General features: G+C 37.3%; 3 protein-coding genes and 1 pseudogene across 3 annotated transcripts; 2 read left to right on the plus strand and 2 right to left on the minus strand.

Moving 5' to 3' along the window:
* The first annotated feature begins 8,730 nt into the window (after nucleotides 1-8,730).
* LOC113347299 (protein YIPF5 homolog) lies at nucleotides 8,731-9,845 on the plus strand. Its single transcript, XM_026590922.1, has one exon. The coding sequence runs from the start codon at nucleotides 8,891-8,893 to the stop codon at nucleotides 9,644-9,646; it is 756 nt and encodes a 251-aa protein (XP_026446707.1). The 5' UTR covers nucleotides 8,731-8,890; the 3' UTR covers nucleotides 9,647-9,845.
* Nucleotides 9,846-12,694: 2,849 nt separating this feature from the next.
* LOC113350813 lies at nucleotides 12,695-20,286 on the minus strand (annotated as a pseudogene).
* Nucleotides 20,287-25,427: 5,141 nt separating this feature from the next.
* On the plus strand, nucleotides 25,428-28,827 carry LOC113347301 (GDSL esterase/lipase At1g71250-like). Its single transcript, XM_026590925.1, has 5 exons — nucleotides 25,428-25,766; nucleotides 25,943-26,070; nucleotides 26,309-26,554; nucleotides 27,096-27,351; nucleotides 28,444-28,827. Exons 1-5 carry the CDS (start codon nucleotides 25,493-25,495, stop codon nucleotides 28,659-28,661), a joined length of 1,122 nt encoding a protein of 373 aa, XP_026446710.1. The 5' UTR covers nucleotides 25,428-25,492; the 3' UTR covers nucleotides 28,662-28,827.
* A 45-nt stretch (nucleotides 28,828-28,872) lies between these two features.
* LOC113347300 (probable arabinosyltransferase ARAD1) lies at nucleotides 28,873-31,172 on the minus strand. The gene is made up of 3 exons (XM_026590924.1): nucleotides 30,524-31,172; nucleotides 29,779-30,032; nucleotides 28,873-29,560 (listed from the first exon to the last, which is right to left on the minus strand). The coding sequence occupies exons 1-3, from the start codon at nucleotides 31,170-31,172 to the stop codon at nucleotides 29,009-29,011; spliced, it is 1,455 nt and encodes a 484-aa protein (XP_026446709.1). The 3' UTR covers nucleotides 28,873-29,008.
* Nucleotides 31,173-72,089: the final 40,917 nt, after the last annotated feature.

The raw sequence follows: 72,089 nt of genomic DNA on the forward strand, positions 1-72,089 counted from the left end.
GGTTAAAAAAATGCAATGACAAAAAACACTAAATGAGATGCTTGCTTGATTTCAAATTAAAGAACTTTAAGCAAATAGTTGAAGAAAAGAGAACTAAATGATGAAGAAATTCACTATGTTTAGATAACTTTTGACCTTCATTACTTATGAAAAAATGCATCATACCCTGCACTCTTAAATTAATTATACTAAAATTTGCTTCAAGTACTATTAATAGACTCAAATCTTCTGTAGTCTACTCCAACCATGGCCAACAAATTGACACACACTTATGGAAACCACACCTTTAAGTTTAGTCTCAAAAACAGTAATTATCAAAATGTCCAAGTTCAAACCATATATAAATACCCAATACAGACATAATTTAGGTAAGAAGTGCTACAAAATTAGAGCCACTTGCTTCTCTCTCTCTCACATGATTTAACATGATGCTAAGTCCCAAATTTTTTCAATGATGTAAAGGAGTTCTTACTAACAATCCCCTTGTTAACTTTGGAATTTTTTAACTCTAAAAGAAAGTCTCTACGGTTAAATATTTTTTTTCTTTTGAGTCTTAGGGAACTAATAGACTAAATGCTGGTAATACCAATTGATCAATTTCACGAGAATGATTTTATTATTACTTACCACACTAACAACCACCAATATAAACAAACACCACAAATATGTAAAAATGTATTAACCAACGGAGCGATACTCATAAATTTGCAACAGGAGAAACAAATTTCTGTGTATAGAAAATTATGGGAGGAAGTTTAATTATCTAAAAAGAAACATTAGCAGCAGGAAAACTCTGTTCCCAAGCACCTAAATCCCAAATCTGAAATTACAATTTAGCCATTCAACTGATATAAGATTTTTAAACGAATATATGTTCAACCAAGCAACAATAATACATTCACATAATACTTTCCTGGTTACGAGTATCCAAGTTATCCCATCCTTACCAATGTGCTCAACTACCAAATTTAAAAATGAAGCGTCCCATTTTCTTTGAATATATGCCAATTTCAAAAACTTTAAAAATATTAGTGAAAACCTAAGTTAGAGTAATTTGAGGTTTTTAGTGGGAAGAGACACAGTTCCCAAGATTTAGAATGTTACACAGGAAAAGTCTAAAATTATAGAACAAAAAAATAATCCAAATTGTAAATTAAGGAAAAACAAAAACAATTTTCACAATTAACATAAATAAAAATGTTTATACCTGGGATAATAGAGCTGTGCGATGGAGCATTTATACGACAACTGGGATTTGTTCTTTGGTTTATATAACTATGAATTGAGCTTTAATTTCTATCTCGAACAACTGAACGGCGAAATGTTGCTTCCTAAACAATGGAGAGTACAACAATTGAACGGCGAAATGTTGCTTCCTGAAAGGAAAACCAATTGCGGTGAGAAACGTTTGGACATAGAGCAACTGAGCAAAAGGAAAGTATTCCACGTTAGAACTAAGAAAAGGTGAACTGCGATATGAGAAAGAAAGTGGGAGAATGGAAATATTATAAAAATAAGAGCTGATGGTTGGTATATCTTTCTCCCATTGAGTGCTAAGATTATTTCATAAGAAAAAAAATGAAACGCCTTTGACATTGATGAGTAAAGTTGTAACGGGTAATAAATTAGAATAAATGATAATATTTAGAAACAATGGCAGTGGCTCCATCTTGACCGTCCTTTATGAGGTTAAAATGTGGATCTCCATTCAGATATTGTCGCTCCATCTCTATCATCCCTTATGTGTCCAAAATGTAGATCTAAAAACACATATGATCTGGACCGTTCTTTATGTGTCCCAACTATAGATAGTCGTCGATGTAGGAAAACACCATTGTCCCTTATAATATAGATATCATGCCAGTTTTTTTTTAAATCAACGGCCTTCAGAAAGGCTAATGATCCTCCTCAACAGTTGGCAAAAGCCAAATTGGAGGAACAGACCAGTACATAGAGGAATTGTTTGATTTTGCCCATTGAGCAAGCTCATGAGCAAAAAAATTACAAATACGAGGTTGAAAAGTAAAGATACAAGCCACTAAGTTAGAAGAGAAATACTGAATATCCTTAAAAATAACATTCGTTCTAGAATCTCCACCAAACACGCCAGCTGAAAATTGGTCAATGAGATCCTTAGCATCAGTCTCAATAATAACGTGAGTGAATTTCTGCTCCATAGCTTTCTTCAAGACTGCCCAAATTGCCCTGGCTTCAGCTTCTTCAGCAGAATTTACTTCAAAAACTAAGGATGCACAAAAAGGAAGCTTTGCTTGAGAAGTCTCTCATCACATGGCCTGTACCATTAGCTCCAGAAATATCATCAAAAGCTCCATCAGTATTACATTTTATCCAGCCAAAAGACGGGGCATCCACTTGTCACATAGGCGAACAGGAATGAAGGAAGAGATATTTAAGTTAGGCTTCCTAGTTAAGAGCATAGCTCTGGCTCTACCTAAAACAGTCATATGAGTTTCTTTAAGATTTTGGAAAACCAGGTTATTTCTACTCCTCCAGAGGGACCAAACAACAACAACGAAAAGGCATCGAGCCTCATCAGGGAGTTTAGAAACGAGATCAATAAGCCAAAACATCATCCGGTCAAGAAAAGACTTATTATGAAAAATCTGAGTGTTAACACAAAAAGAGGAAAGAAATCAGACACAACTAGCAAAAGGACACAGAACCAAGGATGCATAACAGACTCATGAGGATCATTACATCTAGAACACTCAATATTATGCATAGGCATCCTAGTATGTAAAAAAAGTTCTAAAAACTTGGATTCTATAAAGAACCCTAAATTTCCAAATGCGCTTCCAAAGATTGATACAAGGGGAGGGCTTAAGCCCTCTAGGTCTCAGGTTAGCATATTTAGAGGTAAACCTGCCATTCTTTGAAAGTTCCCAAGCCCTCCTATCAGGAGTGCATAACTGGCTTAAGGGAATTGTGATAATCTTCTTAACAGAAGCATCATCAAAATGGGTGTTAAATCCAGTAACATCCCAAGATCTAGTAGTAGCATTAATAATATAAGAGAGTTTGATATTAGGATCATGAGGAACAAGGGGGTTAGGTGTGGCAGATCCCAGTGAAGGAATCTATTTGTCACACCAAGGATCAATAAATTGACCATCCCCCGCAATCCAAGAAATAAAATCAATTCCTTTATAGCGTCTAGACACTTCCAAGTCCAAGAGCACTTGTTAGGACACTTAGCACTTAAAAAATCAGTTCTGAAGAAGTATTTAGCTTTAAGGACATTAGCTAGATGCAATTCGGATTTTCAATATTCCTCCAAGCATTTCTGGCTAGCGTAGCCAGATTGTTTAACTTAGGTTTCCTAAATCCCAGTCCACATTATGATTTTAGGGGAACATAAAATATTCCAACCCAGAAGGTGGAGCTTCCTATCTTTGGGATCAAAGGTTTCTCCTCACCAAAACTTACAGAAATGGGAATCCATTATTTTGCAAAGATATTTGGGAATAAGGAAAGCTTCCATTTGAAAAATGAGGAATGGCTTGACCAATATATTTAATTAAAATAATTCTAGCAGCTTGAAACAAGAGCTTATGGAGCCAGACAGAAATCATGGCGTCAATAGCTTGCAGAATACTCATATGTATTCTAGAGGGTGAAGGAGCTACAACCTACAAGAGTTAACTCAACAAGGGAGGGTATTTTAGACAAAAAAATTGGCTCACTAGGTCAGTTCAACTCGATGGAAACTCGGACAGGTTTTGCATAAAATAAAATAAAAACACTCGGACAGGTTTGATTTTTAATGGGGAAAAAACAGTTTAGTCCAAAAACGCATCAAAAAGTACGGATTAGTCCATCCCGAGTTAATTAGGTACAATTTAGTCCAAAAGTCATCTAAAATAAGGAAAATACACATATAACCTTCCTCCTTTACAATTTAGTCCAAAACTTTACGATTTGGTCCAAAGTGACTCATGACGATGTCAGCAATTTTAAATAATATAAAGAAAATTTAAAAACGATTTATCTTTCGAACCGCTAGTCCAAAATTCATAAACTTTATATATTCGGAAATCTCTTCCCGAGAGCTAGAAAAAGAATACCCATATGAGTATATATAATTTTCATTTTTTATAAATATTACTTTACATTAGTATACAAAACGTATATACCTCTACAAAAGTCCAGAAAATCCAAAGACAAGACAAGGAGCACCAGTTTGTACACCACATACAACTTGAATCGTCCACCTAAACACCACTAATAAGCATGATATTAAAATCTAATACATAACAAGTACGTAAACACATATCGCTATTAAAATTAGAAAATCCAGAAAATCTTTCATCTGCAAAACCTTCCCATTGTTCTTCTCCACTTTCTTGAGCACCCTCGAAAAGTACCTAAACAATAGCAAGCATGTTATTAAAAACGTCTCATAACATCGAAAAACAACAACTTAGGATTTCATCAAGAATTAGTTCTTTTTTATATTATTGATATAACACAATGCAAAAATCTAGCATCCATACTCACAAAACAGACTATATAATATTGAGATAGCACAATGGCATACAACTATGTACACACCTAAAAATCCAAGTAATCCAACATCCGTACGCCCAACACGGGTCATATATATTATTGAGATTTTATAATAGTGTACATACCTACAAAAATCCAACACATATACCTACATAAAAGGCCATACAATCACAAGAGAGCTTAATTGTGTACAACTATGTACATGCTTACGAAAATCCATCATCTATACCCACAAGATATGCATATATTGTTAGATAATACAGTGGTGTACAACTATGATCACCTATAATAAATCTAAAAAATGAACATCCATACCCACAAAATAAGTCATATATATTATTGAGATTGTACATAGTGTACAACTATGTACACACCTACAAAAACCTAACAAATCCAGCATACATAACAAAAAAAAGACCATAAAATAATGAGAGAGCACAATGATGTACAACAAGGTATACACTTACAAAAATCCATCATTTATACCCAAAACATGCATATATATTATTGAGATAACAATTATATTAGACAGACAAAAGTATAAAGCGGGTTTCATGATGATGGCTTATTAAATAACATGGAACTTTGTCTAGGATATTGCATTAGCTAAGTCAACTGTTTTCAATTAACAAATTATACCCTTCCCTTTGGTAACAAATCCGTATTTGGTTGACATCCACATGCTCAACCCAATCAATCTCTTTTACATTATGATCTAGTGAGTCTAAACAGCTAAACCTAGCTTATGTCAACATGTATTTCCTCCAGATTATGTCAGTTGGCCCTTTTCTCATTAGGGTATATCAGTGATCCGAACAACATGCCAGGATGTACACTTGTACTCCGGTGCACTAATATGTATACTTGCAATACAGGTGCACCAATATACACCCATAGAAGGATGGTAACCTAATTGCTAAGAGAGACTGTCAAGCTAAATCGCAACTCAGACCATGCACTGCTAGAATAAAGCATCCTTTATTGCATTTCAAGATCACTAGGCTTACACATTATCATTCTTCTGAGCATTATGTAAGACTGAACTAAGATCGGACCAAGGAGACCAGCATATTAGAATTACAAAACATACCTCTCTTTGTCAGTGTGGTAAATATATCAAGTCAGGTTAGACGTGGAAGCTCACCAATTCTTTGCACGTTTGCTGTCAAACAAAAGTGGAAACAGATTAGAATGGATTATCTGATCAAAAGCATGACAAGTCTATATAATGATGATACCAAGCATAAGCTTGTGGAGCCATTATTTTCACGTGTACCACTTTGTACACGCCTATAAAACATGCATGAAATCGCTCATTCATACCCACATTTGGACTTACTTTTTTCATGGAAAGTACACTGGTGCACAAGTATGTACACACCTATAAAATATGGATGAAATAAAGCATTCTTACCACAAACAAGCTACTTCTCATAGGAAATAGACTGGTGTACCAGTTTGTACACCAGTTTAGACTATCCACGTAAAAGAGACAGACTCCCGACTCCTCATCATAATACCAACCAATTCGACTAAAAGTATCCAAAAACAAAAAATCCATAACAAACCCCTTGAATGTCATAAGGTCACTGTAGTAGACAAGTCAAAATGCAAATATTAGTTTTATAGTTTCTAGTACATAATCAATGGAGAAACAAAGTGCACAACTTACAACCATTATGATAAAACTGGTGCACTAAAGAGTACACCACGTAAAAATGGTGTACAAATAACTACACCTCGTATAGTAAAGTAAACTTATTCTATTGTAAACTGGTGTACAAATAAATTTACTACTGTACACTTGTTCTATTGTAAATTGTAATCTACATTTTCCATGGCAGTAAAAGAAAAGAACCGCAAAAAACTCTATATCATCTTTTCCGTCCTAGTTCCAATCAATTACATAAAATCCAAAATTCAAAACGACATTCCAATGATCCAATCCATAAAAAATGTACATGACAAAATATCTAGCCAACATTACGATTGTTTTCTCATTTCCTTTCACTTTCCTACTAGCTCCACATACCTAATTTAGATAATTTGAAGTGTTCTACGAAGTAATATACACTAGTGGAAAACCTTGGAAAACAAATTAAGAAAACAAAACCAAACCATGCCAGGAAAAATGAAAAGACAAAAAGTCTAAATTCTCATATACAAATTCAAGCAAAAAAAAAATAAAAAAAAATCTTATTGATACGGAGAGAAATGAGCACAAACTGAAATAAACCTAAGATGCTCAACACAATAGTGTCTCACATCTTGGCTTTCTTTGGTATCCTACATAACTAGCAAAACATATTTCGTCAGAAAAATATTTCCTTAAACCAAAGAAGAATACAGAAGTCCATATATTCTTATAAGAAACAAAATATTCGAAAAATTAGAGATCAAAATCCTTACTTGGCAGCCGGTGGAGGTGCAACGACAACAGGTAACTTCTGAGCAGGTTCATGGAAGAAATGATCAAAATTAGAAATGATCTGCAAAGAAAATTTTGACTGTTATGCTTAATATCGGAACAGAAAGTCGGTGGACCAATTTAAGATATCTCAGTGTTTTTGTAATCAACACAAAGGAAAACTACTACGTGACAACTCATGTTTTCAGACCAGGTGGCTAAACTTAAAAAAATAGGAAATTAACATACATCAGTCTGTCTCTAATAATCCCTAATAACATGTAGATAAATCGCATGTCAAATTTCAGTTGGTTCTCAAACGATCTAAAACTTTAAATATAGAAAATGATTAATCAATTAGTTGGAGTGCAAGACTACAAGTCAAGAGTGACTGTTTAATGTTTACGTCCTGCAGGATGACGCTAGCTCGGCTGAAAGTTCTACTACCATGTTAGAGTACTTTTTCACAGGTTACCAAGAGTGACTATTTAATGTTTTTGTGGTCAAACATTTCCCTTTGATCTGGCATATCGTTTTTTTTGTAGGCCGGATTTCTACCAATCAATACCAAACTAAAGAGTATGCTTTCATTTCTCTTTTAACGACCAAAGCGCCACAATCGCAAACCTAGTAAAGCTTCATATGAATGAGTATATTAAAGAGTTTGGGTGAAAACGAATCTGTCCACTACCCACTACTATGATAGAATAGTGTACTACTGTGTGCTCAATTCTATGGATTCTTTGAATTAAGCTTAAAATAAAAATATAAAAAACAAAACTAAATGGCAGATTTATCAAGATCGAAAACCTAAAATAGTTCAGTAGATCAAACTTACGGCGATGATGATACTGACTGTTGTTGGCTCCATCAATAAACTCCACCTACTCTGAATTCAACATAGAATTAAAATTAAAAGTGTACAATAATATACACATGTTATATAAACTAAAGGTTAATAAATACTTTATCAATTCATCTCCACTGATGAATTTCAGTGTGTTATTAAAGAAAACACACCTGATTAGGAAACATCTCACACGGATGATAATTCTAAGATTTGAATCGCGTGCGAAAAAAAAATCAACATCTATTCTTAAAATAAAGCTTACAATCAAAATTAAAGAACCACAAATGAACAATTAAAGCGACAATCAAACGAATTACCTCACCCTATTATCACAATGAAAGAATTTGTATGAATTAATGATCATTAAATCAATCCGTTACAGATTCAAAAACTTCAATTGAAACAAAAGAATCAATCAAATAATCCTCCAACGAAAGAAAAATCAAACCTCGAAAGTTAAAATATGATGAAACAACAACAATATTGAAGAAGATGAACAAAAGATATTAGAATAAAATGAAAATCCGCAAAAATAAAATTATGAAAATGATTCGGAATTCCCTCTTTTCTCACTTAAAAATCTTAGATCTGAAAATTGTTTTTTGAAAAACATATTTTGAAACCACCAACCACACCACCACTTGTTAAGCATCCACTATAACTGGAATCACCATCACCATCTTCAGCATATCTAAAAGAAGAAAAAATACGAGGTTTGCACGATAGATGAAAAGTAAAAAAAATATATCTGGGAAGAATATTAGATTGGGTTTGATACGAGGGTTATTTTAGTCATCATCAAAATTAGATTTGGACTAAACCGTTGGAATTTGGACTGATGCCTACGAGATTTGGTAAATTTGAACATCTTAGTACTAGATCCGAAGGGACAAGACTAAAATGTCTAAAGCCCGACAATTTTGGGACTAAATGTCAATTTCTACATTTTTAATATATCTCCGACCTTTGGCAGAAAATTTCCGTGGCTCTTAAGAAAACCTCTACTAACTACTAAGATCTGATCTCAAAACCCTAGTTTCATCATATATTTGATCTTCCTTGGAATTTCTCTGCACTTGTTCTGTCTGGATCAAGATCTTAAAATCATGGAGAAGCAATATAATGTGCCCCCAGTAGTATTCCCATCAGGATCAGGTGGATTACCACAACAACGAAGAGCACCAACAACAGTACCACCACCATTTCAACCACCAAGACCAGCAAACAACAATCTCCCCTTCATGAGTTTCGATGTTGGATCTGCTGTTCCATCTACATCTTTTTCAAACCCAGTTTTCGGAGCAAACTCAGGTACAATCGGTGGTTATGGTTCTGGATTTGATGATGAATTACCATTGCTTGAAGAACTTGGAATCAATACAAGACAAATCTGGAAAAAATCAACTTCCATCTTGAATCCATTCAGAGTTAACCCTAATTTACACGAAGATGCAGATTTATCAGGTCCTTTTCTATTCTTGATGGCTTTTGGTTTGTTTCAATTACTTGCTGGGAAACTTCACTTTGGGATTTTACTAGGTTGGATGACCGTTGCATCACTGTTCTTGTATGTTGTGTTTAACATGTTGGCTGGTAAGAATGGGAATTTGGATCTTTATAGATGTTTGAGTCTTATTGGTTATTGTATGTTGCCAATGGTGATCCTATCCGCGTTCGCTTTGTTTTTGCCGCAAGGAGGAGTCATTGTTATGGGAATGGCTGGGGTTTTTGTACTGTGGTCAACTAGGGTTTGTACTCGATTACTGGTTGAACTTGCTTCTTGCGGAGATGAACATCGAGGGTTGATAGCTTATGCTTGTTGTTTGATTTACGTCTTATTTTCATTGCTAGTAATATTTTGATTTGGGGGTTTTCACTTGTTAAAGTTGAGGGGTTGAAGTTGTGTCTTTGGAGGGAAGTTGAAGTGGAAATAACATGTACTAAACTCTTTCAACTTTAAATTTGCAAAGTTTTGTTTTGTAACTTGTTGTATAAATATTAGCTCACATCAATTCAGGTTTATTACGGGAAATGCAACTGGTTATTCATTTGGTTTCCAAATATTTGTTTCAGCAGTTGTTTTGTTATATCTTGAGCATTGCATTTTAAGTGAAATTGAAATATCTGTTCAACTTTTTATTCTGGTTGTAGCTTGGACTTAAGTTTGTTGCGACTTATGAGTTGAATAAGGCTAAACTATCTGGTGCTGGGATGAATCTAGGTTGATCGAGGAGGCTGTGGTTTGGATAAACTAAGTTTTAGGATTGCCTTACACAAGGGAAATAGTCTCTCTAAAGGGTCCACTTAGCAACACCAGCAAAAATGGCATTACATGTCGAAAGTCGAAATACATTGTTCTGTGCCAGTGGACTTTGCAATTTCATACACTAAGAGTTAGTCATATTGCACAGCTTATAGTTAAGGACATAATGACACGATTATTAATGGCCTAGGGTGTAGCTGTTGTATAAAAAGGATTTTTTGCACAATGGCGAAGTGGAGACAGCACACTTTCTGTTGTTCTATGCTATGATCTCAGAACTAGTACCTAGTCCATCATGGTTGAGCAACCTCATGGTACCTAAGTGGCTTGTGGCCTCATTAGGCATGCTGGTTTGGCATACACGTAGGCAGATGTGATTGAAAAATGTGATCATGTCTCATTCATGTGGTGGTTAATGCTGTCTGCATGATACACCGCAGGATGTTAGGGGTGTTTCTTTAGGGTTAGAACTTGGATGGTGTTTAATCTGATTATTGACTGCATGGTTCGTACGAATGAATGAACCAACTGGTATAAACAATGGTTTTAGCATTTGCTGTATGACTCAGTAATTGTCATGCTATGCATGTAATAGACAGTCAAGTCAACACTAATACACATTTAGTGTTTTACTTAACTGCAATGTTGTCCTGCTTATCTATAGCACGCATTCCCCTTACTGAATCTTACGCCTTGGTGTTTGATGGATATTTTTCTGCCATGTCAATTGGTTTTACTCTCTGCCTCGCAGAAGCCCTTATTTGCCATTTAGACAGATCATTGAGGAGTATGCCACTTCAATGAGATTGGACTGGCTTAGTTTAGGTAGGATCTGACCATCTTAGGTGCTAGGATTTGGTGTGGATAGCAGAAGATCACATTGTCTTTGTAACCTCATTGTCTTTTTTGAAGTCCACATGACTATTTTACCAGCTGCAGCGGGTCTCGTAGAAAAGCAGGACAGTTGTAGATCAGCGTATTGTGCAGATGGAGATTCCATATCCCCATTGTAATCACATCTCGGGGCGAAGCTTTCCTTTTCCTCGAGTTGTATCTAAAATGGAAGCAAATTCCAACTATGTGGAAGCCATCTCTCACTTGGTGCAGCATCAAAAGTAAACCTTTAATGCCATTTTTCATTCCGTAGGTCAGTAATTTTCATGTCTAGTTCATCTTGTAGTTGTGCCGCCCTTTCAATTAGCTTAGAGTGGTTCCTTTAGAAGCTTAGCCCTTGAAAATCTATATATGAGAAGATTGGTAAACTAGATTGTCATCTGAATATGTTGGCCAGTTTCGTTACACAAGTATGAATCCTCATCCTGTAGATGTGGCGCATCATCCATAAGCTCACAGTAGTTATTCAGAATTTTAGCTCTTGGCAATCTCCATATGAGAAGAATCCTAAACAAATGTGCATCTGTTAAGTGGCCAAGGTTGATTTCAAAATTAGTGTTCTCCTACTCATTTGGCATATAAGTTAGTGTGAAATTGCTTTGTCCTCTTTAGGGGATGTGGCTAATCTGTATAAGATGACTTCATAAGTAGAGTTGGTTAGACTTTCTTTTTATTAATCTATTTAGCATATATGTGGTTGTTCAAATTTATGGTCAAAATCTTTTCCAGAGAATGGGAACAATCCTCATTTGGCTGATTTATAGATATCAAATCTATGAATAGATGTCATCGAGTTCGCTTTATCGGTTCTTCCTTGAGACATCTGCCATCCTAGGTAAGTCTTTATCAAAATCTCATGCTGATGTTGTTTGATAGATAATGCTTGAAGTGCTAATAGGGCGATGTCAGTTGTAATTAAATGCTTTTGTCTACTTTGAGAAACAGTTTAGGGTTGGCAACTCTTGCAAAGTTGGAATTTCTAAAGGTTACAACAACCATCAGCTGATGTAACCCAGTTGTTTGGAATACCAACGTTGGACCCAGTAGCAGTCATGTTTAAGAGACTGTGGAAAGCCGAAAATGAAAACTATCTGGATTAGATGTGCCCTAGTCGGCTAGTCTCCTCTGGCAACTCCAAATTTGCACCTTCGGATTGTAGAACTTGAGAACTTGGGATTCCCAGCAGGATGAGAAAGTCTTGAGCTCTTCAATCTGGATAGGATGCGAGTGTCCTGAAGATCAATCTTCAAGTACCATTCTACACTTCCACACATGCGTTAATTCGTGGTTGACCGACGAAATGGTCCTAATATCAATGTTGAAGATTGATGGTCCTCCAGATCTGTATCGATGGCGAGCAGAGAGATGGACTCCGTCCAGACCACTTTGATCTAACGAAATGGTCCCAAGACTCGGTTCAGACCGTCAATGTCTAGTTCATTAGGTGAACACTAGTTTGAACGGACGAAATGGTCCAAATATAAATCTAAATGTCCATAGTAAGTGAGAAAACAGTGGGGCCGGTACTTGTCTAAGTGGGGACCTTAGTTAAGGTGAACCGTGAATTTGTAAAGTATGCAGTTTACCCACCTAACGATTTCACAGGTCCAATTTGAACAGTGCAGCTTGTATAATATGATCACTTGTACTCAAACCAGATATGTGCACATCGGTTATGCAATCAAGCTGCATACCAAATGTTAGTCAAAACTCCATATCACTTTTCAGCCACACATATTCCTTAGAAAAGTCGAGGGAAACTTGGTTCCTTCCAGAGGTATGCTTACATTGATCTTTACGATTGACACAGTTACAACTATAAATCCTAAAAGGATGTATGACAATTGACAAGGAGAAGCAACTGACAAGGGGCAGGGACAAATACCCCTGATGGTGAAATAAATGACCCTTTCTATATTACTTACAAAGACACTATATCTTGCTAGATCCGAGCATAGATAACATCAATGACACCTTGCTGAGATTGGGCTACAATTCAAGTCTCCTGAACCACAAAAGGGTGACAAAATCCTATTGTTCAACCCTCAGAATCTGACAAAAACGTCGGACTTTCACTCTCACCCATATTTGCCGAAGCAAATGAATCAGAAGAGGATGCTATAGATGATGGGCAAGAAGCAGTGTCATCGGAATCAGAAATAATCTCATCGTGTATAATGATGTGTTCATCTATATCAGATACCTCAGATGCGGATGATGTTCCCAAGATAAGCTTGTTCAGTGCTGTTTTCGCACTATTAACAAACCACTCATCCGCGGGAAGCTCACTGCTAAAATAAGATACAGACAAAGAGGAAACATGTTTAAGTTGAGAAATGGAGGGAGGAAAACAAAGAGAACTGTTATATGCAGAGATGGGAATATACCTTTGTGGGTCAATGCCTCTGTTGGAGAAGGCTTTGATTGCTCTAGCAATTATGGCCGACGCGATCTGATGCACATGCCGAGATGGGTATCCTCCGAATACAGCGATTTCAACGATGAAGTGCATATCAAGAATTAACTGATAAATGGAAGTTGATTTAGAATTCAAGGTAACTATAGGACAAATACGTTATTAGCAGTAATTTATGATTATGAGGTATTTCAACCAGGATTTTAGGATGCACCTTTTGTGGCAATAGCAGTCATTGAAGTTTGAGTTCTACAAACAAGGATAAAGGGGAAAAAGAAACACAGCTAGCCAGTTTGTTTCTCTTACATGTTTCTGGATTCAGAAAAATTTGAAACTAAAACTATATAACAACTGCTAGTACTAAATGAAAGATATGTAGTCCATGCTGCAAGCACAAGCACAAGCATGTTGCAATCTGCAATTCCCTTCGATACAGTTTAAGCAAACTCCTATACTGCATTTGCATATCCAAATCTATGGACTTTATTTAAGCTAACTTAATGTAGCATAACCATAAGCACATGATTATGATACCTTAATCCTGATTATTACAAAATATTCTAGGTTAATAACCTAAACTGACTGTGGTTTGCTGCTAAACCTTAAAAAGCCTATATACTTCACTTCAGAAAGTTTGTGGCAACCTTGAACAAGCTCATTCAGGCACAGTACAATGAGCTTTTCAACAGCATTTCAGTCACAAATTGGTCCCAGCCTTCTGGGCAGCTATTATACTGCAGATATATTTTGTAGGATGATATGATTACTCACTGAAGGCAGTATGACAAGAGAACTAAAACTGTACTGAGTATATATTTTCAAGTCTTATTCAGCGTAAAGGTATATCTATCAGCACTTGAAAGTTGAAACTACTACGCATCTTCATCAAGTATGAAGTAGTAGACCAGATACAGCAGCGAAAGCATAGCAATATCAGTCTGATCAATATTAATGATCAAGTTTCACCTAAACCTAGAACGTCAAATATGAAAAATGAATATTGTTATGCAGAAGAACATACCTGCTGCAAACCTAGTGGATGAAGAGGGTGGGTTTCATCCTTGAAGACATCCCAGAACTCTTGTTCATCAGATAACCACATTACAACTGTTTCTGTTAGCCTAGAAAGCAAAATCTTTTGGATCTTCTCTTTTCCAAGTAGCACATCACCAGCAACAGTTGCCAATTGCTGAAACTTCGAAAATAACGCCTGCACTGATGACAAAATATGATTATTGAAACCTGTTCGACTCTCTCCAGAACCCCTTGTAACAATGACTGAAATAAGTGCACATTTGAAATGAGTTTGTACAGATAAACCATTACACAAGCTATGAAAAAACATGAAGAACGTGACCTAGAATCACCCAATCACATTTAGGGAGCTTTAAGCAATATAATTAGCACTGAATCTGCACTTTAAATCTTTGGAAAGAGATCAACCTAATATGCTATTTTTTACATAGAATAAACAGCACACACACGAAGCAGACAGAAGGATTTAACCAATGCAAATATCTGATTCTTTACGAAGTTGATATGCTTTTTGAGGGGACTTTCTTGGTATCTGATTGTACAACAGCTTTTGTGTTGCAGAGTCATGGTATGTCAGGGATGGCTTAGGCTTGCTACATCAACGAATAATGCACACGAAAAAGAAAGTAGGAGTACCATTTCGAGGTTACTCAAGTTCAAGTCCCAAAGAGAATAGCTGCCACAAAAAACTTCTTCAAACTGATGGTGAATAACACTGAGCACAGAACATGCATGCTCGCAGACATACAAACAGATAACGTCGCACTTAGGGCCTCTGGTGCAAGTCTATTGTTGCACCTCGAATTTGTATCTCATGAAGCTCTATTACCATGGCAGTGGCATTACTAAATGTATAATCAAATAGATACATTTACAAGACATCCGACACATTATCCACGAGAAAACTACCATTTGGTAAGATACAATCTCAGGATTATCACAATCATAAAACAACAGGGACAGAGATCAGTGAGCATCATTATTCATTAGAGAGATCAGAGCCTCAAAAGTATAGAAATTAACTAAAACACTCCACATGTACACTCCTACACATTAATTTCCAAAGCTACCCAGGGTCCATAAAAATGTATTAACTGTTAAGGGGTAAGGTTTGTACAAGGATAGTAGGATCATGACTTTATCTTGCAGAAGATTGTATATGCTTTGGGATTTTCCTAGTGATCAGTTATTTTGTTTCACCTTGAAGGGTTTATTTACCGGTGCTCAGAAATGTTTTTTCACATTAAACAGACAGAAGAATAAAATAAAAGAAAGAAGACTCGTCGTGGTTACAGAATTACGTAATTTACTGTGAATACAATCAGCACCATGAAAACCACACAAAGTACAGCCTAAATGGCATCCGCATGTTGTCCAGCAGCCCTTTCAAGATACTAGATGCTAACTTGTATGCATCAGTCTATTCGCCTCTCTATGTGTTTGTGCGAGAAGTTAAATTCCTATAAAATGCCAGACAGAGGGATTTTTCATACATGTACCCAAGGAACAAGACAGTATTCTCTCCAAGGAGAGATTGGCCCTAAAGGCTATTGATTTGGGGGTTAGGTCGGATGCAGAGTCCTTAGACACCATGATAGGGTGGAGTCGTTGATTAATTGAATGGAAAAACTGTGTAAACAAAAGAAGTAAGAAATTAGTCATCAGTGACAGTAACTTCTAATGTTAAGAGTAACAGCACCCAACTCATGTGCATTTATTTTTATTAAGTGTAGTCTTAAGTCTTTACTTAGTTTCATTCAAAGGTTCTGATGTCTAGATGCTTTCAAAAACTTTTATCAAAAGTGTGGCAGGCAGTTTATCGTAACCCATTCACCTGTAGCTGATATGTTATTCAAGAATAAGAAGACCAATTAATTGAAGAGGAAAATTATGGGTCAGATTGAAGGCTCCTAGTCCTACGTTAAAAGATTCCTTAAGCAGAGCACATGCAAACAAGAGAAACAAATAGTTAAGAAAAGAATCTGACCTGAAACGGCAGAGACGGCAGTGGGTAGGTCTCCCACAGATCTTCTCCTTGCATCTTTACATAAATTCGAGCATCTAATCGGATTCTGTCTTCCCTAGCATAGATGAAATTCAAAACATAATGCAGACAGAAATAATCTCTGAGCTTATCTAGTGAGTGTTGAAGATGGCGCCTCCACTCCTTAAAGTCTATGGAACTAACCGTGGTAGACACAATGTTTTCACTTGAACCACTTCCTGGTTCCTTCCCCTCACTCTTCCCAGTCCAGATCTTCGAAACAGCCATTGGTAATAATTCATCAGCTACAGTAAATGCAGTTCCCAGAAGTGCAAGCTGTTGAGCATCAGTTTCAGCCCTGAAGGTTAATACCTCTTTATGCTCAATGAGATTATCGTCTTCGGATGGACCAGGTAAGAATTTTATCAAAGCATCAACATATTTATCAAAGAGCTGAGATATTCTGTTTAAAATGTTTCCACCATACTGATCAATGGCTGCCGGTGTTAGCTGTTCCACAATATCCTGCAAGAGAAATGTTCAAACTCACTTTAAATAGCTATACTTTTACTAGACTACTGCTATGTAATTTGTAGTGTAAATGCAAGCTAAACTTCAGTTGTGTCTTAGACCTGGAACATAAGTGAAGAATGTAAGCTACGGTTAATTATATGACAGAGCTACTTGCAAATTTTCACAGCGAAAATTTCACTTGTATGTGCTTTCTTGTAGATGTTTATCATAATCTAAGTTGCAAGAGGATCCACATGAATTTAGTGGATGACAGTGTGCAGTTTTATATTATCACAAATATCCGAACCTTCCTTTACCTGATTTACTGAGTACATTCCCCATTGCAGATCATATTTACTGATCACACTTAAAAAGCCAAACCAAATATATAATCCTTCATGATTTATTGTTGCTGATAGCAATAAGATCAGGTTGGTAAGGATCAAAATATTTCATAACGTCTCCACGGATTTCTTGACTATCATTCATAAACGACCCCACAGTGTTCTGTATAAATGAGCTATTCTACGGCTATACTTGCACCACTACATCCAACCACAGCCAGTGTTATTTAATGAATGATGTATGTTAACATGCTTTCGAAGTTTCCAAGAGTACAACTCTTTCTTGGACATCACAATATCCTCTTTAGATGGATTTAAAAAATTATTTAATTCACAGCTTTAGGCATTGCCTCATTATATTTAAATGGGGAACCACCTGAAATTTTCTACCTATGCAAGTCAAAACCAGTTATCGAACAGTTTGAACGCACTTGCCCGAGTAATGCAAGAAACTCTTAGTGGACAACATTGTAATCTGGTGGACTTCTAACAATCTCCTATAATATCACAAATATGGTATAATGCCAGGGAACTGTGACAACAGATGCATAGCTGCCTAAACTTTCAGAGAAGGAAATAAATAAAAAATTCAGGGACTTTGAAAACTGAAGCATGATGTGTCTGGACAATTAGTGCAGACCACTGACAGAATATACCAAAGCATAGGGTATCAACTTACATTGACAATGTACATGAATCTCGTTCCACTATCAAGAAGCTCGGAGTCTGATGATGATACTGCAACAGCAGATAGGGGAGACGCAAATCGAGGTGATAAAGAAAATGTCTAATCATTTTCCGCGATTTCAAGAACCATTCTCCTTGCTCTTCGGAAGTTCGATTCAAGGACTTCTTCGACGTATGGATGTAAAAGCACCATCAGCAACTTAGAAAGCTTAAGGTCTTTAGATTCCAACAAGAAGCAGTGACTAAGACTGGCCTGAACACAAATGCTCACAGCCCGTAAAGCAGAAACCATCTCAGATGGGGGCGAGTTTTCCTTCACTAGTCGAACAAAAGAAGTTCACATTCTGCCCACTGCACAATCTTGTTGGTATACACAGGATTGTCACCAAAAAGCAAATCAGACTCCTTTGCTGTCAGTAAGATTGCAGAAAAAACGAGTTTGGAGAGAGTAACCGAGAATGTTTCAGGATAGATTGAACATGAAGGAAGAAACCCCTCAATGCTCTTGTTGAGGTGGGACCCCTATGCTTTTAGAAGCAACTGATGTGCCGAAGATCCTTTTCCAAGTTTCAATAAACCACTCAAAGCTAACTTAAGTTCTTTGACGCCCAAAGATGGCTGTTCTGCAATCTCAATAAGCTGATCCTCAAGCATCACCTTTCTCTTTATGAAGGCAGATTTATAAGTGGAAGAAGCATCTCGCAAGCCATTCAGCTCAGGGGAGCTTCTTTCTTCTGCCTCCAAAGCATCTAAAGCTTCATCCACTTTATATGCTCAGCCAAGAGGACATCTACATTCTCCAAAAATGCCATCTTATGATAACCCATTTCATTTACCAAGAGATCCTGGTGCTCACTGCCCTGAGCATCTTCTTCAGCTTGAAGGGTTTCGCTGTTATCCTGGTTCCGTTCTTCTAGTTCACGGCAAACACCGGTCATCAAATCCTACACAAAAATCCCTTGCGCAGATACATGCTTTTGCAGCTCAATCAATTCATGCTCCATCTCACCAACCTCTTCTGATATCCTATAAAATAATTTGCATATTAGTTGATTATCACTACTCCTCTAAATACTTTAAAGATTCAAGTCAACTATGAAATAACAGAAACAAATGATCTGCATTCTTAACCGAAAAGGTAAGAACCTAACTTTGCCAGCAGTTAGATAGAGAGTTAATTAACCCAGGTTTGTGCTACCAATCTTCAGAACACACAGCAGAACTTTGTCAGCCGATTAAAAGATACAGCTAGTCTAATACAATCAAGTACGCATGGCACAAAATATAACACTCAGTTTGAGGAGCTCTAACAGTTACATCTGTACTTAGGAGGGATGCAACTTTCTAACAGTGATCGAGTAAAAAAAGTCGATTGCACATGTGTGCTCCATCTACCGATGAAATTGACCACTTGACAAAACTCTCTGACTGATGATTCTAAATCTGACAACCATCGGAAAGGTGTAGACCTGTCCCGCAAATAGTTGTAGACTTTAACCAGAAGTTGGCATAGAATAGATAGGAAAATAGGCAATTCATATATATTTTAAGGTATACATATATGGGGAGAAAGGTTGACTTTAATACTGGTCATCCATGGATTGATTGGATTCCAATATGAAACTTGATAAATAAAAAATCCCTAGCAAGATAATTATTAATAACAGTATTACACATTATTTGGTACACATATTCAGTTAAGCTCCCTAAACAGAAAAAATAGCCAGATATATAAACGGGGAGCCGGTAAAGTAGCAAAATTAGTGAGAACACGAACAGGAATAGCAGTTCCTATCCAAAAATGCAATTGTTTTCAAATGAAACATCTTGTTACCTGAGGAAGGCGTGTGCATATTTCCACAAAAGTTCTCGACTGCATCTTTGAGGTCCAAAAGCTCACAGCATAGTTTCCTGATTCCCTGAACACAAGAAGAAAATAAGGGATGATACGAAACATCAGAAACAAAAACTAAGGTTTTGAACGATAAATTCTTCTCCATTCAACACATCTAAAATTATATATGCAAACCTACTTATATCTGTGGAGAATACTATCGAAGTTCCAAAACCTATAAACACCATTTCTTCAAGCTTTGCCTAAAGAAAAATACACTTTTACAAGAAGCTTACGAAGTACATTTCATCCCCGTCCTCTTTATATAAAAAAAAAAGATCCTAATTTCTTTTAATTAGGAGTTGCGCTCTTACCAGTTGTATGACACTACTAGGATACCGCTAATATGGTTCTGAGCCAATCTCGATAACCCAATTTGAAAAGTGCAAAGACCAAAGTGATCCAACTCCTCTGGAGAGTGGTAGCCCAAGACTTTTGAAATTGAAGGATTATTACGAAAGGGCATTAACATCTATAAAACCAGATTCAATTTTTCCAAAATAACAAGAAACCCTTGCTTCAGTTTGTTAATTCTTTGACACTATATAATGGGTCTATGTGAAACCCTTGTTTCAGTTTGTTAGTTCTTTTGACACTGGATAACGGGTCTATGTGAAATCCTCGTTTGATCTGAACCATTTTAGTGGTTTGAGAGACAGTAACTGATACTAGCAATGTATATGAGGAAGAGAAACTAAAGGAAGATCTGTAATGAGTATAATAAAACCAAATCAAGGATGTTTAAGGTTTAAGTAAAAACCCTAAAATCACAAAAAGAAATTCAAATAAAAGAAAGAAAAGGGAAAAAACCTTTTCAGCATTGGATTAATAAATGGAGTTAATCTTGGACTGTGGAGTGATCCATTCGTGTGTTGGAAATCATCTTCTTCTTCATATTCTCTCTCACTCTCTTTCTCAGTCACCAGTGGAGTACACCCTCAGTAAAGCAGCGGCAGTAGTTGTAAATTTGTACGAGGTGACTGGTGAGTGAGTGAATGAACCAGTGGTAATCTGTGGAGTGCACCCCACTAAAAGTAGCTTTCCCCCTATCAATTATCCATTTCTAGCAGTCTTAAAACAGATTTCTAACAAAAAAAGAGTTTGGATATTCTGTACATATGATAATCCGCCAAGAATCAGTTAGGGCAATTCCAATAGTAATGTTCAAATCAAAATGTTTGTTGAGCCACGTGAGGGTCAAATAGGATTTTGCACTATGGAAAAGAAGTGGGCGATTGATAGTTAAGCGCGAAGATGAATGGCTGGCGCTCGTCGTTCAGACACTAGCGCTCGAAGTTACAGCACCGGCGCTTCTCGAAAAAATGCCAGCGGGCGAAGCAGCGCCGCCAGAGTTTGAGTCAAGACCGCCAACAACTACTGTTAACGGTCACCGGAACGGCTAGTTTTTACCTCCATAAATACGGCTCGAGTTTGATCTCACAAATTCACAACAATTTTTCATCCGATCAATCTTTTCTTAATTTCAATTGATTTCAATTTTCAACCATGAATTCTGATTTTGATTCTTGTGAGGAAGACATGGAGATGGATGAAATGTTGTATGAAGAAATGTGTATGGAGTTTTTGCGTCAAATGGATGAAGATGCAGATCAAGATAGAAGAAGGCAAAGTTTTATGTTGCAATTACAAACCAGAATCATACCAAAGCCTTTAGAGCCATATGAAGTTGCGACTAGAAGATGCACGTGGCGAGATCGACATTTTTACCACGAAAAGATGATGCATGATTATTTTAATCATGATTGTGTTTATTCCGATGAGGATTTTCAGCGGTGATTCCGCATGGGCTGCAACTTGACGCAAAGGATTATCGTCGAGCTTTGTCAGGTACAACCTTTATTTAATTATCAGTATGATGGACGACATGTACGAGACTTTAGTCCCGAACAAAAGGTCATTGCGGCCCTCTGTATACTATGTTACGGGGTACCAGCGGATCCCACAGATGATTACATCTGTATGGGGAAAACAACTGCCCTTAGGTATCTCAAATTGTTTTGTGAAACAATAGTCGAGCATTTTGGTCCAACCTTTTTAAGAAAGCCTACTCAGGAAGATGTTCAAAGAATAACTGCAGAAAACACCGAGAGGGGTTTTCCAGGAATGCTAGGTAGTCTTGACTGCATGCACTGGACGTGGCATGCGTGTCCGGTTGAATGAGAAGGCCAATATAAGGGTCATTATCCAAAACCAACTGTAATTTTGGAAGCTTCAGCTACTTATGATTGTTGGTTTTGGCATGCCTTTTTTGGACTCCCGGGTTCAAATAACGATCTCAACGTTTTATATAAGTCACCATTGTTTGAAGATCTTAAGAATGGGGTCGCGTCGCACTGTAATTTCACCATCAACGGTCATCACTACACTCAGGGTTATTATCTAGCAGACGGAATCTATACAAAATGGTCAATTATGGTTCAATCTTATAAACAGGTAAGTTTTGGACCGACGTCTTCGAAGGATATGAAGTACTTTAACACCCAACAAATGAAATGCAGAAAGGATGTTGAACGCGCTTTTGGCATACTGAAAAAAAACGTTTGCCATCATAGCTGGGCCGACACGCTTTTTTGATCTCCAAGAAATGAACAAAATTATGCTGACTTGTATCATTCTGCATAACATGGTCATTGAAGAAACCAGGCGTGCCCAACCTGGACTAGTTTTCTAGATGAAGATTTGGGGTCGAATCTTGTGGTAGAGCATGGGTGCCCGGCAAGAGAATATAGACTTGCCACTGACAGACTCCAAAACCGGAGAATCTATGGACAACTAAGACAAGATTTAACTTAGCACCTTTGGGATTCAAAAGGAGCAAAAGACGATGCGCGGGAGCGAGGCAGAGGGAGAGGGAGAGGGAGAGGCAGATAGATGTTATTTTCAATTTAGTGTTTTTTTTAATTAATATGTTTTTTAATTTAAAGTTGTTTGTTTAGATGGCTACACTTAAAATTAAAATTCAGGCAATTATACTAAAAGTAATTTTAAATAGATGAGCACAATTAAATTAAACTAAACTAAACTGAATTAAACTAAACTTAACTAAACAAGAATTAAAATCAGTTAGCAAGACTGTATTCATCTTCGTTTTCTTCTGAGGTATCATCTTCGTCTTCTTCCACATTCACATATTGGCCAGTTTGTTGAGGGTGGACTTGTTCAGGGACTTATTGTTGTTCGGCCTCCTCTTGTTGTTGTTCGGACGCATCCATTTGCTTAGTCCATGCAACAAGTTGTCGTTCGTTCATTATTGAAGTGTTCAAGGAGAGTAACTTATTTAGCTTACAATCCATGTAGTATTGTTCTTGCGAAAGACGACTTTTTTGTTGATTATTTATAGCAATGCCACAGTCCCTGGCTCTATCTGCTTCTATCTGCATCTCGAATTTCTTGTGATCAGCATAGTTGAACTCGCTTGAACCTCCTTCTGCTGCTCGTTGGGCTGCATCTCTCGATGCTTTTGCAGCTTTCTGACTCCCTCCTCTTCTTCTCTTGACGTTGGTATTAACGTTTACATTAGTGTTGTTCCTGACTACTTGGAGTTCCATTAGGTGAGAAAGCAGGCTATCCATTCTGAAAATCCTGCGAGATTTGACCATGTGGTGATCTTGCAGGCACTTGATGACCTTCCAGCAAGTATGGATTAAACTTGTTAAGCACCCTCAAAATGGTGAAACAAGGTTCATGTTGGAAGCTCAATTTGTGGGATCTTTGCCACTCTTCCCGACATCTTCATTCCACATCCGGTTCGCCTTCACCACTTTTTCTAGTTGTGCCATATTTGAGTGATCAGAGCAACATATTCACTAACGGCTGCTGAAATTGCGTGAAAACGATGAGACAACCCATCGCCATCACGTCTATTGGGGTTACCCGTTTCTTCACAAAATTTTTGTAAAATCTTATCATAAAAAGTTTTTTTTTCTTGATAAATACCATTGATGTCATCCATTGTATATAATACATAACTTCTGCAAAGTGACTCGTCTTCATCCATCGTGTACTTGACACCATGAATTCTTGTGTTTCTTGGTTGTGATTGTTGTATATTTTGTTGTGTTTCTTGTTGTGATTGTTGTTGTGTTTGTTGGTGTGATCGTTGTTGTGAGGATGCCATATTTGTTAGAAATGAAATTTGTAGAGATGAGATTTTTTCTGGTAGATTGAGTTGATATGAATAGTTTTGTTTGAAAAACAAAAAAAATCAGAGATGGTATGAAATTGTGTAATTTTGAGGTAGTGATGAAGAAGGTGTGAGTAGAGGTGTAAATTTTGCCCGGCAGCCCAAGGCCCAGTACCGTCCGCCTGTCCCATGACAACCCATGGGTGCCCGTGGCCCATTACGGGCTGGCCCGACCTAGCCCATTTAAATAAGAGGGCGGGCACAGGCCACAAGTTAAATTTTCTTTCCTGGCCAAATACCCTCCCTATTAGCCCATCAATGTTACCCGCCCTATTAGCCCGTCAATGGTATCCATTTACTTAGCCTAAATGATTGTTTTCATTTTCCTCATAGTTCTCATATGTGTTTCTTAACTTTTACTCCATAGGAATCCAAATTTGTTAACCATATAGAGAAAATTTTGAGAAAAATCTAAGGCAGTTTCCTTATCTGATGATTCAATTCAAGAAAAGTTATAGGAAGTTTGGTTTATCTTGTTCCCATCTCAATCTCGTATTTGATTATTAATTTTAAGTAATACTTGTGTGTTATTACATTACTTTCTTTTTAGTTTTAATAATACATATATATTTTTGTAATATTAATTTTAAGTAATATTTAAGGCCCTCCCAGCCCTACCCGTCTGAGCCCAAATTACATAACAGGCTTGGGCAGGCCATGGGTACTAACTGTAGATAAATAATCTTGTCCGCCCGGCCCTTTTAATTTCATGGGTAAGAAATTTTCCTGCCCGCCCTATACCGTCCCATTTAATAATTAGGCCGGGCAGCCCGGCCCGACCCAATTTACACCCCTAGGTGTGAGTTTTAAGTCTGGAAATGAACTTAATATATAGGGAAACAAAAAGGAACAACAACCATTGGATGGAAGAACCTGTTGGCGCTTTTAAGAAAAACGCGGCGCGCTTATGAAAAACGCTGGCGTTTCAACTATCAACAGGCGGTGGGAAGACAAGCGCCAGCGTTATTTGCTGAAGCACCAGCGATTGAGCCAAGTTCGCCCGCTCTTCCATCAAGCTCGCGCTACATGTTCTAACTCACTCAACAAACCAATAAATTTGTTGGTTTGTACGTCCATTTTTCATGTTTGTTGAGTTCACACTGGGAGCAAAATGAACAAACTTTGAATTTGTTCATTCCATTAGAACTGCTCTTGGCAGTTAGCACTTCACCCACAAAATTGTGGGCCTGCGACTGTGGACTTATTTGTGAAAGTATAACGGAAAGATGAGGAATGTAACAGAACCAACAAAAAGCAAGAAGGAATCAAGGAAAAAAGCTAACACAAAAAAGTATGAATTCATGGAAATGATGACATATAATCTGTTTCCGGCCGTTAAAGAAAACTACAACATTAAGATCATCTTCATCTCTATCATTACCTTTATACCTCTTTATATTCATCAACAAATCAATCACAGTATATATCCTCAAAATGCCACTCACTGTCAAGAACTAATTTAATCACTGTCAATATGGGAAGAACAAAAACAATTAAAGATGTTGATAGACTGTTACCGGTTACCCTTGTTGTCGTAGCTCTTCTCCAGTGTGTTGCTAATATTGAAGTTGTTGTTGGAGCACCAACGGTACCAGCAATGTTTGTGTTTGGAGATTCATTAGTTGATCATGGAAATAACAACTATTTGAGTTCCATAGCTAGAGCTAACTACATGCCTTATGGAATTGATTTTAATGGTTGGCCTACTGGGAGGTTCTCTAATGGAAGGACCATAATTGATATTCTAGGTAATTCATTCCTTTGGTTATCGTTAACTATACATATTTCGTTTCTTTGCATGTCCATTCTTGTATCATACTGTTACAATCTAGTTATTTTGTCTAATGCGCCAGATTAAGGTTCAGTGAAAATGATGCCGCATTTTATTTCTGTTTGGTAATAAAACTGTTATTTTCTTCTGCAGCGGATAAACTGGGAATACCTTATATTCCAGCGTTTGCTGATCCAACCACAAGGGGTTCTAAATTACTTGGTGGTGTGAATTATGCTTCAGCAGCGGCAGGCATTCTTGATGAGACTGGCCAACATTATGTACTTGCACTTATATTCTCTTTTTAGTCAAAAGTAGTAATTATGCTGATAGCCTCATACTTGTAAAATTATTCAGAGTGTTAAGGTTGCAGACACAGTAGCATATGCTATTCACATATACCTTCTCAGTTACCATCTCTACATATAAGTAGAAATTAGCCTTTGGTGAGCAGAAGCAAAATGGTGTGTAACTGATTGTGCTGCGGAAACTAAATTGGAGTTTGTGAATGTTTGGCAGGGACAAAGGTTTAGTTTGGGCACACAAGTACTGAACTTCCAGAGCACATTGGATCAACTAAGGAGTCAGATGGGGAATGGAAGGAACCTGACCCAATACCTAGCCAAATCCATTGCTGTTATGGTCTTTGGTAGTAACGATTACATCAACAACTTCCTTATGCCTTCTATGTATCCTTCCAGTTTTAACTACAGCCCTGAGGATTTTGCCAACCTTCTCCTCAACCACTACACCCGCCAGATTCTGGTAAGCATATTCAGATGCATCCAACACTTTTCTTCTTTTTGTTGCACACGAAATGCATGCGACACTTGGATGCACCTCTTCCTTGATATATACCAGTCTGGCTAATTGTTTGTAGTTAGAGAGTGTACACTTTAAACGGAAGGAAAAAAAGATTGATGGCATCTGCCGGAGCAATTTCATCTAGCATCATCAAAACCAACCATCTGACATATAGATGGTTGTGATGATTTTTGTCAAAACACTATAGTAAAAAACTTTCCTAAATTAAGTGAAAATTGATAAAATACAATTCATACTTTCTTATAGTTAGTTGTGATACTGCTAAATCAAAAATTGCTTGAGTAGCGGATAAGCAGTTTTTCTTCGCTTTACCACTAACTGATTTCCAATGACTTTACCATCAGAAAGACCCAACTTAAGCAGAAATAAAATGTACTTACATTACATGTCCCCGTCAGAAAGTAGTGTCTTTGGATCCTCCATTCTCAAAAAAAAATTGCCACTTTAGACTCCATGGTAATTGCTGTGGAAAACAATGCAGGCCTTGTACAGTGTAGGACTACGGAAGTTCTTGCTAGCAGGTATAGGCCCATTGGGATGCATTCCAAACCAGAGAGCCTCTGGTCAGGCACCAAGGGGACAGTGTTTTCAGCATGCAAACGAGATACTCGGAACATTTAATGTAGGGCTCCGAACACTTGTGAATCAACTCAACGCTAACCATCCCGGATCTATATTTGTATACGCCAATACTTATGGTGCAATGGGTGATATTCTCAACAATCCTGCTATGTACGGTAAGATTTAGTAACTCCAATGTTTTTTCTTTAGGTTTTATTTTCTTTGCTTCAGCAACACCTTGTTGTATTTAAGGGAATTTCCTGCCGAATTTCACTTGTTCGGGATGAGAGTTACATGCATCCATGTTAGTATTAGAATACGGGCATCCAACTCATAACCAATTGGCTATGAGTGGAGAGGCCTTAATAGATTATAAACCGCAGGATCTTATAGATTGCCCAAACAATGTGGGACTAATAATCTCAACACGCCCCCTCACGTGTAGCCTCGTTGGGCCTTACACGTGGACAATAAATCGGGTGACGCGGAATAAAGGCACGGTCTAAAGACTCGTCGCAAATTGCCTGCTCTGATATCATATTAGAATACGGGCATCCAACTCAAAACCAATTGGCAATGAGTGGAGAGGCCCTAATAGATTATAAACTGCAGGATCTTAAATAACCCAACCATGTGGGACTAATAATCTAATAATCTCAACACGCCCCCTCACGTGTAGCCTCGTTGGGTCTAACACGTGGACAATTAAATCGGGTGACGCGGAGTAAAGGCGCGGTCAAAGACTCGTCGCATATAGCCTGCTCTGATACCATATTAGAATACGGGCATCCAACTCATAACCAATTGGCTATGAGTGGAGAGGCCTTAATAGATTATAAACCGCAGGATCTTATAGACTGCCCAAACAATATGGGACTAATAATCTCAACAGTTAGTTCTGTTTAAACACTATCTATGCAAGCGTACCCAATCCGGAAACAAATAACTAGCCAACTGTGAAGATGACATCCTCAAATACAGTTCGCGGGAACAATCACATCTCTCGCAACTTTTTAACTTTTTAACTCATCATTGGTTAGTTAAAAAAAACATTGTGATTGAAATTCTAACAACTTCTGATGAGGTTGAAAGTTCTAGAATACTGTGACTTTCTGTGGGGATGATATACACGACCACAAGTCGTCGGACCACCATGTGAATATCAAACTGAGGGTGTAAATGAGGTGTATGATAAAATCATAGCATTACTTATAGCATGATAAAGCTTCGAATAACTTACTAATGCTGCCAAAATTGTTGATCGACAGGATTCAACACTGTTGACCATGGTTGTTGCGGAGTTGAGGGCAGTGGACGCATAACTTGCCTTCTTGGGTCCATGCCATGCCCAAACAGAAATCAGCACGTCTTTTGGGATGCCTTCCATCCAACACAAGCTGTCAATGCAATCCTTGCAGAACGACTTTGGATGGGTCCACCTGCTGATTGCTATCCAATCAACATGCAACAAATGGCTCTAATATAAACTACAACAATGAATATGTACCTGTAACCCACATGCTTTTATATAAGATTGGTAAAACATAAAGGATGCTCATCATGTATACCTTTGTTCTTGTCATGTGATTTGAAAGAAATTTGAATCCTGAATATGTTTTGTTGGTAAATTATTTGCCAAGAATTGCAGCCAACATCAAGCTTAGGTTGGAATGAGTCTAATAACAACTAACAAGAAGTGATAGAAGAACGCCATACTAAAAGTGTATCAGAGATAACCCTAAACGGTGAACTTTATGACAACAAGCATGTGATTTTGTCTTTAACTTGTGGAATACAAAAATAAAATAGACTGTATAAACTTTCACAACAAAATCATGTACAGTGGCACCGACGAGGAACAAACACACCTTGGGGTTTTCTCTTTTCTCGGATGATTGCCTCTTTAATCATGGGAAGTTTCTGATGAACCTTTTTCCATATGTTATTTACTGCACCATCTGGAGGAATCGGCCCAATACCACCTAGTTGGCCACTATCATACTCAAAAATGTGTTGAATCTGAGCCATATTGTGTCGAAATGTGTCTCTTTGCCTTTTAGAGATGCTTCTCAGGTACTGCACCAACCAGTTGGGTTGCAAGGCATTGTTAACTGACACAAAAACAGAAAAATCTGAATAATCAACCATTCCTTCAAATGGGAGCTCGATATCGTCACTAACAATAACAGGTATGCAAAGACTGACGATAGCATCAAAAAGTCGACAAGAAGTGGGTGTATCCCCAGCTGGGTGCAAACAGAATTCAGAGCTCCGCATCCCATTTATTGACTGCTCCCGACCAGTTGCGTTTGGGAAACCTTCTTCCATTACCACGTCAGGCTCATTAACCATCAAATCCCACAATTTCTCACGCACTAAGCCACCCTGGAAGAGAAGAATAATTTAGGTAACAGCCTTATTTTTCAATTCTATATCTTGCCCATCGTTAAGATTAAAGAGACTTTCCTCTTAAACAAGTTCATATTTAATTACATCGCTGTTTTCTGAATAAGTGAAGGGAGGACTTCAGAATAAGACTACTGATCCGTGGACTTCAGATGACCAAACCAAAACATTTCACAGTAGAAGGTAGAGATACTAACCCTGTGCCTGTGCTTTGCTCCTTTAAAGTAAACAAGGGTCTTGCGATCCTGATTTTCTGATAGATGCAACCGGGGGAGTAAATGAGTGTAAGGTACAATCACATCTTTCAGTAGTGAAATTTGGGTATGCTGTATCATCTCTGAAGAACTATCATTCGAAGCTTTCGAGTCCACCTTATACCATCCACCAAAATCAACAACTAGAAGTATAGCAGGTGCTAGCTCAGCTTTAAAATGCCACACTGCTACTGGGTCTGTCAAAGAATGCTTCAAGTTTTAACATAACCTGACAATCCAAAGACTACATCATAAGCAGCTAAAATTACTTAGTCCTTTGTGTTTTTACAAATAATAACATCACCACAAACATTCATTCAACTTTTGCTATATTCACCACTAGATGGGCAAACCCCATTTGGCTGAATGCCTGACATTTACACCAAATAGAGCATCATGTGCGTGAGCATTCTAGCATTTCTGCATTGAGAGGGTAGTATACCAGTAAAGTTTTTCTCTAAGTAAGAGCTTCAATATAGTCCCAAAATAAATAAGTTTAGACTAAATGCCACATTGCTACTGGGTCTATGAGAGTAACCTGATAACCCAAAGACGATGTCATAAGCTGCTAAAATTTACTTTCAGTTTTCAATTAGTGAACATAAAACTTGGGATGGCTCGGTTGAGTCTCATACCTCAGAGGTTAAAAATCATTCCCATAAAAATAAAAAGAAGAAGTAGCACATACCAGTAATAACAAAAACATGATCACGACCACCAGAACGTTTCCAAGCATCAGAAGCTTTAATCAGGTCCAGCATCTCTTTCTGTCTCATATAATCACCATTGCCAACAACTTTCTTTCTGAACACTCCCTTTTCAACTATTAATTGAATCTCAGCACTAAGAGTAGCAAAGAAAGGAACAAAAACAACATCCGCTTCATCAGAATCAAAAACTCTTTCAGCAAACAAATTCACTCTTAAATCTGCAGGTGTCATTAAATCACCCAAAATCCAATACTCAGCACTATATTGTTTAATAATTGGGTTTTCTGGGTAAGGAAGGTATTTAGGATTTGTTGTTTTTGTAAAATCAGAGCGTAATTCATTGTCAATTTCACTACCGATTCTTGAATCGGATTTGATTGACCAGTATGTATCTAGTAGACCGTAATTTAGTGATCTGGGTAGATCTGCAATGTATACTTTGATGGAGGATTTGTTTTGATTTGGAGATAATTTGTGGGTAAGAGAAAGTGACGGTGATGGTAATGGTGAAGATCGTTGGTGGGATAAGTAGAAGAGGAAGAAGAGAGAAATTGGGAGAATACAGAAGATTGAAAATGAGAGGGATAGGGATTTGATTGGTAAACGACTGTTATTCCTTGGTGCCATTCTCGTCTCTCTCAAAGTCTCACTCTTCTTCACTCTCGCTCAGATTTTATTACTTGTGGCTTTCGTCTCTCGATTGCTATTCTGTTATTTATTGAAGTAATTTTTTTATTTATTAATCCTCGCGTTTTTAGGGGCCACTCAAAAGGATTTAGGGGCCAACAATAAAATAAAAAAGGTCATCCAAAGGGAAAATGTAGCCAGCCCTTATCTCGCGTAATTCGTAATGGCAAAATTATCCTTATATATTCGGAGGATATGATAACATTTTTATCCTCCGATTTCAATCGAAGGACAAAAATTTACCCAGACTTCCGATTGTAGTCGGTGCAGTATTAGAATGATTTCTGTTTCATTTTTTTCCATTTCTTTTTCATTTTTGAGTTGTTAGAGTTATAGAGAAGAAGGTGAAGGAAAAAAGGGAAAATCCATTTTATCACTACAAAATGGATGGATACGAAAAAGAAGGTGAGAATCATGGCGAAGACGATTTGGGGTATATGTTGAATGATCCAAATTTTTGTGGAGAGGAAAACCTAGACGACCCTTTCATGGAAGAAAATGGAGAATCGCCTGATATTGAAGCTAACGATGCATGTAAAACACAGGTATTGTGTTAAGAAACTCAAATACTCGATTTGCATGCGTTTGTGTGCTTTTGTAAACAAGAAAAACCGATTATTGCATGCATTGAATGCCATGAACTACCCAGATTCGGTAGATAATTTCTCGAATAAACTTACGAATATAACACACTGAATACCAAATATGTATATTCGGTAGTTCCAAGATAGTATTTTACTGTCGAATATGAGAAAAAACCCCAAACTGGTTTTCCAAAAAAATCTACATTCGGTAGTTATGTAGAGTTATTTACCTCCGAATGGCCCCAAAAACGAATTCCTCAAAAAATTTCAAAACTCAGTATTCTTATCCTTTACAATCGGTAATAGTTTAACATTATTTGACTGCCGAATATAACAGTGGCCTCAAAATAAAATTTCCGAAAACTTGAAAATCGGATGTTTATCGATTAAAGTTATTTCCCGGTTATTTATATTCGGTTGTTTTACTATATATTTTAGATTCCGATTATATCATTTTTTGCACTCAGTAAACTGTGTACATTCATTTGCATAAATCGGGTGTTTTGGGTAACCGATAGGATTCCGAATATAGTATATTCGGCAGCTTGACTTATTTAATAACCTCCGATTATTGTATAATAATTTGTTGCTTTCATATGCAGGCCGTTGAAGAGTTTGTTGATGATTTCTATTTGAGGCCCGACACTTCCCTATACTATGCAAACGATTTGGTATACTCATTACTACTTTTATTTTTTTTCAAAATTTATATGTTAAATGGTTATGCTTATTAGATTTGTTTTGTTTTATGCACGTTTAGACATTTTGAAGTAAGAAGGAGGAAAAGGAATGGCTTATGAACAAGGAAAAAGATAACATGTGCGTGGTAGTTCAAAATAATCATGTTAGTGACACTCGATTTGAAATGATTTGTGAGCGAGGTGGGACGCGAAAGAGTCACGAGGGAAAGAATAGTAAGTACGTACGGAAGACGAATAGGAAATACCGAAGCAATACCAAGAAGATAGGATGCCCATTTAAGATTGTCTTCTATAAGCCCGATGGTATTAAAGGTAAAGAGTATAAAATGTATAAAGTTGATAACGGTTATCACAACCATGATGATCCGTTGGATTTAATTGGACATGTAATGGTTGCCAAGTTAAAACCACATCAAATGCAGACGGTGAGGTCTATGCGGATCCAAAAAGCGAGTGCGATCTTAAGTAAAATAAAGGCGGACGACCCCGACAGCTTGTCTTCTTTGTCTACAATTAAGTCGGCCCTAGCTACGATCAAAAGGACTGAATGGGATGGTAGAAAGGTCATGCAACAATCGGAGTGGTTAGCGGAGTTACACGGCTACACTTTGAGAAGGGAAGAAAAGGATGGTATAGTGGTCGTATTTTCTTGGCACATCCTGAAATGATCCAATTGGCTCAATGCTTTCATCAATTTTTGTTGATAGATGCTACTTATAAGACAAAGAAGTATAACATGCCGTTGTTGAACATTGCTTGCCATACTTCGGACAAAAACACGTTTATGATTGCATGGGGTTTAATGGATCATGAGAACAATGTGAGTTTCATTTGGATGTTGGAGACGTTGAGGTCCATTTATAACGGTGATAATTTTCCAAGGGTTATTGTAACGGATAACGATCAAGCCTTAATGCATGCAATAGCGGTAGTGTTTCCGGAAGCCCAAAACTTGCAATGTACGTGGCACATTCAATGCAATCTCAAAACCAATTGCCATCATCATTTCCAAGCTAAAAGACCAAGGAAGGGTACCAAGAGGTCAAAGGAAGAGGATGAGCGCATTAGTAAATTAACCGTGGAAGAACGTAAGGAAGAGGATAGGTTATTTGAAGAAAAGTGGAAGGAGGATGGAATTATTTGGAAAATGTTCATGAAAGCATGGGACAAAATCGTTTGGTCGATGACCGAGGAAATTTACGAATGTAACTTGAAGAAATTTGAGGATGAATATGACACGGACTACCCAAAACCGGTTGAGTATTGTAAAAAATAATGGTTAACGATTAAGGAGAGGTTTGTGTTTGCATGGACATATGAATATCGTAACTTCAAGAACGAGGCGACAATGGTGGGTATTTCGAGGAACGAATATAATTTTTTTTGAAACTATTTAATCGGAACAACAGTATTATAACACTTCAATCCGATTAATCATATTCGGGAATTCCATATTTTATCAAACCGCCGATTAATATTAAAAATTTGAATTTACAGTACTCAAACATCACATGTTATTCTTTTTTCCCAGTCCGAGATGCAACAATCAACGCGGCTTCGAAATGTAGAAACGACTCTCCTCTCAACTTGGAATAAGCATCTTGTGCCGCAAACCTGTCGTCTCTGTGCCTAGCAAGAATACGGTTGTACTCGGTGCACAATTTTATAACATGGTGCACCCTTGAAGAAACATGGGATGGTTCATAATTGTGGCGTGGCTTCTTGTACTTACCAACAAAAGGACCCAATGAAACGTTAATCCAAAATATACGATCGTCCTGCTGTTTTTTGGGTAGATATTTCACAATGTAATAATTTTTTATCCATTCGGTCTCTTCCTCAACTTGTTTTAATCTTTCTCTATGATGGAATTGTTCTTGACCTCGCTTCTTAGCCTTGATTTCCTCTTCCTCCTCCTTCGTTGCCACTAATGATGGTTTAATTTTTTTGGGTTGTTTGTTCCTTTTGTGTATTTCTTCTTCCATTGCTGCAATTGATGTAGTTGTTCGCTTGCATCTTCGAAGTATGTTGTCGATTGATGATGGACTTGCCATTGAAAAGGTTTTTCATTCTGATTTTTACTCAATAATAACTGAGAGGGGTTCCCTCCTTATATAGATTAGAGTTCCAACGGCTCTAATTTTTGAAAATATGGTCGTTGAGGTTTCTGAAAATATGGCCGTTGAGGTTTCGTATCAATGATGCACTACAATCGGTTGCTAACGATACACGTATTCCCTCTGAATAGGACATTCGGTAGCGAACTTAAATTTTTATCTACCGATTAGGTTGGTATTTCTAAACACGAATATATTATTCGGAGGATAATTTTTTTTTGTAAAGTCCCGAATGTACGATGGCCCAAAAATCAGAATTTGGGAAAGACTGATACTTTTCAAATTTTGAACTTGCAATAATCGGAAGTAAACTTAGTTATCCAAACTTCCGAATATGGGTTGTCTAACCTTCTATATTGGCCCTTGGAACCACCTAGAGCCATGGGATGGTTTGTTTTGAACTTGTAATATTCGGAGGATAATTTTTTTTTGTAAAGTCCCGAATGTACGATGGCCCAAAAATCAGAATTTGGGAAAAACTGATACTTTTCAAATTTTGAACTTGCAATAATCGGAAGTAAACTTAGTTACCCAAACTTCCGAATATGGGTTGTCTAACCTTCTATATTGGACCTTGGAACCACCTAGAGCCATGACATGGTTTGTTTTGAACTTGTAATATTCGGAGGATAATTTTTTTTTGTAAAGTCCCGAATGTACGATGACCCAAAAATCAGAATTTGGGAAAAACTGATACTTTTCAAATTTTGAACTTGCAATAATCGGAAGTAAAATTAGTTACCCAAACTTCCGAATGTACAACACAAATCATTGTCATTCATCTGCTCTTCTTTACTTTACGACCGTGACTACCTCCCAGTCCTGCACGGCCACGGGTTTGAGCACCTTCAGTTGGAGCACCTTCAGCGCTCGATGAAGCTCGAGTTCTTTTACCCGTCTTTGATACTGCCACCTTGGGAGGATGCCTCTTCGTGAATTTCTCCCCAAACTGGGAAGCATAATCTTTGTTATCCATATTATCAACTAGGTCTCTAGCCTCTTTGATCTTCTCAGCTAGCATGGGATCTCCGCTCTTCAGGCATGCAGTTAACATTTTGGAAACACGCTTGAACCTATTCACCTGTTTTTATACGTAATGACATAACATCAAACGGTAATTACCTAAGATTTATAGGAATAATATAAAATGAACAAAAATATAAGAACACGCATCAGTCTATCATAACCAGCTGGTTTGTCTTTGATGATACAATTATAACTTGAACCCTCCGCAGTAGTGTTGGATTTGATTTCACGGATAACCAAAGGATGTGATACGTTGTTATACCAACTCATATAGTCTGGAGAATTTTCATCACCTCGGGTGGTTCGTCTACCAGTGTCGATAATGAAGTCATTCCCCTTATCCCAGTTATCAATAACATTAGGTGGGCCTGTGTGAACAATCGTGAGATTGTCACCACTAGAAGAGCACAACTCCAACTCCAATTTGTAGTAATCCCCCATTTTCTCCACAGGTTGATGTTGTATATACCCGTGTTGTCGCATCACCCTAGAGGGTTTATACATCACATATCCTGTGGGGTGCCAGACCGAACATTTATATGCCCACTGGCTCGATCTTCCTTGTATGGATCAAAGCATACGTCCGAGGCCTTCAATTGGTCCAAAATCTCCCTCATGCGAATCAACTGCTGATCTTTTGTCCTAGAACGGTTGTCTTCAAATATATACTTTGTTCCTCTAGGAGTACCTTTGCACCACCCCGGGTTCTCTCCGACCAACTTCAGGATAGGGAAGTGGTCATAGATCCATGCCTATATACATAAGAAACCAAGTTTTAGTAAATAGATTGTGTATATTCAGTAGTAATTTCCAAACATTATTTCCGATTATATTTAATCGGAAATAAAACTGAGTACCTATCCACCGAATACCCAACATTCGGAAATAGATATGGATCATTTCCTAACGAATATGCGTCATTTGGAGTTCAGTAACCTATAGTTTTTCTGGCCTGTATATTCGGTAGTAATATCAAAAGAATATTTCCGATTATATATAATCGGAAATAAAACTAAGTACCCAGCCACCGAATAACCAACATTCGGAAAAAGAGATGGATCATTTCCTACCGAATATGCGTCATTTGGAGTTCAGTAACCTATAGTTTTTCTGGCCTGTATATTCGGTTCTAATATCAAAAGAATATTTCCGATTATATATAATCGGAAAACAAAATAAGTACCTAGCCACCGAATAACCAACATTCAGAAAAAGAGATGGATCATTTCCTACCGAATATGCGTCATTTGGACTTCAGTAACCTATAGTTTTTCTGGCCTGTATATTCGGTTCTAATATCAAAAGAATATTTCCGATTATATATAATCGGAAAACAAAATAAGTACCTAGCCACCGAATAACCAACATTCGGAAAAAGAGATGGATCATTTCCTACCGAATATGCTTCAATTGGAGTTCACTAACCTATAGTTTTTCTGGACTGTATATTCGGTTCTAATATCAAAAGAATATTTCCGATTGTATATAATCGGAAAACAAAATAAGTACCTAGCCACCGAATAACCAACATTCGGAAAAAGAGATGGATCATTTCCTACCGAATATGCGTCATTTGGAGTTATGAATATGCATCATATGTATTGTCTACAGAATAACTATAGAGTGAGTTATAGAGTTAAAGAAAAAACCCGCAATAGAGCCACGTTCCCGGCAACTTGGCAGGTTCCTAGCCTCGAAGCCTTTCGCAACTCTTCCATCAAGAATGCTAGGCATGCCGTGCCCCAAGAATAGTCACCGACTTTATGGAGAGGATCCAAAAGTTGTATAAGGTTGGCGTCGATCCGGTTGCCAGAAGTATTGGGGAATATGACACATCCCAATACACAAAGGAGATATGCGGTGGCAGCGTGGTTCACTTGCTCATCAGTTAACGTTCCATTCTTTTCCTTCTCCAAGGTTCCTCGGAACATATTCATGAAAGCTGTACTGTTGATCTGTCTTGTTCTGTAACTTGCATGCCTCCTAAACTCTGATGTTGTTGTCTCTTCATCCCAACCTAAGCACTTTTTAGTTAGAGCATAAAGTTGTGCCCAACTTAACTGCTTTGTGTAGTTAAACTTCACAGCTGTGCCTTGGTCGGGAAGGTTAAGAATCTGCACAACATCATCCGGAGTAATCGTCATCTCCCCAAACGGCATATGGAAAATATCGGTCTCAGGATACATTCTCTCCACGAACGCCGATATGGCCACACGATCATGTTCCAACAATGAATTCTCGGCGGCATTATCTAACCCCGAGTTGGCAACAATTGACTTGAACCTTTCACATTCACCGGATAAAGGCCACGCAAGCATTTTTGTTGGTGCTGCGGTAGGTTTGAGTAGACGGACCGCATCTTGATGATCCTATTAAAGTACATAAAAAAATCCTTAATACAAATATTACGATATAACACATAGACAATACATTAATAAAAAATAGTAATTTTATTACCTCGGTTTCGTATATTTCTCTGGCCCATGAGTCTTTGTATCCAAATAGCAATTTTCCTCCATCCGCCGGTAGCCCAAGGATTGTGCCTGCTGGAATACCCTTCTTTTTCAAGTGCTGAGGGACAAGATGTGATGCTTTCTTAGCAATATCCTTCTTTACACCATCTTTTCCTTTTTTGGCTTTTTGGGTACCACTTGGTTGTCCTTCTTCTTCTACTCTTGGCACTGGATCAACTGGTTCAATTTCATGGTGGGGTGTAACTTGTGGAGCAGTTGGTTCTGCACTTTGTTGAGAGGATTGTTCAACACTTGGTTGCACCCCTTGTTCACTGCCTTGTTGTTCTACACTTTGTTCAGCACTTGGTTGCACTCCTTGTTGACTGCTTTGTTCTTGTAAGCTTTGTTGATCACTTGAATTATCTTTGGCACTCCTTTCCCTCCTAGCACTAGCTGTCACTTTCTTCCTCCTTTCTCGACTTTGTCTAAACAACAAAGAAAGGAACAATATTTACAAACTATACAATCGGAAGACAAAGTATGGAAATATAACCCGAATGTACACATTCGGACGTAAGAAGACACATACTGTTCCCGAATACAAAACAATCGAAAGCTAACTAAACATATTTACAAACGAATATGCATCAATTGGATTTCAGAAGCTCTAAATTTTTCATCCTACACAATCGGAAGAAAAAGTACAAAACTATAACCCGAATAAACAAATTCGGAAGTAAGAAGACACATATTTTTCCCGAATGAAAAACAATCGGAATATAACTAAACATGTTTACAACCGAATATTCATCAACTGGAGTTGAGAAACTCTAAAATTTTATCCTACACAATTGGAGGTATAAAACATTATATTGTCTTCCGAATAAATACTGGTCCCAAAATGGGATTTTTCCTATATCAGAAATTTTGAGATTTTTTCAATATATATATATATATTCGGTAGTGAGTGTACTTCCGAATACTGTGTGTCTACTTAAATATATTCGGGAGCCAACAAATTCATTAAACTACCGATTATTACCAGCTTGTATCCAAGAAGATATGGCCAACAATATTCGGCCGATAACGATCAAATATTTCTCCCGGATACTGTCGATGTTCTTGAGAAATGAAGAACACGACTACATTCGGAAGTAAATAAGCATGAATATCGCCCGAATATGGATAAATAACTGAAAACCCTAGAAATATTTTTTCTCGATTCGTCGAATTAAAGCGAAATAAACCCCAAAAATGATAGATTCTTACCTGATTGGGGCCATTTGAAGTTGACGAAGTGTTTGACTATCGGAATCGCAACCACCGACTACATCTACGGGTACTTCTTCTTCGCGTTCTTCTTCATTTGCAACAACAATTTCTTTATTTCTTGCTAAAATCCCAATCTTTGGATCGATACCCCGAGCAACGTTTTTGGTTCTAGGTATGTGGGTTTCATTTCCCTTATCCATTGTTTTATAAACGAATCGACGATGTTTTGATTTTACGATTCGCGGCGATGTTTCGGTTGAACACAAGAACGAGGGAGAGTTTTTTTTTTCTTCCACAATCGGAAGATAATACGAAACTGGAAGAAGAAGAGTTGAAATGAGTAGAATTTTTTTTGATTTGGTTTTTATACAGTTTTACCAGAAGGGTATTTATGTGACTTCATTATCATATAGGGTACCCCTTAACTAGAGTCTTTGGATGGGTATAAATTGATGGCCCCTAAATCCTTTTGGGTGGCCCCTAAAAACGCGAGGTTATTAATTAGTGTTTTTATTTATTTATTTTGATGATTGCTATTCATTGGGTATTACTTAGAGCAAATTCTATGGGTAGTGTCACTCTTTCAAATGAAGGAGAGCACTACCAATTAGACCAAATTAGAGTTATGGGTAATGTTTAGCCTCCTTTTCACCCAAACACGTTCATACACTCGTTCAAATTAGAGTTATGGGTAGTGTTTCACTACCGAGTGGTTGGTAGTGAAACACTAGACGGGGGACAGTCCCCTGTCAAAAAGATTTGCTCTTTCTAGTAGTAAACGGGAGACAGTCCCACGTTTAAATTTTTTATTTTTTGGACGGGGGAGTATCCCTGTCTATTTAGTTTTTTTGTTGGACGGGGGACTTTCCCCGTCTATGTAGTTTTTTTTTTGGTTATTTTGTTGGACGGGGGACTGTCCCCTGTCTAAAAGTTTTTTTTTTTGCTTTTTTTTTTTGGACAGGAGACTTTTCCCCGTCTACTTCAAAATGTTTTTACTTTATCCGAGATTGTCTTCATGTAATCTCATTTTCTTATTTGCCCATAGTGGGTTGACTCGTTCATATGAGCGAGGGATCCTTTATATGGGCGAGTTAGTCTCCATTTGGAGACTATCCATAGGATATGCGCTTACCCTCGTGTAATTGCCGCTTAATTTAATTATAACTTCATGCTTCAAAAAAAAAGAAAAGCAAATTTGGTCAAGATTTATTACCTCGACATCAAGATTTGATGGGTAACTTTGTTGGCTGTTGATAAGCTAACAAGGACATCAAGGCTCAAGCTAGTGCATTTGTCTCTTATAGTTTCTCTTTTTTTTGTTTTTTTTTTTGATAATAAAACCACAAGAATTTCATTCCATAAAAGAAACGTTTACATGATGATTTTCAAAACAGATAAGTACATCAAAAACAATAAAACAATTACAAGTAAGATGCAACGCGCAAATAAATCGCGAAGAGAAAGAGCGATCTACAACAACGACAACACCCAACTCTTGTACATAGAGACTGGAGAAGGAATGATATTCGAAATTATAATTCGACCATTTTGATTTGTTTTCTTCTTTGAAAAGAGGTGCTCCTATGAGAAAGGAGTAATTTTCCCAAAAAATCTTCATTTGTAGCGAATAACTCGGAAAATCTAGATTTATTTTTTTGATGAAAACTTAATCTTGGCCGCGTTAAATCACCGACGTACTAGTATCTCGATCACGAATCACGAACAAATCTAAGGAAAGAAACATTATGAAAGTGTAAATAGAATCGCCCTAATAGCGAAGAGAAAATCTCTCTAATAGCGAAGAAATTTATTATAATCGATTTCTAATCACGATTACCTATAAAAGCAAGAAATTTTTGCTCAGATCCGGTCCCTAAGAGCGACTGCAATGGTACGACTAAACTCAAAGATCAAAGACCAAAAAAAAAGACTAAATATGAGTTTAATCTGTACTGTGACGTTATGGGGAGAAGACCAAATTTGGTCGCGCGTAAAATTAATCACCGCACGAAAACGGGCGTAAATTTGGTGTACGCTTGAATGGGGCGTAAAATTGGTTTACGCCCGAAATTTGAATGGGGCGGATGGTTTGGTGTCCGCCTGATGAGTAAGTGAACGGGCGGATGGTTGGGTGTCCGCCTGATGAATTTCATTTTGAATGGGGCGGATGGTTTGGTGTCCGCCTGACGAAATGTGAACGGACGGATGATTGGGTGTCCGCCTGATGAATTTCATTTTGAATGGGGCGGATGGTTTGGTGCCCGCCTGATGAGTAAGTGAACGGGCGGATGGTTGGGTGTCCGCCCAGCAACAAGCGTACTTTAAATTTACGCCCGACTATATTAGGATTTGGTATTTGGTCGCGACCAAATATGATCTGGGATTTGATCTTTGACTGGGATTTAATCTTTACTCCGTCCCACTACGTTACGATCTCATCCCAAATTTTTGGTTATACTCGCCCACTGTGGATGCTCTAAAGAACCAGATTTGAGCAAAGAAGAAAAAAGATGAAGAGGTGTTTTCTAAGGTTTTGAGAGAAAGGAGAGAGAAGAAAGAGAAAGAAAAGGCAAAAGAGTTCTTCTTTTTTTTGAAGCATGATTTATTAAAACAAATTAGGAAGTAATTACACGTGGGCATGTAGTATTGTTTAGTACAATTTGATTAATAAAATTTGAGATTGCATGGTCCCAGATTGTTGTTGATAGATTCTCTGTCTGACTCATATCTGCTGCATAATTGGTTAGGCCATCAGCTGTTTGATTCCCTTCTCTGTAGTTATGTTATATAACTATTGTATTTGTGGATCTTCCATAGTCTCATGCAATGTTTTGTGTTTGTGGGTCACTTGTGATTTACTACTGTATTTAAAGATAACGTATGGGCTTTGCAATCCAATTGAGAGGCTTAATATGGACTTTTAGTGATTAAAAAATTAGTAATAGGGTGTCTAGATGCAATGACAAATGTCAAAATTTGTTTTTCTCAGTTAGAAACCAGTAATTCGTCCTTAAATTATATATATAATATGCGGTTTCTCATCTTCTGAAAGAATTACAAATTAATCAAAACATTTCTAGTTAGGCTGTCAATGGATAGTGGCTCAGCCTCTTTCGTTACAATAACAGATATCGGATATCCATAAATTTTCCGATAAGTTCCGACAACTAATAACCTCAATATCTGCTGTGAAGATTTATCGCGAAAACTGAACAAAATTTATAAAAATTCTACAATCTGCTAAAGAATGTCTTAAAGATTTGATTTGTTACATATTTAATGTGAAAGCTAGATAACCCAAAGAGTAAAAATCACTAATTTCGGAAAAAAAAATACTCCCTCCGCTTTTTTTTAATAGGCTGGTTTTTATAAATAAATGTTTTGAAAAAAAATAGGCCGGTTTCCTAATCGGGAAAGTCAAATGTTATTTTAATTTTTTGGGACCACTTTTCTTTTAACTTCTTTTGATGACAAGTGTCATGTGGACCATTTTACTTTACTTTTTCTGCTGACAAGTGTCATGGGGACCATTTCACTTCACTTCTTTTATTGACAAGTGTCATGAGGACCAGTTTCAATGATTAGTTCTCTTAATTTCCTTAAATTTCTCTAAAAATAAAACCAGCCTATTAAAAAAGAACGGAGAGAGTATAAATATTTAGAAAAAGCCAATTCTGAAACCCTAACTCAAAATTGGAGAAATAGATATGATTTTTACATGTTAAAAGAGAATATATGACTACCCTGAGAGTAAAATTCAATAAGAAAGTAAAATTTGTGAATAACAATATGAAACGAACTACAAAATCACATAAATTGTACTCCCTCCGTTCTTTTTTAATAGGTCAGTTTCTATAAATAAAAGTTTCAAAAAAATAGGTCAGTTTCCTAATTGGGAAAGTCAAATGTTATTTTAATTTTTTGGGACCACTTTTCTCTTAACTTCTTTTGATGACAAGTGTCATGTGGACCACTTCACTTTACTTCTTTTGCTAACAAGTGTCATGGGGACCATTTCACTTGACTTCTTTTATTGACAAGTGTCATGAGGACCACTTTCAATAATTAGTTCTCTTAATTTCCTTAAATTTCGCTAAAAACAAAACTGGCCTATTAAAAAAGAACGAAGTGAGTATGATGAATCATCCGCTTTTCATCGTTAGTTTTGGATATTAAGATGGGGTAGATAATGTTGGAGTAGAGAACAATCCTTTTCGTATAAAGGGTGTTATGAAAAAAATGTGTGTCCGCCCTCCTCATCTCTCCTCTTCTTTTTTTTTCTTCTTCGAAAGTAACTGTAAAGCTAATTTTTAGGGATATTTTGATTTTAGGTCATATGTAAAATTTTAATTAAAGTTTGGGTCACGATAAAATTTTAATTAAAGTTTGGGTCATAAAACTGTCGTTGACCATCTTGACCGTTAGTTAAGTATTTTATTTTTAAAAATTAATTCCAATTATTTATAAGAACTGAACAGGTCATTCAGGCCTTTTAGCAAACACCTTGAGTGTGTTCTGTCGGGGTGATTCAAACCCACCGTTTCTCCTTCCCTGCAAATTTAGCTTCTAGAAAAAGCATACACATTCAATCTAAGACATTCATTTACATATCCAACCTGCAGACCCATTCATTACACCATGTCCAAGTAGTTTATCGATAAGAAAATTCCGACTGGATAATACAAGACTATGCAGTTGTAACAATGTTCAAACACCACAATTAAATTATGAATGCACACCCTTTTTAAACATACTTTTAAGCAAATGAAAACCAAGTAGATAACAAAGGTTCAAGAAAGTAGCGAGTGAATTATGAAAGGCTACATGCACTCTAGTTGTTCAAATACGAGTTTTCTCAAACACCACGTACCCAAACTCAAAATTCAACAAAGAAATTAAATATTGAATACCTCTAATGAAGTCTTTAGTCTTCATCAGACTCACTCCAATCATCTTGTTCTTCATCATCACTACTATCTATTCCATCAACAGGGTTTCTCATAAACCCTTTTTGAGTTGCTTTACTGGGTGAGGAGTTTTTGTCGTAACTAATCTCATTTGAATTTTCTGAATGACCTGTTCAGTTCTTGTACTCATCTTAAATTCCTTTTTCTTTCGTTTATTTGATGATATTAGGTATTGCTGCTTGTGCTGCCGGAGGTGATGGTGGAAGTGTTGCTTAAACTGAAATAGGCAGTGGTGATGCTGGTTATACCGGAAGTGGTGAAATTTAAAAAAAAAAAGAAAAAAAAAGATAATTAACTAACGGTCAAGACGGTCAACGACAGTCCTGTGACCCAAACTCTAATTAAAATTTTATGGTGACCCAAATGCAACTCTGTTCACTTTTATGTGACCTAAAGTTAAAATATCCCTAATTTTTATTCTTTATGTTCTCATTTTATGACCGTTAGACTACTTTCTCGGCAGTTTTTGTCCGGAAGGTTAAAATCTTTCGTCTTTTGGTGATTCTGTCTTCTGGATTCTGGTTCTTATTTGGGATTCCGGTTGTTGTGATTCTTATTTATCGATTCTATCTGGTGATTCTTTGTTTTAGTGATTTTAGTTTTGAAGTCTCTTGCCCGGTGGCCCTATTTGGTGTCCTATCTCGGTGTTTTGATTGCTCATGTTTCTTGGTGTTATTCTGTTTTTCGTCTTGGGTCTCTCTTTTTTCTCATTTCTGTTGTTTTTTCCCTCTCCCTCTGTTCTCTCCTTCTTTCTGATTCTTTCTTTGTTTCTTTTATTTTCGACTATCTTTCATGTTTCTTTTGTAGCTTACATGTTTTTCAAAATGACGAAATGTGATAAACTGATAAGTGCATAATTCATATGATTTTAGTGTTTATTCCATGCTTGTTTTAGCTATTATTCTTGCATATTTTCGTATTATTACTCTTGTTTTCTCTTATTTGTCTCAATTAGGTAAATCATCCAAAAAGGATCTACAAAGTGCTTAAAAGATCTAGGAAGAGAAGTATTCCAAGCATTCAAGTGTCCAAGTCTAAGAGAAGTGGAAGAAGTGCTACGAAAAGGAGTAAAACGCTCAAAATCAAGAGAAGGACCAAAGACCGATCTTAACTCATTCAAATTAAGGATTTCTCATCATCATCTTGAATAGAATTGAAATATGAAAAGAATTCAAAAAGAATGAGGTCATTCCGAGTTCGGACGAAGAAATTGTGGCCAAAACGAGTTTTCATTGAATACCGAAGACAGTAGGGTACGCATACGGGTACGCGTACCTTATTTCCGAAAATTTCTGCTGGAATTTGAGGTATGTGTATGGGCACGCATACCTAGAAAGTAGGAAAATGTGTATAAACTCCTTGGAAGGCCTAAGGGCACGTTTGGGAACGTTATTTCGTTATTTTGGGTCGGGTTCTTGAACCCAACTAAATACGTGAAGACCAAGAAATGTAAACTTATAAAAACCTGTTAGATTATGTAAAATGATATCACATCAATAGTCATGAAATTGTTAGAGTTTGGAGAGAAGAGACATCATACAGAGCGATTATCAATCGTAACTTTATCTCTTTACTTTTTTCATATGTATATCATGGATGTTTCTACATCCATGAGTAGATAAACACCTATTGATTGAGGATGAATTCTAAGTTGTAAACAGGATTTGAGTTATTATATTAATCTACTTTTAAGTTCTTCATATGATTATCGATTGTTTATACTATTTGAATATTTATGACTGATTGATAGATTGTCTAGGTGGCAAACTAAATTGATTTGTTGATTCAATCTATTGGTAGTATTAAGTTAGGAGATAAGTAATCGTCGAATAAATTGTACACAAGTAGAGAACACAAAACCTTACAGAGGGATTCTGTGGAGCGATTGTGTGTACAAATAACACTAAAAAGTGGACCTTGATCTAAGAGTCTAACTAGTAGGATCAAAATTCACAAAGCTTAAATCGTTCGATTGGATTACACCTTGAGTGATCTACTACTTGGTGGTTCGTTGAATAGAATCTGGTAGGCGAGAACTTTCGTATCCAGTGATATAAGGAATTTAGGGGATAGCACTGATCTAGTTGTTATTCCACAGTTGGTGATGATCTATGATTAACGACGAGTAAGCAACTATAATAACTCATTGACGGTTTATTAACGAAAAAGAATTCCTCGATCATATCTCTCTCTATTGATTACAATACAACTTTATTTGCTTTGATTATTTTATTTTGTTCACAATCTAAAAACAAAACCCCCCCTTGTGACAATTCGACAACTAAAACTCACTTCTCTTCGTAGGTGTAGGCACCACTACTTCGTCTCTTTGTTGGACGCCGACACCTTCTTCTGTGAACTCTTCTGCTCCTGAAGCCCTACCATTATTGTGAAATTCCAGAAAGTGAGCTGGTCCCTTTCGACTCATAAGGATTCCCCACGCTTAAATTGGAAATGGAACGATCTTTACTTCCATTATATTACCAGTTAATTGTGTGGAATTAATATTACTAATTTGTTGAGCCTACGACACCCATCATAAACCGGGGTTGAAGGCCAATATTATTGGAAGTTGGTTTTGCAAGAGTAACAACAACTCTGGATCAGCTAAGAAATTGAAAATAATGGGGATATGTACAAAATATGTCAGCAACAGATGGAGAGACAAAAGAAAATGGATATCAAGCGGTGCCTTTTTCTGGAAAAATGCTTTACTCTCCACTATAAATTCGAATCTCCTCAACTCCAACACTTTTTCCATAGAATCTCTCGGAATCAGCCCAATTTGCAGATCGTCTTTAATTCAAATGGTCAAGAGCACTGTTAAGATGCAAGATCTCGAAGCAGGAGGAAGCAATACAATCAAGCTTATGATAGGAGAATTAAGTAGCAGGATAGCTAAAGTTTGGGTGCAACCCCTTGCCAGTATTTTGAGCTCAGAAAGAAGCCTTTGCAACTCCTACCAAATATGGAGAATTAGGAGTACCAAAGATAAAATTGGAAAGAATGACAACTTCCCTATTGTTTATGGTGGGTTGTTGATCCTCATCAAAGGTATCCAATGTGAGCAAATGACATAGTGCAAGCACAAGAAAGGTCAAGGAACTCTTCCAGGTTTTCCCTAAACTCCATTACATCTTCTACAATCCCATTTATTTCTGTTTTTTTTTTCCTTTAAAATTTTCTTTGATGTTTTAACTTCAGAATGTTTGATCATCATGCGTGTTAACTTTCTATCCTTCTATTATCCCTCTGTACCTTACTTCTGGCAATTCATCAAGATTCTTTCTTGGAATTGTCAGGGTCTTGGCCAAAAATACTCTAGGAAGCAACTTCGCAAACTGATAGATGCCAATGACCCTAATATAGTATTTTTATCTGAAACCAAACAACAACACAAATTTGTTCAGGATACCTTTCACAAGTCTAGATACTATAATCATTCCTGTCAAAACCCAATAGGAATTGCTGGTGGGATTTCGGTAGCTTGAAATAACTCTGTTAGACTTAAAGTCACTTTTCAAGACGACAACCAAATAAATTGCTCTATGTGGGATAAAAAAACTAAGGCGGACTGGACCCTAACCTGTATGTATGGTAGTCCGTATAAGGATTCTAGAAAGGATTTATCTTGGAGTGTTGTTAAACAAATGGGAACCACTATGACTAGCCCCCGGTTGATAATAGGAGACTTAAATGTCATTCTTAGCCCTAAGGAAAAAAGAGGAGGAAACAAAGCCAACAATGCTGAAACTGGAAAGTTTTCCTCCCTTTTTAATAATATAGGTGTCCAAAACTTAGGATACACTGGGTTTCCCTTTACTTGGTACAACCACCACTCAGGAGTGACTCACGTAGAAGAAAGCTTAGACGGGGGTTTGGATAATGTGAATTGGATTCACTACTTTCCCAAACTCCTCCATAAGACATTTGAATAACATAGCTTCTGATCACTCTCCGATTTTGTTAAACAGTGATATCCCATCTCATGATGGCCACAAACCTTTTAAATATTTTAGTTTCTTCCAAGAGGAGCAAAAGTGCAGAGATATTATTCATAAGAATTTGAATAATAGGTTTAATGGGTCTCATGCTTTTGTCCTGGTTAATAAATTGGGTAGTGTTAAGAAAGAGGTTAGTTATTGGAATAGAAATGTCTTTGGAAATATTCAAGTCAATATATATGCCTTAAACCAAAAAATGGATTGCATCTTATTTTCCCCTAATGCCAGACTAAATGACCCTATTCTATTAGCTACCAAAGAGGATATCAAAAAAATGCATGACTATGTAGATGAACTGTGGAAAACTAAAGGAACTGAAAACACTATTCTTCTTGGGGATCGAAACACGCATTATTTCCACAAAAATGTTGTGATCAGACAAATAAAAAACAACATATTAGGTCTATATAATAGTAGTAATAAGTGGATTCAAGGTACAGATAATATAGCTAACTGCCTAAATATTCACTTTGAAAATCTCCTCACTACCGCTGCTCCTACTCTAAACTATGATATCATAAACATGGTGCCTACGATGATTTCTCATGCTGAAAATGATCTATTAATTTCTTGTCATACTATTTGCGAAATTCATGATGCTCTCTTTGGCATGTAACCAAATGCTAGCCCTGGCCCAGATGGTTTTCCTGCTTGTTTCTTTCAAAAAAACTGGCACATAGTTGGCAAAGATATTATTAGTATTGTTCATGCCTTTTTCAAAAGTGTCACGTGTTATCTAAATTGAACCAAAAATTTATCACCTTGATACCGAAAGTCCTCCATCCCGCTAATCTGGGAGATTACAGACCTATTAGCCTATGTAACGTAGCTTACAAAATTATTTCTAAAGTCATAGCAAATACGCTAAAACCTTTTCTGGACAGACTGATCTCCCCTTATCAGTCTGCTTTTGTTAAACAAAGACTCATTTCAGAAAATACCCTTGTTTCTCATGAGATAATACATGCTATGAGTAAAAAGAACAAAAAAACCAAAACCCATTCTACGGGCCTCAAGATTGACATGTCGAAATCTATTAATAGGGTAGAGTGGGACTTTTTAATTGCTATTCTAAAGAGGATGGAATTATGTGATGTTTGGTGCATATCATCTTTCAGTGCATAAGCACGAGCTCCTCTGCCATCCTCATAAACGGAATTCCTAGTAAACCTTTCAAGCCATCTAAAGGGATGAGACAAGGAGACCCCTTGTCCCCGTACCTCTTCATATTATGCATGGAGTCCTTCTCTAGGACTCTCACTCACTATGGATAGCTTGGTCTGATCTCCGGTTTCAAAATAAACAAAAATTGTCCCTTTATTAGTCACCTTCTTTTTGCAGATGACTGCCTCATATTTGCCAAAGCCACCACTCAGCAAGCATCTAACCTTCTGAAAATCTTGGATGATTATGGAAGCACATCATGTTAGATGATAAACTTCTTCAAATCAGGTATTTTCTTCACCCCTCATATCCAAAATAGTTTAGGGAAAGAGATAATAGGATTTATTAAGGTCAAGAAGATCAGACTAGATGACAAATATCTAGGAGGTCCTTTGTTTACCAACAAATCCAAAATAGTTTGCTTCGAAAACATTCTCCAGAACATGCTAGGTAGACTCAAAGGGTGGAAAGGCGAGTCTTTATCCCCTCACAGTAGAGATATCATGGCCAAAGCTGTTCTAGAGTCCATCCATGTCTATAACATGACCACTTTCATTCTTCCTATGGAAATAACAAAAAAAGCCACTAGTATAATTAGAGACTTCTGGTGGGGAAGGGTCACTAAAGGTGTTTACATGAGAGGCTGGAATAGACTTAGTAAAACTAAGGAGAATGGGGGAAATGGTCTCAAGGATTTAGATAAGATGAATCTATCTTTAATTTCGGAGAACGGTTGGAGACTTTTAAAACCACAAAACTGTTTATGCCAAAACTATGAAGGGAAAATACTACCCCAATTCAAATCCTTTCCATGTTACCTGTAACGAGAGATCTTCATGGGCTTGGAAAGGAGTTTATAAGGTCTAATGCTAATCAAGGAGCATAACATATGGGAAATTGGTAATGGTACTGCTGTTAATATTTGGAAAGACCAGTGGATACCCAATGCTCATGGAAAACCTGTAACAATTAGAGATGATAACAAATCTAGTAAATTCCAACTTGTAAGTGATATTATGATAAGAGATAGCTGGAATATTCAAATCTTACATCATATTTTTGACTGGAACACCATTCAAATAATCTTGAATATTAAACCTAATTCTAACATTCATGATACCATCATATGGATTGAAAATAAACAGGGCAATTTCACTAGCAAGTCTTTATACGATCTTCTAGACAACAAAACTTCTCAATGCAATGATATCCTTGCTGGTAAAATTTGGAGTATGAATGTTCTGCCGAGAATTCAATTTTTCACCTGGAAATTGAAGGAAAATATTGTGTCATTTAGTGTATGTCTTTTTGCATTTATAAATCATATTGACCCAATCTGTGTTATGTGCAGGAACAACATAGAAACAGGAGAAAACTCTCTCATGCAATGTACTTTTTCTAGGGCGGTGTGGGATCAGTGAAATCTTAATTTGGATAATGCTAATTATGGTTTTAGTAACCTTACTAATTGGTGCTCTAGTTGGTTTAGAAATGACATCCCTGACACTCCCTTTGGCCCCTGGAAAAATCTTTCTGCCATCATCTGCTGGCACATCTGAAAATCCAGATGTGAAGCAGTTTTTCAGAAAAATAAAACCTTGCCCCAGTAAAACAATAAAACTCGTCATAAACCACATCACCTCTAGTATGACTCTGCAAGTCAAAAATGGTTTAAACAGTCAATCTAGTTCTCCCGAGTCCGTTGAACATGAAGAACATGACAGACTCTTTTGCTTATTACTCTCATTATAATAACTGCACAGGTATAACTGGGATTGTTGTGTCCTTAATAGGTGACAAAGGAGAAACTATCGGGAGAAGAACAATGGAAGCAACAACACCAGGAAAAGAAGCAGGGGACTCCTTAGCTGCTCGGGATCCTTTGGAGTGGGCTTCTCAACTGAAGTGCAAAAAGTTCAACTTTCTTGGCACAAATCAACACATAACCAGTACTCTCAAGGGAGGAAAAAAAACTAGTTGGAAGACTAACTCTGAAGTAGATCAGCTTCTCTTGAAAATCAAATCTTCTGAGAAAATGAATTGTAAAGTTATTGATCCCAAAAACTTCTTAGAACTCCGAATCTTGCTAAACTGGGAAGCAGTACTCAAAGTCCTCAAATGTGGGAGGCAAAGTATATAGCCATCTATTGTCAGTAACTCTCTTTTCATCTATATATATATAAAAAAAATCCTTTTCGTATACAAATTCAACAACTTAACTTCAAAAAGTACTTATTTTTCTTCTTCTTCAGCCATTGATTTTGATTCTCTATTCGCTTCTCTCTTCATCACCATTTTGATTTCTGCTGTACTTTAAGATAGCCGGAAGTTCATTTTTTATATCCAAGTCCCTTTGGCGTGTATTTACCTGCTGCATAAGCAAGTATTTTTTGTTCTTTTGAAGCATAAGTATGTTTGTTGGGTATTGCATATTATTTTATGCCAAATGCATTTACTTTTTCCAAGATGATCGCTTGATACAACAACAAAAAAAAGTGAAAAAAAAACAGACACAAAATTAAATCGAAATCATAGCTGAATTGGGGCCTATGAACATTATTTTAGGCCTATGACTACAAGACAAAAAATGTCATGAAAAGGTAAAAAGGATAACCCCTTATCCAACTATTTTACATAATGACTAATTTATCCCTAATTAATTAGTGTTAGTTGGATGATTAATTGATGTTTAGTGAAATTAAACTAGACATCAACTAATCTTGATTTATCATCAAAACATGATTTATTTTTTTTATTTTTTTTTGAAAAAAATCAAACCAGAATCGGTATATGTTCATGCTCTCATAAACCGATTTTGGGTTGATTTTTTCAATTCATAAAAAAAACTAAGAAGCGGTTTTTACACATGTACACAAAAAACTGATTATTGGAGAAAAAAAATCAAACATAATTTAAACCATACTCGATCTGAAAATGAGTATGATCTCATACTCGATTTCAGTTCGCGTATAAATTTCATACTTATTTTGAGATTGAGTATGAAATCATACTCGTTTAGAAATTGTGTAAAATTATAATAATACTCATTTTTAATTCGGGCATAACCAGAATCGGTTTACACGATGCACACATAAAAACCGATTATTGACATTGTACAACAGGAATCGGTTATCGGTTTATTTTTGTGCTCGTGTAATCCGATTCTAACAAAAAAAAGATACATAAAACTTAAGAATTTTTTCTTGCAACAATCGGTTTACTCGACACACATATAAAACCCGATTCTAGCATTATACATCAACAATACGTTTTTATAAGTGCTAATGTAATCCGATTATGGGCTAAGCAGTTGTGAATTCAAATGGTACACAATTGGTTTTGTGGACACATATATATAATCATATTCCAACAAAAAATAGTTACAGAAAAATGGTTATTCCTACCGTAACTGAATCAGGCTATCTGGACATTAACATTGACCGATTCTGGTTCAAATTTCTCGAACCAGAAAACGTATCAAGGAAAATCGGTCTTCTTGGGCATGAACATAAAACTTTTCTATTTACATTCAGATCACATGTACATTAACGTTAACCGGTTATGGTAAACCCGAAAAAAATTGATTTCAAAAATTTCAATTTTTGAGCGATTGCATGTTGGGATTGGGTTGAGAAGAAAAGAAGAAGAATCAGTTGAAGTGGAGATGAAAATGAATTTAATTTTGATTTTAGTTTTTAATTATATGATTTTAGTTTTATGAATTTGATTTTGATTTTAGTTTTTAATTTTATGATTTTAGTTTTTAATTTTATGATTAGGATTTAATGGGGACAAATCAGTAGTATTGATATTTGATAGTAGGTACATTGGTAGTTTCATCTCTTAATAACCTTTTTTATCTTGTAGTCATAGGCCCAAAATAATGTTCATAGGCCCCAATTTAGCCAAGATCGAAATAAGAATAGAAGTATTACCTTTAAGACAGTCGGAAGTACATGCCCAATGCTAAGAAAACCAACCTGCAATGAAACATGATTGAATTAGATCAAGAAAAATCCACATTTATAAGGGAATGGGCGAAAGTACAACATAATCTATGTGAAGCCATATAGTTGAAAATACCTTTGAAAGTTATACTAAGAGAGGGCTTCAATCAACATTTTACTTAGATCCTGTTCGGTTGGGAGAATTAGAATCCTAGGAACCCAATTTTTAAGGAATGCGTCAAATTCCTTGAACCGAACGGGGAACATAAACTCTATGTAATTGGGAATCTCAATTCCTACGAATTCAATTCCCTCCAAAATGATAGATTTCTATTGCATTGGTCCAATGATACAATGGAATTGGATTTCGGGGTAATAATAACAGCGCGTTCGCTTCAAATTATTGACATCATAGGAATTGGATTACAGGGTAATCCATTTCTAGGAATTGGATTCCCATAATTCAATTGCTTAGTTCAAACTTTGTTGTTTGGTTCCCGTAATTCAATTACATATCTAATCAATACATGGGAATCACTTTATTACCCTTCTCCCCTTTCACAATTTTGATACTTAAAAACAAACCAGATGGAGTTGAAGGAGTTGTAGGTGCTGGAGGAGATTCATATGGTGTAGATGGAGTGGTTGATGCCGTCGTTGGTGGTGGTACAATTGGAGTCTTTGTTGTTGGTGGTACAACTGGTGTTGTCGTTGTTGGAGGAACTACCGATGTTGTTGTTGGTGATGGTGCAGTTGTTGGTAGTGGTGCTGTGGAGTTTGTCGACGGTGGTAAATGGAGCTTTTTTTATCAATGGGGTACTATAGTCATTTGATGGCGATTACCGGGAATCCGATTATTTTCCATCGGCGAGTCAATGGAAAAGAAAAGCACGAATTCGAGGGAATTGGATTCCTCAAGAATCAAATTCCGAGAATATTGGTGTTGTTCGGTTCGGGGGAATTGGGTCAACTCCCTCGGAATTGAATTTCCGGGCTCCCAATTCTCTGAAACGAACGCGCTATAAAAGAAATTGAATTACCTCAACCGAACATGAATTTTTTGGATTGGAATCAAATTCCCTGGAATCCAATTCCAAGAATTTGATTACCCCATAACTGAATTTGTAGGATTCTAATTCTCCAACCGAACGGGCTCTTAGAACTTTACAAATTAAAAAAAAAGTACCCAGTGAAAGATCGCATTATAAATTTGTGACGTTAGCCGAGATAAAAGTTTAATGAAGAAATTAAAAATGAACTAAAAACGCATCATAATAATAAAGTAACCAGTGAAGTAAAATCACATTATGAATTCGTGACATTCGCCGAGATAAAAGTTTAGTGATGAAACTAAATGCACTAAAAACACATTTTAAAGTTCACAAACCGGATGAATTAACTTGGAGAAAAGGTCGGTGTATATCGATTATCATATTCATGATGATCATATTTAGCAACAATTTTGAATCTTTGAAACAACCCTCGACTCTTAAAGAAGGATAAACAACTGAGAAATTTCGATGATACTTTTTACTTATCGATAAAATAACCAGATACAGTTTAGTTCATTAAGCAAATTTAGAGTACAAGACGAAAAATTTATATCACAATGTAAATTTGGGTAACCATATTTTGTGATACGCCGTTTGATTCAAGGTCTAGATTTATCAAAGCATCTGTGCCGTTACGGCACGGGTCATATCCTATTTCTAAAGGGTATAATGGATTTCGGATATCGGATGTTATCATAACGAAAACTGACTGAGCTAGTTTCCGTAAAAATAAGCCAAATAATTTAGTTAATTTTTTCATTTCCGATATCCGATAACTACAAAAAATATCTTATAAGATTCCGGATTCTCAGAAACGGCTATCGGATTTCGAAACCATATTGACAACCCTATTTCCAGTTAAAAAAAAAGCAAAACTTTAATCAGAATGATCCACATATATGGCTATAAAATCGTGACAAAATGATTCATGTTTGAAAACTTTTTTTTTTTCTTTTTTTTTTTTTGACATTATCATTAAATTCAAATTTGTTTTTTTTATTTAATAAGAAAAATGATTTATTACTTAAGAATCAATTGAACAAAATTGTTCTGATCCTAATGGAGAACATCAGTCATCCAACTGGGAATCTCATTAAACCAGCCATCCCTACTGAAATTAGAAAGTGCATCTTTTGCAAGCTTATGAGCTGCATTATTAACATCCCTTGGTTCATAAGAACATTTCCATAAATCAAAAGCAGATCTTAATATAGCAATGATATCTTCAAACCAAGAGTTAGTAGTCCACTTGACTGCAGATCCGTCTTCATTTATTGCTCTAGTCACACAGCTACAATCTCGTTCTAGATGTATTCTTCTTAATCCCAGGTCGGTTTCCCATTTTACTGCTATAAGAGCTGCATCAGCTTCAGCTCCTTCAGGTATCAATGTTATTGTTGTCCATGACTTAAGTCCATGTTGTGCTGCTGAAAAATCTCTAATGATTAGACCCGGACCTGCCGAACCAGTTTTTTACAAATGCAGCATCAAATTTAATTTTTAAAACATCCTCCTCAGGTGGCTTCCATTAAATTGGTTGCCTATCTCTAATAACATGAGGAACAACAACAGATGATGATTTCCACTCATTATAATATCTTTTTATAGAATTAACTATACTCCCTCCATTAGGTTGAACATTTTCAAAGACTAGGCTACATCTAGCCTTCCACAAATGCCATAAAATCACACCTGCTAATCCTTGACCCTGTAATATATTCTGTACATTAACATTACTAGTAGTTGCATAAGCATTAACAATCCAGTTATCAAAATCACAGTTATCTACTGAAGATGCTAAGTTACTGTCATAATTGTTCCAAACCTCTTTAGCTATCCTGCATTCAAATAACAAGTGATGCAATGTTTCAACAAAAGATTTACAAAAAGGACATAAAGTATTATTCTTGAGAAGTTTGCAAACCTTTCGCCAACAGGAAGACACTTATTAATACATTTCCATAAGAAGTGCATGATCCTAGGGGGGATATTTTGTTTCCATTTTTTTTTCCCAGTTCATAGTGTCAGTATTATTGGGTATACCATTCTGATTTTGATACTCAATATGAATAACCTTATAAGCTGATTTACCTGAAAAATTACCATTATTCTCTGGAAGCCATCTAAGGGTGTCTTTACCACTACTAGGCAGCCTAATTTTCTTGATTTCAGTAGTAGTGTCACCATCAGATAAAGCCTCTAACACTTCTAGCTTCCAAGTCCTGTTCTCCTTATCTATAAGTTGATCTATAATACACATAAAAGCTGACCCGAAAGTAGCATCAACTAAACCCTCTAATATAAGAATCCTTCTATCTTTCCAAATGTTAACGCTCTCTCCAGTTGCAACTACCCAACAACTGTATTTACTGACATAAACTAGGCCTTCCATAATGCCTCCCCAATCCCAAGATCCATTAGATGCATTAACACCATGGAGGGCATTATATTTGTAAAGATATTTTCCACTAAGGCTTAGTCCAGTGGAGATCAAAACCCCATATTCACAGTTGAAAACCGTGGACAAAACGGGGTTTTATAGATTGCATTCATCAGTTGTTGACTGTGACATGGAATCAACCACTGAGACGCCAAACGGGTTGGCGTCTCAAAAAGTTCAAAAACACCAAATGGTTTGGCGTCTATGAAATATTTTATTTCATAGAAATTTAAACATCAAGATAATATTCATAATTTTATCGGCGATCTAACGGTTGATAGATAGGATGCCAAATTGGCGTCTGACGTTTTATCATTTGGCGTTTTTAACTTGAACTAGATTTTGTGCCCGTGCTACACTCGGGCATTTTTGTCCTTTTATCCATACTTTTTATAAGGTGTCGTGGGATTTCGTCCTGCCCCATCACGATACATTTTTGATTAGGTGTGGCTCGGCTTCGGATTTGCCTTGCCTCACCCATCCCGATGAATTTTTGGTTTGGTGTTGCACAGCTTTGCCCCTCCTGTAGGGATCCTTTTTAATTAGGAATGGCTTAGCCTCGTCTCGTCCCGATTTGATTTGGTAAAGCTCGACTTCATTTCGCCTCGCCTCGCCTCACCCCCTCCCGATTTTATTTGGTGTGGCTCGGGCAGACTCGGAAACCATCCGCCATCATGTTTTTTAACAATATTTTTGGTTTGTTGTGATGTGGCTTCGCCTCGCCCTGTCGTGCATTTTTTAATTTGATATCACGGGGACTCGCCTCTTCCAGTCGTTTAGGATTTTTGATTTGGTGTGGCTTGGTTTCGCCTCGCCTCGTCCTGTTACATTTTTGATTGAATGTCTCGCGGCTCCGGACTATCCCTATAGCAATGCATTTTTAAATTGGTATAGCTCGGCTTCGCCTCACCCCATCGCTTAAAATTTATAATTTGGTGTGGCTCGGCTTCGCCTAGCCTCGTGCTGATGAATTTTTGATTTGGTATCGCGCGGCTTACACCTTCCCTGTCGCGATGCATTTTTGATTTGGTCTGGGTAGGTTTTTCCTTGCCCCGTTGCTTTGGATTTTTTTATTTGGTGTGGCTCGGCTCCACCTCCCCTGTTCCGATGCATTTTTTATCTTAGGATTTTTGATTTGGTATGGCTCGGTTTCACCTAGCCCCATTCCGATGCATTTTTATTTTGATGTCATGCGGCTTCTCCCGCGGTGAATGATCGACCCATTTACTACGCCATTGATATACGTCCCGTGGGTATAGCCGCATGCTGTAAAGATTTTATGATAAGCCTAATAGGTCTGCAAAACCGTGTTAAATACAATCTGTAATTACTCTTAACATGTTGTTCCCAAACTGACTCATCCAAACTAATACAACTTATCTTTTTAGTGGTGTTCTTTTATCTGATGAGTCGATACCACGACAAAGACCACAGGTCCACAAGGACTTGCTCAAAGAGAGAAATTTCTCAACAAAAAAGAAAAAAAAAAGAGCAAGAGCCATAAATTTGAGCCTTAAAAGACATACACCAAAATCAAATACACCCGCTTAGCTCATGAAAAATATCAAGCGCCAACACACCAAAAAACTAAAACTTAATGAAAACGTAGCTAGAGTAGAAGGATTAAACATTTATAATGAGGTTTAGCTAAGATTTTCTCTCCCCAGAAAACCATATTAGAAGATTAATAGAGAACATTTCGTACCCTAGTAATATTTTGAAGGGAATGATTTTACTAATAAATGCTGGTAAGTACTGGCTAAAGTCATCATGATCTTGCACAATGAACACATTATCTTCTCATTCTTCGTCATAAGTCAATTTTCTCCGCTCTTCCCATGGCTGGCACACTCTCTGCATCAATCCAATCATTGTACTCAATCAAAATAGGCTTAATTAATCATCTGGGTGAAATTTCACACACAATTTTCTTACGATCGAAGTAAAAAATGTTAACGATTGCTTAAGGAGATTTCGGTTTTAATATATATATATATAAGACAAATTTAGGATAGAATAGGTTTCTCAATAGAGAAAACCAGAGAAGAAAAGTGTTTATATATATGTATATTTACATGACTTGTCGCACAGGAAGATTAACCTGTTGTATACGTGACCTACAAGACATAACAAATATGACTCGAGCTATAAACAGAAAATACACTTTCAATAGGAAACAAAGACAAAGTTTCCTAAACTCTAACACCTTCCCTCGATCTAAGCGGGTGGTTAGAAACAGTAAGCTTAGAGCGTAGAAAAGAGAAACGATCTCTTGAAAGACGTTTAGTGAAAACGCCAGCAATCTGATCCTTATAGCAAACAAAACGGACAATCAGCTGACCACGTTGAACCCTTACGCGAACAAAATGATAATCGATTTCAATGTGTTTAGTACGACCATGAAAGATAGAATTCATAGTAAGATAGGTAGCACCAAGATTATCACACCACAAAACAGGAGGAGTGCAAACCGAAACTTGAAGTTCTTTGAGTACAGACTCAATCCACATGAGCTCAGCAGTAGCAATGGAAAGCCCTCGATATTCAGCTTCGGTACTAGATTTAGAGACTGTTTTGTGTTTTCTAGCACTCCAAGAAATGATATTCGATCCCAAGTAAACACAATAGCCCCTAGTGGAATGTCTATCAATTGGATCACCAGCCCAATCAGCATCCGTATATGCTTGAAAACTTAGTTGCAAAGAAGAAGAAGGCCGAAGAGTAAGACCATAAGAATAATTACCTTGTAAATAGCGCATAATTCTCTTAACAAGAAGCAGATGCAGGTCAGTAGGATGTTGCATAAACTGACAGACTTTATTAACTGAGAAGGCAAGTTCAGGGCGTGTGATCAACAAGTATTGAAGACCTTCAACAAGACTCCGATATTTAGTAGGATTTTTCAAAGGAACTCCACCTTGTGGAATTAATTCAGTAGAAGTGGTAAAAGGAGTACTCACAGGCTTAGCTCCTTTCATATTAGCACGCTCCAATAAATCTTCTATATACCGGCACCGAAAGAGAAACAAACCATCAGTTTTTCGGGTAACTTCAACACCGAGAAAAAGAGACAACTCACCAAGATATTTTAGCGTAAATTCCTTGTGGAGAGTATCAATAAGATGTTGTAAATAAGAAGAATAGGAGCCTGTTAATATAATGTCGTCAACGTAGACTAGAAGATAAGTAACATCACTAGATGAACGACGAATAAACAAGGAAGAATCTGCTCGAGAAGTAACAAAACCAAGTTGTTGTAAAAACACACTAAGCCGAGTGTACCACGCCCTTGGTGCCTGTTTGAGACCATACAACGATTTATGCAGTCGACAAACATGATCAGGATAATTCGGATCAGTATAACCAGGGGGTTGCTTCATATAAACCTCTTCCGAAAGAAAACCATTAAGTAATGCATTCTGAATGTCAAGTTGTCGAATAGGCCAGGTAGATGTAAGAGCCAAAGTAAGAATAACACGAATTGTGCAAGGCTTGATTACCGGACTAAAAGTTTCTCCATAGTCCTTCCCTTCACGTTGATAAAAGCCTTGTGCCACTAGTCTAGACTTACCGCGTTCAATAGTGCGGCGTTTGACACGAAACACCCATTTACATCCTACCACATTCATATCCGGAGTACGTTTAACATAAGACCAAGTACCATTCTGAATAAGAGAATTATATTGATCATCCATAGACCTACGCCATTTAGGATCTTGCTTTTCCTGTGAATAACAAGTTAGCTCAAAAAATGCATCAGTAATTTTTGCATATTTTAAAGCTAAAAGAGCTTTTGGTTTGAAAATACCGTCCTTTCCCCTTGTAATCATGGGATGATCATTGCTAGTTGGTGGTTGTGAAGTTGCGGCAAATCGCACAGGAGAAAGAGGTGGCGACTGATTGATCGCTGGTTTGTCGGTAACAACAACATCTGAAAGTGGTTGGTCAGACAAAACTAGGGTTGCACATGGGTCGGTTTGGGTCGGGTTTGGTCTCACCCATCACCCAACCCACTTATGGTGGGTAACAGAAGTTGTCACCCGCAACCAACCCAACATTACAACGGGTCGGTTTTCATCCGACCCACATTACGGTGGGTTGGATCGGGTGGGTGGTGGATTACCCACCATAAAATACAATGAACATTACATTAAGAACCCAATCGAAATAATCCAATCCAAAATCAATCTTAGGAAACAAAACCATAATTAGTAATTACAAATTACAATGATTCCTAGTCTCACCTTTGGTTGTTGGTTTACTGGTGATGATGTTGATTGATTTCTGCTGGTGATGCTGTGATTTGATTTACAAAGCGAAGAGAAAGTGAAAAAAATAAACTGAGCCTCTGAGACTACCGTTGAAGGGAACTGATTGAAGATTCTTCAGTAAAAAGAGAAGTTAACGATGATTAGGTTTAGGCATTATATATTATTACTTCAATGGATGTGGTTCATGTAGGATATGTAATCTAAGGATTAGCATTAATTTAGAAATATGTAGGTGGGTGGGTTGGGTCGGGTGAGGGAAGTTGTCACCCACAATCGACCCACCATATGATGGGTTTTGATGTTGTGACCCATTGTCGACCCACTCCTAAGTGGGTTGAATCGGATGCGAGTAATTTCAGACGGGTGTGGGTTGGGTTGGTGGGTTGAGTCGGTTTTGTGCAGCCCTAGTCAAAACAACGGCATGAGAAAGTGGTTGGTCTGTAACATGAACTGACCTTGGAGCTTCAGAAGAAGTAAAAGTAATGGATGGTAATCGTCTGTTGTAGGTTTGGCCAAACCGATGAGCTGTAGCGGGAAAAGACCGTTGAACTTCTCTAGTCGACGCAATTACCACATCAGGTGAATTAATAACTTCAAATGGAAAGGACTGATGGACTTCTGCAGCTGGGGAGGACTGTTGGACTTCTGCAGTTGGGGAGGACTGTTGGACTTCCGGAGCTAGGGGATGTTGGACTTCCGGAGCTAGGGGTTGTTGGACTTCCGTAGCAGAGATAACAAAAGGAGCAGTCAAGTCAGGCTGAGAAGGCGATGGAAGTTGCTGACCGTCCAAGGTATAAGACAATAACGACCTGTCCACAGATGCAGACAGCGAAGGAGCAGTTGTTGTGTTGTTGCTAGTTAGTCGCAAACGAGTATCAACAGAAGCCTGTTGATGGATTCTGGCAAGCCAACAGCAGGAGGAACCTGCAAAGCATCAGAAAGACTGCGACCCGGAAGAGATGAACTGGAGACATGGGCAGGAGGAAAAGAAAAGGCAGCAGAGAAGATAGGGGAAGATACGGCAGTAGATATAGGAAAAAGAAATGGAGAGGAGGTTACCTGTGAGGGATCTTTGGAAGATGGTAGTACCGAGGAATTGGAACCTGAAAAAGAAAAATAAGATTCATTGAAAACAACATGACGCGACCAATAAACTTGACCAGAAGGAATATGCAAGCACTTGTAACCTTTTCGAATTGCACAATATCCAAGAAAAACACAAGGAGAAGAACGCGACTCAAGTTTAGTAGTTCGATAATCTCTGAGATGAGGAAAACATAAGCATCCAAACGTCTGAAGAGACAAAAAATCCGGAACTCTATTAAACAGTAGCTCATATGGAGATTTAGCACTTGTAGGAACTGAGGGAGCACGATTCATAAGAAAAATGGCAGTAGAAAAAGCATCATACCAGAAATGAGGTGGAACGGAAGCCATGGATAATAGTGTTAAGCCAGTTTCAACTATGTGACGATGTCGTCTTTCTGCAAGACCATTTTGAGCTGATGTATGGGGACAAGTAAGGGGATGTTTGGTACCATTTTGTTGTAGAATTTTATTGAGCTTCTTATATTCAGTGCTATTATCAGTTTGGAAAATTTTAATCTTTCGACCAAAGATAGTTTGCACTTAGCGATAAAAGACATCGAAGATTCCAATAACATCTGATTTTGTATGCATAGGGTAAATCCAAGTGAAACGACTAAAAACATCAACAGAAACAATATAATACCGAAAACCTTCATTAGATAAAAGTTTAGCAGGACCCCAAACATCGGAAACAATAAGATCCAAAGGATGTTCATAAACTGAAGTACTAACTGGAAAACTAAGCTTATGACTTTTATTGGCTAAACACGACTGACACATAGAAAATTAAAATGCAGAAACCGGCAAGCTATGCTTTGATACAATGGCTTTGACCGTTTTGAGCATTGGATGACCTAAACGAGAGTGCCATGTTTGTAAGGAGGTAAGTTCACCAACAAGAGCAGAAACTGGTGAAACATGAAGAAGAGTATAAAAACCCTCCTTATTAAGCATTCCTCGAAGTACTACCTCCCCAGTTTGGCGATCCTTCACAAGATAAAAAGAGTCATAGAATTTAAAGAAGACATTATTATCAAGGAATAATTTAGAGACTGATAAAAGATTTTTAGAGAGATGGGGAACATGAAGAACATTAGGAAGAAGAAACTTACGAGTAGGAGTAGCAAGAATACCATCACCGGTATTAGAAATAGGCAAAGAAAAACCTCCAGCAGTTCGAATATGATCAGGTCCATTGTACTCATAATGAGTGTGTAGGTTGCGAAGATCATTGGTCATATGATTCGTCGAACCACTATCGGGAACCCAATCATAGGCATAAACAGAATTATGAGATGCAGCATAAGCAGCTGGAGCATTAGAAGCTGGTCGTCGTCCTCTAGCAGCATTATTCTTGGGCGGTGGGCGTTTTTCACGAGAAGGATAAGTCACTGTATCCAACCTCTTGCGGCAATCACGAGCATTATGAAAGGGTTTAATGCAAATTTGACAAACAAAATCTGGTTTTCCATCTCGTGTAAGTGGATCATCCTCAGTGCGATTCATAGAAGCAACATTAGCAAGTGGTGAAGACAGAGCTACCTGTTAGTTCCTTCTTGGTTTTCAATCTACAATGTGACACTAAACAAAGTAATGACTTGAAGCGCGTACTAAATAAAATAGATTGAAATCATCCGTCGTTACATACCTGCTAGATGTGGATAAAATATTTGGTTCACCGGGATTAAATTGGCTCTGACCTATTTCACAATATGTACTATGTCATATATCGTGGGTTGGCATATGTAAATTACTTGTATCATAAAGTGTCAAAACCTACTGTGATCCCATATATCAACTTGAGCACCAGCTGTTGCAAATTGATCAACATCCCACTGGTAATCAGCATCCCTGAAACAAACACCAAAGTAATAGGTAATTAAATGAAGTTTGGAATCCAACAATAGTTGTATCTAAGAAGATTATAGTACTAAGAAATTGGCGGCTAGCTGCCCACATCATCAATTCAGTGACTCATTGATTATCTAGTATTTTTACGATGGTTTACTACCAGGTGAAAGAAATCTCCTTGACGCTGCAAGTGGCGGTACCTTAATGAACAAAATAGTGTCACAAGCTAAAGAGGTGATCGAGAACATGGAAGCAAATTCTTGACAATTCTCAAGTTGTTATTCAGAGCCACTTATCAAGAGATTTAATCAAGTTGACGAGATGACTGAGTTACGTCAATAGGTAGGTAACTTGACAGCAATGGTGCAACAAATTTCATACGTGGTAATACAACCATCTCGTCAAGCTTACGAGTATGTGAAACAAGTCAATGCTATTTTCTCAAGACAAAAGACTCAACATTGTGGTCCTTACTCCAATATTTATGATCAAGGATGGAGAGACCACCCATACTCTAGTTATGCTATGAAGAAAGCTACAGTTGCAGATCATGTTTTTAACCATCCTAATGAATTGTAACAACAAGTACGACAACCACAAACAGCTCAGAAATCATAATTAGTAGAGATGCTTACTTTGATGCAAACTTTGATGTCCGTGGTACAACAAAACCAACAACTACCATAGCTAAATCAGCAGAAAACTGATAATGTAATTACCGAGTTGCATATAGATGGGTATTATGGCAAGTGAAATTAGTCAAATAAAGGCACAAGATAGTGAGAAACTCCCTTCTCATATTCTTTTTAAATCCAGAGAGAATATTAATGAAGCTACATTGAGAAGTGGTGCACGAATTTGTAGATGGGAAAAAATTATTTGCTGGTCTTCTAGGAAACGGAAAGACGATCTAGCAATCGAAGACTCCCCAACTAAGAAAATTGTCTAACCTCAAACAGATGCATCGCACGGGAGTGTTTTTAAGTCCGAGAGATCAATCTGAAGGACTCCGACCTAAACCAAGTCAATGGTTGTTGCCGAGTCAATTCGGTCACAAAGAGGAAAGAGGGTTGATCTGTAGGAAGTAAGTTGAGAAGTGTGTAATATCAATGGTGAATGTGAATGTGTTGTAGGTTTCTGCAAATGATGAATAAGTTCGAATGATTGAGAGAGTGCTGCTCACACGATGTTTCTTGGTTAGACGATGGATTGTCTGTCCAATATCTCGTGGATTTTCTGTGTTTCTGTGTGTTTTTTCGTTATTTTTCAATCATGGACTCAAAGCCTTATTTATATTACCGGAAAGTGTGAACACATTGATCTCCAGTAAGTGTGACGATTGCTCGAGTGAAATAGTGGGAAAGTGTCATGAACCTGTAGTTGTCCACTCTGTTGGGGCACCCCCTTAGGATTAAGGCACCCTAGTGAAAGTCCTAGTTATTGTAATTTAACCTTTTTACCGTTATTTAGTGTCCATGCCATTCACACGTGCCCTGCTTGCTCTTTGTGTGTGAAGGTATAAGCATGTACTTTCGATTCTTTCTCTCTATGAAGAATTAATAATCAGATTTGCTTTTATCCCTCAAAACTTCTTCTTTACACATTCCAAATCTCTATCCTTAGAGATTTGAGTTGCTTCTGAGCTAATTTGTAGTGTATATCACTATAATTGGTATCAGAGCACTCGACCCTAGTGTTCATGTGATTAAAATGGTGACTCAGAAGGAATTCGACGCTCTCAATAAGCGTGTGAATGATTTATCTCAAGATCAGAGTGAAGGTTTCAAGAAATTGAGTAAGAAACTTGATGATGCTCAGAACAATCTATTTCCGGCACTCATAGCAGGACTGGGAAGGTTATTTGAGACTCAGATGGCGACCCTTGAAGCAAGAATGTTGAATAAACCAAAGGAAGAAGATGGGTTATTGGGAAACCCCAACAAATCTCAGAACATACTGAAGGATGATGAACCAGGAAAAGGTAACTACCAACTTCAAACTAATCAATTCACCACTACTCATAAACCTAAGATAGATTTTCCTAAGTTTGATGGGAATAATCCTAGATCTTGGATTCGGAAGTGCAATAAGTTTTTTCAGCTACATCTGATGGATGAAGAGCAGAAGGTTATGATTGCCTCATTACATTTAGAAGGAAGGGAAGATGTGTGGTATCAAGATTATGAAGTAGGGAAGGAGTTGTTATTATGGGAAGAGTTCTGTGATGATATCAGTTTCAGATTTCAAGAGCTGGGACATTACGATATGGTGGGTGAATTTAACAAGCTTAGTCAGGAGGGTACAGTCCTAGAGTATCAAGAGTTGTTTGAAGAGCTCAAGTATTTAATAATCACTAAGAACCGTTATCTGAATGAGGCTTACTTCACATCCAGTTTTGTTAGTGGGATGAAGGAAGAAATCAGATTAGCTGTACAGATGCACTCTCCTTCAACACTAAGCCATGCCATGTATTTGGATAGGATGCAAGAAGCGGTGCTAGAAAAGATAGCTAAGAAGGATAAGTTTGTTTCATGGCTTCCTCTAATCTCTATGGCCAGCAGAAGCCCTAGAATATTTGTAACTCCTCCAAAGTCAAACTCACCCTCTCCCAAGAGTGGTGGCCACTCAAAGTTACCTTCCATCAAGAAATTGACTTATGCTGAAATGAGGTCAAGAAGAGAAAAATGGATGTGTTATAACTGTGATGAAGAGTATAAATTTGGTCACAAATGTGTTAAACATCAGCTCTATATGTTAGTCGGTGATAAAGAGGAAGCAGCTTCAACAGAAGAAGAATCCCCTGGCAGCTCATCAGCCATACATGAGTTGGAAGAAGAAGTTGAGGTGTCACTACATACCTTATCTGGTAATGTTTCCCACAACACTATTAAGATTCAGAGGACTACTAGGAATAAGATAACCTTCACAATTTTTATTGATAGTGGCAGTACCCATAGTTTAATAGATCCTGAAGTGACTAGGCTTAGTGGGACGTTGATCAAAACAACTGCAACATTGCAAGTAGATGTAGCTGATGGTAACAAGGTACTCAGTGATGCCATGTGCCCACAAATTAGCTAGAATATGCAAGGACACCCTTTTGTTTTTGATGTGAGAATCTTGGAGTTGGGAGGATGTGATATGGTCTTAGGTGTGGACTGGATGAGAAACATCAGCCCTGTGAAGTTTGATTTCAAGAAGATGACAGTCTCATTCAGTCAAGAGGGAAAGGAAGTGGATCTTAATGTCATTGTTGATGAAGTAAGGGTGTCCTATGTGTCAATTGGAGCTTGCCAAAAATATCTGAAGAAGAACAAGCATGGGCTTGCAGGTCACTTATTCTCCATTACAGCAGTGAAACCCAGACCTGAGAGTCCGCCAGTTCTTGAGCCAATTCTCACACAATATACCACCATTTTCCAAGAACCCACTTCCTTACCCCCATTAAGGGCTCATGATCATCACATATCTCTCAAACCTAATGCAATACCCCCCAATCAAAGACCCTACAAAATTCCTTATGTTCAGAAGGAAGTAGTGGAGAAATTGGTAGAAGAAATGCTCAAGTATGGAGTGATAAAACCTAGTCATAACCCTTTTTCATCACCCATATTACTGGTCAAAAATAAGGATGGAAGTTGGAGATTCTGTATAGATTACTGGAAGGTTAATGAGATAACAGTGAAGGACAAATGTCCCATTCCAGTGATTGAGGAATTGTTAGATGAACTCAAAGGATCATTTGTTTTCTCTAAGATTGACTTAAGGGAAGGATACCACCAAATTAGAGTCTTTCCAGGGGACACCCAAAAAACTGCATTCAAAACTCATCAAGGACAATTATGAGTTCTTGGTTATGCCATTTGGCCTAACTAATGCACCAGCCAGCTTTCAACCCTTGATGAATGATGTGTTTAGGCCTTACTTGAGGAAGTTCATATTGGTATTCTTTGATGATATCTTAGTGTACAACCCAGACATGGAATCTCACCAAGAGCATTTGCAGTTAACATTGAAGACACTCAAGGAGAATCAGCTATTTGCAAATTTCAACAAGTGCTTATTTGGACAAGGAAAATTGGAATATCTAGGACACATCATATCTGGTGAAGGGTTTGCTGCAGACCCATCTAAAATAGAGTGTATGATAAGGTGGCATGTTCCTGCAACTATCAAAGACTTAAGAGGGTTCTTAGGTCTGACTAGGTATTATAGAAATTTTGTAAGGAATTATGGACTTATTGCAAGGCCATTGACAAAGTTGTTGAAGAAAAATAGCTTCCAATGGAGTACCAAAGCACAAGAGGCTTTTGATGATTTGAAGAGGGAAGTCACAACAACACCTGTCTTGGTGTTACCAGATTTCAATAAGCCTTTTGAAGTGTCTACTAATGCATGTGGCGCAGGTGTGGGAGTTGTACTGATGAAAGAAGGAAGATCTATAGCCTTTTTCAGTAAGGGAATGGCGCCAAGGTTCCTAGCCATGTCTACATATGAAAATGAGCTGATGGTTTTAGTGATTGTGGTAACCAAGTGGAGTTCATACCTGCTAGGTAACAAGTTTACTATCTACACAGAACATTAGAGCATCGGTTACTTTATGGAGCAGATGATCCATTCATTATTGCAGCAGAAGTAGTTAGCTAAGCTACTGGGATATGACTATGTTTTGAAGTATAAGAAGGGAACTGAAAATCTAGTAGCTGATGCATTGTCAAGGGTACTATCAAATGAGCCAGCCTCTTTTCACAGCATCAACAACTACAACTTGGTTGGTACTCAGAAGTGCAGGATAGTTAAAAAAATGACTCACATGCTGAGTCACTAATTCCATAGCTGACTGTGCAAGAAGGGACTGTAGAGAATTATAGTTACCAATAGGGAGTAATAAGGTATAAAGGAAGGGTCTACATTAGACAGAATGAAAACTTGAGGCAAGAAAATTATAATATCTACTCATTCTTCTTATGTTGGTGGACATTCTGGAGCTCAGGAAACCTATCAAAGGGCTAAGTTGTACTTCTTTTGGGTGGGAATGAAGGGATATATCCAAGAAACTGTGAGAACCTCTGACATTTGTCAACAACATAAGGGTTTTAACACTTCTCCAGCAGGCTTGTTGCATCCACTCCACATTCCTGAACAGGCTTGGGAGCATATAAGCATGGATTTCATCTCAGGGATTCCAGAGTCAGAAGGAAGAAAAGTTATGTTGGTCATAGTGGACAGATTTACTAAGTTCAGCCACTTCCTAGCACTGATCCATCCTTACACTGCAACTTCAGTTGCCAAGGTATTTATTGACTCTGTGTTCAAACTTCATGGACTTCCTAAATCCATAGTTTCAGATAGAGATGTTGTATTTGTAAGAAATTTTTGGCAAGCCTTGTTCAGTAGGCTAGGAACATCTCTACATTTGATTTATGCATATCACCCTCAGACTGATGGTCAGACTGAGAGTGAATGCTTGTTTAGAAGCTTATCTAAGGTGTATGGCCAGTTTCAAGCCTATCAAGTGGGTGACTTGGTTTCCCATGGCACAATGGTGGTATAACACCAATTATCACACCAGTCTAAAACTTTCCCCATTTGAAGCACTGTTTGGATATGCACCTTCACATTTTGGTGTCTCTTCTTGTGCTCAAGGTGTTAGCTCTGCAGTGGACAATTATTTTGAGCAGAGACAAGCCATGAAACTGTTACTCAAGGAGTCGCTTGAAACTGCTCAACACAGGATGAAGAGACAAGCAGACAAGAAAAGATCATAAAGGTCGTTTGAAGTGGGAGACTGGGTGTACTTAAGGATGCAACCATACATGCAATCATCAGTCCAACTAAGGAGGAATCTGAAACTTTCAGCAAAGTTCTTTGGACCTTATCAAATTGAAGAGAAGATTGGACAAGTGGCTTATAGACTGAAGTTACCAGCAGAGTCCAGAATTCATCCTACATTCCATGTTTCTGATCTCAAGCCAAAGCTAGGGACTGGAGTTCTTCCTCGGACAACACTACCAACCATTACCAAAGAAGGTGAGATGAAGATGAAACCATTGTTGGTGTTGAATACAAGGGAAATCATAAAGAACAGCCAAGATGTTACTCAGGTTCTGGTGCAATGGGAAGGAATGGACGCTACTGAGGCTACTTGGGAAGACAAATATTTTATGGAAACACATTTTTCAAAAATTTCTTGAGGACAAGAATCTGGAGAAGTAAGGGGGTTTGTCATGAACCTGTAGTTGTCCACTCTGTTGGGGAACCCCCTTAGGATTAAGACACCCTAGTGAAAGTCTTAGTTATTGTAATTTAACCTTTTTACCATTATTTAGTGTCCATGTCGTTCACACGTGCCCTGCACGCTCTTTATGTGTGAAGGTATAAGCCTGTACTTTGGATTCTTTCTCTATATGAAGAATCAATAATCAGATTTGATTTTCTCCCTCAAAACTTCTTCTCTACCCATTCTAAATCTTTATCCTTAGAGATTTGAGTTGCTTCTGAGATAATTTGTAGTGTAGATCACTACAGAAAGTGGGAAATCGTGGTTTCACTAGTTCCTCGTATATGAGAGGGTTGGTTGATTGTCCACCCACTACTTTGCTAATGATGTGATTTTCAATTGATTTGTAGTAAAAGATTGTTGAGACTTGTGAAAGCAAAAGATTTTAGACTTATAAAACTTGAAAATAGAAAACTTATTGCAAAATTGATTTCAAGATATTAAAAATAACCAAGACAATGATTCCATTATCACACATGAATAAGTTATGGTAAATAATCCAAAATTATAATTATCTTCTAAGTCCATTATTTTTTAATTCACAAATAATCAGGCATATTCTCAAACATTAATTGTATTCCCTAAGCATAGATTATCTAAACAAAGTATAACCTATCAAATTGAATCACAAGTAATTAAGAAAATCATGCAAACAATTTAAAACTATGCAAAGCAGTGATTGAGTGAATTATAAATTATAAATTAGAGAGAATAAAATAGTTACCAATTATTCATGCGTGAATAACTTCCTCATTGCCTTGGTTGTGGGAGAATTATCTCATCATCATGTTGGAAACACACTCAAAATTCATTTTTATTGCTCAAAGGGTGTTTACAAAGATGAAATGGAGAAAAACTATTAAAAACCGGGTTTGTAACAGTTATAAGTGTTACAAACCGAACTGTTACAGAGAACGATATATGTAAACTGTCACTGATGTTGTAGCATACGACCCTCACCCCTCTGTCGTTGTCACTGTTGATAAACGATTGTCTCTGTGGGTCTTTTGTTCTTCGTGTTCTTCAGCTTATGCAGCAGCAGAAAAGATTTCTCTGCAGCTCTGATTTACGCACTGTTCTTCTCCAAACTCTCCGTAACCCCTTACTGGCTCCCGTGACCCTTTATATACCCAACAACGACCGGAATCACGCTCAATCATTTCCAAAAATCTTTTCATCACTCGGCAGTAAAGAAAATAATCTCCGGATATTTTCTTTGCTTTCTTGCTTCATCCATGCATATGAAGCTGTCCAATCTTCCTTATTTATCTATTTCACGCTCCTTCCTGTTTCTCGAGTCATCAGGCATGTGTAGAACACGCTCAAATTCATGCGGTCTCGTGAAATACTCCTCCGTTGAACGTGATACCATGTTTTCTTCTCGCGGAATATCCAGCCAAACTGGATCGAATCTAACACCTCTATCATCCCTGTCTAGCCCATAGGAACACACCCAATCAATATCATCTCTTTAGTCTCCCTAAAACTCCTTCAAAATCGCAACCCTAAACTGCCAGTTTCACTTCCATTTTCCCGCCAATTTTCAGATTTCAAATGTTGAAGATGAGTGCCCCTTATCCGAGACCTGGGGCGAATAGCAGGCGGCACCCTGGGATGCCCCTTATCCAATCTGAGAGTC

The sequence above is a fragment of the Papaver somniferum genome, chromosome 2, assembly GCF_003573695.1.
Source record: "Papaver somniferum cultivar HN1 chromosome 2, ASM357369v1, whole genome shotgun sequence".
In the NCBI taxonomy this organism is placed as follows: Eukaryota; Viridiplantae; Streptophyta; class Magnoliopsida; order Ranunculales; family Papaveraceae; genus Papaver; species Papaver somniferum.

Bases quoted from the DNA above. Each gene is read 5' to 3' on its own strand.
- LOC113347301 (XM_026590925.1), top strand. From the start codon at position 25,493: ATGGGAAGAACAAAAACAATTAAAGATGTTGATAGACTGTTACCGGTT. The intron at 25,767-25,942 runs GTAATTCATTCC...TTTCTTCTGCAG, and splicing joins GACCATAATTGATATTCTAG to CGGATAAACTGGGAATACCT. The intron at 27,352-28,443 runs GTAAGATTTAGT...GTTGATCGACAG, and splicing joins CAACAATCCTGCTATGTACG to GATTCAACACTGTTGACCAT.
- LOC113347299 (XM_026590922.1), top strand. From the start codon at position 8,891: ATGGAGAAGCAATATAATGTGCCCCCAGTAGTATTCCCATCAGGATCA.
- LOC113347300 (XM_026590924.1), bottom strand. From the start codon at position 31,172: ATGGCACCAAGGAATAACAGTCGTTTACCAATCAAATCCCTATCCCTC. The intron at 30,033-30,523 runs GTATGTGCTACT...ATTCTTTGACAG, and splicing joins TCATGTTTTTGTTATTACTG to ACCCAGTAGCAGTGTGGCAT. The intron at 29,561-29,778 runs GTTAGTATCTCT...CTTCTCTTCCAG, and splicing joins GAGCAAAGCACAGGCACAGG to GGTGGCTTAGTGCGTGAGAA.